The sequence below is a fragment of the Poecile atricapillus genome, chromosome 6 (assembly GCF_030490865.1).
Source record: "Poecile atricapillus isolate bPoeAtr1 chromosome 6, bPoeAtr1.hap1, whole genome shotgun sequence".
NCBI lineage: Eukaryota > Metazoa > Chordata > Aves > Passeriformes > Paridae > Poecile > Poecile atricapillus.
In genome coordinates this window covers 3,108,740-3,180,828 of record NC_081254.1, presented here as the reverse complement: position 1 = coordinate 3,180,828, position 72,089 = coordinate 3,108,740, and the positions used below count along the sequence as shown (strand labels likewise).

The 72,089-nt window shown below is 41.2% G+C and overlaps 1 long non-coding RNA gene across 1 annotated transcript; it reads right to left on the bottom strand.

Moving 5' to 3' along the window:
* Positions 1–34,645: 34,645 nt before the first annotated feature.
* LOC131580589 (uncharacterized) lies at positions 34,646–56,399 on the bottom strand. Its single transcript, XR_009277896.1, has 3 exons — positions 56,297–56,399; positions 42,949–43,034; positions 34,646–35,283 (listed from the first exon to the last, which is right to left on the bottom strand). It is a non-coding gene; the product is annotated as an uncharacterized LOC131580589 (long non-coding RNA).
* Between the last annotated feature and the right edge of the window lie 15,690 nt (positions 56,400–72,089).

Below are 72,089 nucleotides of genomic sequence, written 5' to 3'. Positions count from 1 at the left end.
AAAAAGAGATCTTATTTCAAGAAATTAAACACCTTGATGAGGTTTTCAGAACCTAGCGAGCAAGACTGTTTTTGCTTTGGTCCTATCACACCGGTTTGTTTCTCGGCTTTTGTTCCGTTCCTTCTTTCCCATTCACAGCAGTTTTTCAGGCCATTTCTCTCCCCCTCTGCTGCCGCAGCTCTGGGCTGAGCAGGCTCTATTCAGCCGCTCGCTCTGCAGGGACCCACTTGCGTCCTTGCCAGTCACTTGCGTGCTGACTCTGGGGCAAAGCCCATGTCCCCTCTCTCCCCTGCGCCATCCCTTCACACACAGGACTGGCATGTTCAAACACACTCAACTCCCACCACAGCCAAGGGGCAGAGCCCGGAGTTCACAGCGCTCTGGTCTGGGGCTCCTCTGCTGGGCCAGCTCGCTCCTCAGCAGCAATCCTCACCCAACACCGCTGCCGGGCCGGCGAGCGCTGCCGGCACCCCGCACCCCTCGAGACCCCGGCACAGACACAGCGGGTCCCGCTCCAGCAGCGCCCCTCACGAACCGCGCTCTGCACCCTTCACATCGGGTGGGAGAGGACCGGGAACCATCGCTCCGGGCCCCGCTGTTCGCCACTCACAGGGACCGGGTCCTGCTACAGCCACTTTACATAAAAGCAATAAAACAACACCTAAACCCAGCGCTCCAGATGCTCCTAACATCTCTTATTTCGGACACAATTCTCACCTCTAATCGCACTTGAAAGTTTCTCTCCTCACAAGCCAGTGCTCACTCTTTGGAGCCAACAAGACACTTTTCGCTCTCTTTCTAAAAATCTTTACAACTCTAATGAAAGGGATTGCAGACCTCTCTCTCTCTCTCTCTGCCACTATCATCTCACTACTCTTTACACCACATCCCTCCAGAATCTCCACTACACAAATTACTCTGCTTCAGAATCAACTACAAATTCCAACACCTCCTTTTGGGGACCCTCCCCAAAGCCATCAAAGGCGCTAGACACAGAGACCAGTCAGCTAGCCAGCTACCTTTTCTAACTAAAACAAACCTGCAGTTACCATTTTCACTCTCTTGAACAGATCTTCAGTCAAGCTAGAAATGAAGACACAGACATTATTCTTCTCTAAATTTTCTTCTACAAGTACAAAGGAGTCTATCCTCACACAGCTGCTTAATGTGAATAATCTCTAGTGTAACTTTTCTCATGACAAGATATGATCAGGTCTTTTATTTTTACAAGAATTTAGATACATTGACAAGTTTCTGACAATACCTTTATGTTTCAACAGTACTTGCAGCTTATATACTATGAACCATCTATAGCAAGAACCACTCTTACAATTGTTTTCAAACTCTTCTTTCACAAAATAAGACTCATCTTTAAATTAACACATGTATTTATTAAAATAGACTAAGTTTAGAGTCTCTACAACTCTCTTCTCAATTCAAAACACCAACAATCTTAATTCTAATCTTTTAACTGGGTCCACTTCTGCTTCTGTAATAAGCACAGCTGCAAAACAACACAAGCACTCCTAGAGACATGTGCACTCTCTTGGCAAATTCAAAAGAACAAGAAATCATGGCAGTTCTGAGCCTGATCTTCAACTAAACACACCATCACAAGAACTCTTTAGAAATCATCAGAGAGATGATCAGCATTTCACATTGTGAAAAGAGAGACAAAATAATTTTCAGCAGCAGTAAAAAGATTTATAACAATCTACAGGATTTTGCTTTTAGGCTGGCACCAGGTTCTGCTGTTAAGAACCATGGGCTGTGCCCATCAGCACGGGACACAAACAACATTAGGGTTAACAGCTCTAACACTTATTGACAAACTGGTTTCCCCCTCAAGGAGTGAGTACTATGCAAATTACTGTAACTTGCCTTTAAAATTAAAATCAACCACAAAAGTCTACGATATTCACTAAAGTAAAGAAATTGGAAGGCATACTAAGAAATGGGTTTGTTTCTCTACAAAATAAATATTGCAGTCACTCAAGAAAAAAAAACAAACAGAGCTTACTTCTTTTTCCACTTTCTCCCAGGATGCATTTCTTGGAATTCTTCTAAGCCCCCCTCCAAACTTCTCTGTTCTTCCTGAAATTTCAAATTTCAAGCACTGACACAGCTTACTGCTGTAGAAGCCCACCGCACAATCACAAACAGAATTCTCTCAGTACCCGGTAAAACAAAGGCTTTCAACTTGCAGCTCCCTTGGTTTGGAGCTGATACCATACGCCAATACTGCTCCATATCTCACTCACACATCTGGCTAAGAAAAAGCTCTCTGAGACAGTTTGACACCAGTCTTTACTCCCGGAATCACAGAACTTAATGTGCCCGAGGTCTCATAAGATCCCGGCCTAGAAAACCTGGGTCCCAGAGGGACTCACTCAGCTCTCTCACCATTGGGCATGTTCCCAGCCTGTTTCACAGCTTCAGGAGGTTCCATGAGTCACTCAGAGCTCCTCCGATCCCCCTGTGCCTGGAGCAGGGAACCCGAACCAGCATCTGTGGTTCAATCCAGCCTGCCTGCAGCCGCCAGAACAACCTAAACACAGCTCTGCGGCTTGAGAGCTCCAAAATAAGTTTAAACAATCCAGGGGCACCAAGACCTAGACGGCCTTTGCTCTTGCCTTACTCAAAAGGGACGAGCTGAACTCATCCCCTCAGGGCACCCTCCGTGCCCGGATCTTATCAGGGTTCGGCCCGACTCACTGCTGGCCAGAGCTCCAGGAGTCCCTGCACTCCTGAGGCTGATCCGCCACTCCGTCTCAATAGCTCGATGGGGAGTAGCTCTGGGAGCACGGTCTCCCAGAAAAACCTTTCACCGCCGCCACAGTGGGGCAAAAAAAACTTCTAAAAAAAACCCCAAAAAACCAAAAAACAAACAACTCCAAACGCTGAATCACATACCAGCTCACCAAAGCGACCTTCCCCCACAAGCAGCTCTTGTTGCCCAGGGGGAGGAAAGGCGCGGAGGGAACATCACCACTAAAGATAACCTTGGCTCTGCTCTGAGACCAGAGCCGCTATCCTACTGAGAACAGATTTGATACAACACCCCCACGGCTCCAGGGTTACAAGCCCCAGTTCTGGTTTGCCACCCTGGGACTCCAAGACAGGAGCTCGCAGGGAGGAAGCGAATCACTCCATGTGTCCCCACCGTGATCCAGTCCCTGTGGAAACATCGACTCGTGTTCACTCTTACTCCAGCACAGCACAGAAAACCTTTCCTCTTTAGCAACACAATTCCAAAAAAAAACCCCAAACTTTGACGCAACAATCACATCTATTTACACATTCTCACATCTGTTCATTCAACTCCACCCAGTCACAGCAAGACAATAAGGTACTCTTTATTTCCCAGTTACTTGTTAATATCCACCCACGGGCACTGTAATATGTCAAATATCTCAAGTTTCTTGGATTATTCCTCAATTTGGCAGTTTTAAGTCTAAATTTCTTGGATTTAACCCTCAACTTGACAAAATTTTGGAAAATCCACATTTTACTCTGTTTTCCCAGTGGATTGTGCCAGGAAAACCTTCGGCTCACTTTCCCAAGGGGCTAACCCCTCCCCTGAGACCCAGTCCCAGTAACCCCGGGGGTATCTTGAAACCCCCGCTTCCCGCTCCCCCAAAGATTACTTACAATCCGTTTTCTTCTTTGGGTCTTCGTGCACAAGAATTATGGAGCAAAAATACCGCGGTTTAGGGAGCCTTTTCCCCTTTCCTTTGCTTTATCCCTCTCCTTCTTGTCCTTGGGGTTTTGACCTGCAGCCGCTTGGTCCACACTAGGAGAAACGGAGCGGGGTCTGCTGAACTCAGCAGGGGCGCACCTGTTTCCCCGTTCTGGATCTCCGGTGGTCCTAGAGGTGAGGTACTTATCCCAGACGAGCCCCAAAAATTCTTAAAAACGAGATTCACTTAATAAATTATAAAAATAATTTAATATAAATAAAAAGACAATTAGACAAAAGAAATAAAGCAAAGGGTTAAAATGGCCGGGTGCCCTGGCGAGTTGCCAGGAACACACCTGGTATCTCAGGAACACTCTTTTTATCCCCCCCTGCTGTGAGGGGTTAATGCATATTCAAAGCGTGTCCCCTCCCTGGTTCTGCCTTCTTAGATCATGCTTTTGCACAACTTAATTTTCTGCTGGTCAGCACTATTTTTGCTGGTCATCATTATTCTTGCTGATGAGCATTATTTTGGAGTTTGGTTTCCTTTCCTCTGGAAATGGTCACTGATCGATAAGAGTCCAGGCCCCGTCATCCTTCCTCTGAGGGTATCTGGGCTTCATATCTTGGGCTCTATTGTTCTCCTGATAACAGCTTGGGCCCCACTGTCCTTGCCCTCTGGGGTTTCCTTGCCTTGTACCTAGGAAATTCTTTTAAGCTTAAGACTTGTTAGTAAGAAAAAAGTACATACATAGCTAAAAAGTATCTAACATATAAGATTCATCTGCGAAAGCCAATATCACAATACAAATTTATAAGATCCTCGTCCACTGGGGTTTGTTTTTTCAAGAGCAGTTAGCTTTAGGCACAGCATCTCCTATTCACCTATCATCATAACCCCTTCCAGGGCTAGGCTTCTTGTCTTGCAGAAGCAGTTGTAGTCAAGTATAGCAGCCAACATCCAACCTTTAATAATCTATACTTTATACTAAAGCACTTATGTTAAATGAGCTGTTGTATGTTAAAGGAGATGCTATGTTAAAGTTGTTATGCTGTCTGTTAAAGGAGATGTTTCATATGTTAAAAAAGTCCTGTGTATCACTGGAAACACTGGAGATGGTATGATTAGGGAATGGATGTGGCTGAGTGACTTTAGTGACAGCCAAGGAGCTGAGCAAGATGTAAAATTGTGCAGGTTATGCATGGAAGGGTAAGCCTCATTTGAAAACACGGGAAGCAGGAGCATCCCATCTCTTTGAATATATCTTATTCGGAAAGAGAATGGCTGGAACGGCTGCGTTCTCCAGTCCTGTCAGTCACACTGCTGTGTGAGCCCAGGATATGACTGATACACTCTGACACAACATATCAAAATGCCAAAAAAATTTGAAACATAGTATTATTTTTCTCACTGAAAATGTGACAAGACCCTGTTATTTTGAAGTGTCATGATCTTTCTTTGGGGAGGGCATGGGCGTAGGGGGAGGAATGATAACATTAAGAAGAACTTCTTTTTAACTTCTGAGCAGATAATTACAAAGTTGAGTAACAGCACGGAAGCCACCATCTTTTCATCTGATCATCCCACACCTCCAACACAGACTATGAACAAGAAAATAAATCTTCACATAATTAATTCATATTTCAGAAAACAAAATAGGAAACCTGCCAGGGAACTGGGTAATAGGACAGTGGGATTGTTAGGGAAGAAAATGGTCTCATGTAGCCAGAAAAGAAAGCACGCAAACATCCAGGTTATCATTCAAAGCCATGATAGTATTTGGAGTTTCCTAGTAGATTAGCAATGGCACCCATTCACAGCTTTGCTCTTTAGTAAGGGGACTCCCTTCCACTGCTCCAACTGCAGGCAGCTGGTGACGCTCTGGGAGCGACAGCATTGCCCAAACACTTGAGACAACCTCAGCATGCCCTGCAGCCACTTAATCCCACATCCCATGCATCTGCTCTGCTCACACCCACACCAGAACCCACTGCAGCCCTCTGTGAGATGCACTACCTCTCTTCCAGAGCCACTAGCACCACTCTGTGCTCCCACAGCAGCTCAGGGTGAGGCAGGAGGGGCTGCTGCTCACTGGATTTGCAGATATCCCTGCAGGAGGGTGTATTCGACATTCTGCAGGTGCTTTGCTTCAGCTGCTGTCCTGTGCCAGGGCCTTACCACAGGGAACTGACAGCAAATGGGCTTGTTTTAGCTTTGCAAGAATGGTTAGGTACAATCTGAATGTCTCAGAATATGCACTTTTACACCAGGGAAGACAGATGAGCATGTGCCCTGCAGCAGGTTACAGACACTCCACACCTGATTTGATCCAGCTGGTTTATACTCCTGTTTGGAGGGAGAGCAGTGAGCCATCCTCTTCTACCTTAAACATCAATAAATAACACCTGTATTTATGAGCAATAAAAACTGAGGAATCTGGCAAGTTCATAGCCAGGAATTTCTAAGTGGTCCTGGGTAATTAAATCTCCATTTCCCACTAAGTTTCAGTTAGCTTTAGACACTTAACTCCCTTAGGTCTGCTTGAAAGTCCCAGTCCAAAACTAATACAACAATGAATAGCAACATAAACGGTACAAGTTAGTTGAAATCAGTTCAGCCTTAACTATCATACATCTAAAGTTTGCCATAATAAAAATGTAGTTTAATCAAAGTGAGAGCATGCTTTTAGCATTGGTATTATTCCCAGTTTCCAAAATAAAGCACTGTCACTGTGGCTTAAAGTAAGTGTAGAGATAACAAATTACATTCTGACAATTTTTCAAGTCACTTGGAATGCCAGACATACTCATAACTAAGTGAAAAAATACTCTTCAACTCTTCTTTATGTCTTGTGAAATGTTCTGCTTTGTAACTGGTCTTCTTTTATAGGCATTATTCTAAAGCATAGAGTCAAGGCACTGTGATGTTCTGAGGATCTGCTCTGGTGCACAGTGATTACTTTCATCTGCTGCAACAGTTAAAAAATAAATAATGTTTACAATCTCTACCCTATATCACCTTTTTCAGCACCAATTCACTTTCATCATGCACAGGGTCAGAATTTAAGATTGCTGAGGGAGAGATGTGAACAGAGTCCTACAATTATCTACATTAATATTTTTTTACATTGTTGCTCCCTTGACAAAATACCTCAGCAGAAAATTTGATTAAATTATTTTCTTAATGGATATATCAACGATACTCAGCATAACAGTCAAAACATAGTTTTTCTAATCTTTAGGCTTGCACTCACTACATAATGGCTAAATCTCTCTCTGTACCCCTCTTCTTGTTCTTAAAGTTAGCACCAAAATGTGGAGTCTAGTAGAAAAACCAAAGAGGCAGTTTTGTTAATGATTTATGAAGCAAAATAAAATATATTGTAATTTTCTACAACTGCAATGTATTTGGTTTTGGGATGCTGGGTACTGTGAACAAATTGGTATTACAGTGAATTCTAAATTACTTCTCTTTAGACAAATTTTCTACAAAATCCCATGTAGCATGAAAAAAAATATTTCTGGTTTTCCATTTTAAATAGCTGTGAGACATACTGTAAATTCCACAGCAGTCAGGTTTGCCATGACATGATCAAATCTTAATAAGAACGTATTTTTCACACAATATAGTCCATAAAGTTGTGGTGGACATATGCAGTGGTTATAAGCACTTTGTCAGGTGTTTCAAATAGAGAAGAAAAAGAAAAAAAGTAGAAAAAAGAGGGCTGTTGGACAATTTATTCTTTATCTTGATCTAATAAGGTAAAAGGTTTTAGTGTTGCAAGTACCATTCTAAAAAGTCTAACAATCTTGAGATGCTTAAGAAGAAAATGATAAAGGCTTTGGAATTCCACGTAAGAAAAAATGCAGTAATAAAATGAATAGTTTGCACAGCCACAAGAGAAAGAGGAAAGTTTATGGACTAGATTATCACTTTGGCTGAGTATACTCAGTTCCACTGAATCACTGTGGCTATGCCATATAAACAAGCTGATGACAATTGGACCCTGTAAGAAAAAATATGTAGGAAATTATATTTGGTCTGGTCTGAATTCTTTCTCTGTCTACTTTCAGTCAAATGTAAGATAAGGAATATGTGATTATATGAGCCTTGACATTAAAATAAATATGACAATCAAAATTATGTTAAATGGAAAAAAATATTTATAGAAAATAGTGGGAGGTAATGTTCATCAATCATTTCTGTAAGGCTCAGTCTGTATGCCTTAAAAGTTGAAAATAATTTCAAGTTACTTGGCTAGGGAAGGAACATGCTATTTTCACAAAGCAATTCAACTAGAGAACAGGGACTACATTCACAAAATGTCTTGGGTGTTAAAAATGGAAGATTTCAAAGCTGCACTTCAGAGCATCAGGTTTCCTGTGGAAACTGCAATGTGAGTTAAAAAATTCCTTGGTGTAAGGTGAATAAGCCAGTAAAATTCCAGTCTCCAACAAAGTTGTACTTTTTCCATGCACAAACCCTCAGAAGCACACATTTATTTTTTGCAACAGCCTACTTAGAGAATCGAATCCTATTTTTTTAGTTCTTCTTTCTTTCCTTTTTCCTTAGAGTGATCTTTAAATCCTACCTTTCTATATCTCACAGAATCATAGAATGGTTTGATTTGGTTTGGTTTGAAAAGGACCATAAAGATCATCCAGTTCCAATCCTCCTGCCACAGGCACAGACATTCCAAACCAGAAGTACTTACTGATGAGTTATGGCAAGATTTACACACAAAACTAGTCCTGGAACTTTGCAAAATTCTCTCATAGGGAAGGCTCAGTTCTCTTGCTTTCTATTAATTTCAAATCTTATGTTCACCCCATCAGAGAACCATTTAGAAGCCGAGTCCTAAATTTAACAAAGCTGAAGTTAATTGAAAATAGCTTTTAGTTGGTGAACTAGCTCTTAGAGTCTATCTCATTCTCCAGTCGATTTTTGTCTAAAACAAACCAGCTATGGCAATCCAAAACCTGCAGAACTAACAAAACCTTGTTTTCTTCTTACGTGGATTTCATAGTTCTTAGGCTGCTGTGGAAGCCCTTTCTGAAGCTGTTCTAAGGTTTAGGTACTCAGCACCTTTCTTTGCAGTGTAACATAGAAAGTGTTTGTGCTACATCTTCCCCTCTACTCCCAAAGAGACTTTGCTCTCCTGCACTGTCATTCACGTTGAAGAAATCCACAGGGAGTGCAGCTGTACACTGCTCAAGTAATTCAACAATTCTTACAGGGAGAGGGGATGTATGTACACAGTGTGAAAAGATACACCACTTCTCTATGGGAAAACCAGACTAACAATAAACCTGTAAAAATATCCTGAAACAAAAATTCTCTGCAAGCCCCTTTTCCGTAATTCTTTCACTGCCCCTTTACAGCTGTGTGTTTCTTCTCTGGATAACCATTTGACCTTTTTTCCTACCTTTTCTGCATCTGCTGTTTTCCCCTGTGTGTCCATCCTTCCCTCATTTCTACTTTGTCTCTTTCCCCTGGACCAAAGTGTAAGGAAGGACATTTGAGGATCATTAATTTGTGGACCTACAGGCATCTATCACATTGTGACAGATATCACAAAGAACCAGCACTTCAGCTCCTCCCCAGGACTGGCTGCTGGCACCAGAACCCAGCAGACAAGTGCTGGAACTTCCAAAAGCACGTTGTCTTGCTGAAGATGCTGACAGCCTGTCAAGCAGAGCACATGGCACTGAGGCAATGCAGGTTATGTCAGTTGGAGAGGTCAAGAAAGTACTTCAAACTTTCTACCCTAGGTTTTATTAGGTTTCTTTTTGGATCTATTGGGAAACTGAACAAAACTACAATAAATTAGTATCCTCTCTGATAGAAAACAAACCATACTTGCTCAAAATGTAATTAAAAAATTCCTGTTGCAAGTAATTTCAAAACTACTGTCACTCCAAAAAGAATTCCAAAATTCACTATTCACTTTCCTAATCACTATTCACTTTCACTATCCTAATCCAAGCTTGGGGTTAATTAAGCAAATTCAGCTTCCTGCATTCAGAATATAAACCCCCAGCATTATCACTTTGTTTTTAGAGGGCAAGAGTTGCTAGCTTTTTGTATTTTAATTTTTCACATCTGTGTCATATTCCTGTAACATCTGAAAATCTTCAACACTCAGGACAAATCCACCTAATGAAGTCAATGGAGTTCTGCCAGGTGCAAAACAGTGCAGAATCTGTCTCCTTGTTCTCATGATGGAGTGCTCCATCAGGGAGAGGAATTGCTGTCCAGCTTTGGCAAGATCACTTGGATGCTACTGCATATATAATATTCCCTTTAAGATGACTGCAGTTCAAGAACCTTCATGGAAGATTACTTTTTTAATTAACAAAGCCACTGCATAGGTAGCTATAGCATATCCTCAAAGAAAAAATTCAGTTCAAGTCACTTGCTGAAAATAGGTTAAATAGAATCTTTCCTGCAATTCAAGTTTATATAACTTGCCACGAGACCTTTCTTACAAGGAGAGAATGGCACCAGAAGGGCAAGTTTTGAGAATCTGCAGAATCAAAGAGCAGCTGACATTGGCAGGTGCCTCTGGAAATTGGCAAATCCAGCCACCCTGCTCAAAGCAGGATGCTCAGGGCCATGGCCAGTCAGATTTTTAAACATCCACATGTACTTAGCAGGATGGGGCTTCAGGGTAAGCTTGGTGACTCATACTCTGAAGCACTGTTTCAAAACTTGGGAATGCTAGTGTGTCCCATAAAGATTAGCCTGTGAATTTTGCTAATGACACTTTACATTTACATCTTAACTGAGCCTCTATGGCATCAGTTACTGATGATCTTTAGTGTAACTGTGAGCAAATAACATCCTCTATCTCAGTATAAAAGAGCAATTGCATATTTTTGGAGGAGTGATTTATAGCTGAATGAGTTGTTTCCACAGAAAACATCTTGATGAAAATCTCTATTCATCCTATTAAACTCTGTTTGGAGAAATCAATCTAAGCTTTTTGGAAAACAATAATAAATATCTGCATAAATGATTCTTGCTAAAACGGAAGAGCTTGACTTGTAACATTTCACGAAACAACCTTCTCTGGTCAGAATCAAGAATGAAAACTTCCCTTGTTCTACAGATCTGTACATTATTTCATTCTGAACAATGAGAAAGGCTCGAGTGCTTCAAACAAAACTTCTCCTGGGGCTGCTGCAGCCCCATAAAGCACCAAGTTTCCAGTTCCAGTGGGTTCTGAAGAGTGGAGTCTGATATACTGAGTACCACTGGGGAAACCTCTGTAGATCACTGCAATGCCCAGAGTGAGGTACAGAATTTAGGGTTACCATAAAAAGCTGGATGCATACCTTAACTTGAAATATGATTTTATCTGCAGACATACAGCCTGGGAATACTTCTTTTATAGAACCACAGATAAAATCAAGAGTGCTGAGTTGTGTCTGCTCCTACAGTCAGTGCTGTACTGAAGGCTTTGGTTGTATGTGTGGAGCAAGTAACTTTGCGTAACTAGAGCGTGCAACCCAGATCTGATGTACACCACACTGATCTGATTTCACATTGCATAAATGTCTGACAAGTATCATAAATAAATCAGAACACATTAATTGCTTTTCCAAGTCTCCTAAAATCCATGGAATTTATTCCTGAGTGAATCTGGTTCCTCTAGCTAGAAAGAAACAAGCAGCAGCCAGGACTTCCCAGTAGCCATTTGCAGCCTCCCAAACTGCAAGCCTATGTGAGATCTAATTAGAAGCCTATAAAACTTGTGCTTCGTTGTGTAAATCATCTTTGGAAAACTTTGTAAAAAACCTGCAAGCACTATGCACACTTCCTGAAAATGCAGCTGGCAGAAAAACATGGATCAATACCTGAAAGGTCTTAAAATTACCTGGAAAGATGAAGCATTCAGGCTTGGGACCATGACAAGCACTACCAGAGACCAGGAGCATTTACAACTCCCCAGTCAGAAACCCCAGAAATATCAGCTTGTGGTGTACACCTGTACATGCATGAAGAAATTATATTTGACAGCATCATTTCTTAGCAATACACTTCACTACCTCTGATCTCAGCTTTGCCTCTCTTACACAAAGTTCTTTGGGGCCTGCCCTCTCCTCACTATGCTTAGGAGAAGCTCTCCCCAAAAACTGGGCCTTGCCTGTGGAACAGCCATCTATCTGAAGTAGTGAAGTTCTCTAATCCAATACTGGCACTACAGGACCAAGAGTGCTGAATTCATGCTCTTCATAAAGTTCTTCTCATTAAATAACATCATTTCTTATAGCAGTACAATGAAATAAGATATAGAAATCGACTATCATCCTTTAAAATTTATTACAGTGATGATATTGGTTTATGATTAAAATTTAACATCACTCAGCGTCTTGGAATTATTCATATTGTTTTCCAATCTAGCAATCACAGGAAGATTTTACAATCCACCCAGACAGAGGATTTATAACAGGCAGTGGAGAACATTTGTTTAAAATGTCTTTTAAAATATTTCAGATGTGGTTCTCCAACACAAAAGGCTTTAATTTCTTTTTCATCTGTTTCTTGATTCTTTCTAGATTAAGAAAACTTAATCATAGCTTTTAGAGATTTTTTTTTTTTTTTGAGATTTCCTTCTAAACCACTAATATTCCTCCAGACTGAAAAGTCAGAATTCCTACCATAATGCAGTGGAAAAAAAAAATCAGTACTTTCCCTCCCATCTCTACAAAAAGTCAGATATCCAGTATAAAGTAAATTTTCGGTTCAGTGTAGTGATAATTGTTGGCACATGTTTTTGCTAGGAAATATGCTCATCTTCTTGAGGTGCTTAATCATTTTGTACAAATTGAGGTTTTTTCATCTCCCTGGACTTCACAGTTCCAGCTTCTTCTTCTACCCAGAAATGTTTTTTTTAACATATTTTTCTCTCTCTCTGTGAAGCAATTTCCCAATGTGATCTCACAAGTGCCAAGCGTTTCCTTCCAGCCTCCAGCTCTGCCGTGGCAGGGGCACCACAGGGCCATGGAACAGTGCTGGGGGAGGGTGTTGGAGGCCTTGCTATTGCCTTTACAGAATGAGTCCATTTAGCAATTACCAGAAAAACAATTCTGCTTTCTGAAAAACGAGGCTCACAGTTTTTTTTATAAAATTTAAAAAGTTTAATAAAAGGCAATTAGGAGACAGAAATAAAATAAAATTAGCAAGTACGGCCGGGTGCCTCAGCATTCAGCCAATAACACGCCTTACTAACAGAGGATGGGCCCTTAAAACCACTGATCTCATGCATATTCTTAAATTCTTATGCATGATGCAAACATTCCTCTTAAGTTTTGATGTTCCTTTGTTTAGCTTCAATTCCCCCCCTCCCCAGCAGATCAATCTTTCTTGTGGCTCCTTGCAGTCTCACACTCCCCAATAACAGAGCTTCAGTAAATTCCTCCCTTGGAGCTCTGGTCACCGCTGTCTTCAGCTGGATAAAATAATCTAAGAATCCAGGGGGGTTTCTGACTATCTTTTCATTCTCTGGGTTATATGAACAAAAGGAGTCTTTATTTTGATACCATACTACAGCCTAAAAAAATATATATATATATATGTATTACACCACTATTTCTAAGTTTCATACAGCAAAACTTTCCAACATTCTACATATAACATTCCTTTTTAATATTTGCAAAAAGCCAATAATATAATATGTATCTATAACAGTTTGGGAAAATAGAGCATGGAGATAACCTTTTATGTTTCAGTTTACAAAATTATCTTCTTTACTCCACTATTTGCAAAACTACCCTGTCTTTAGTGGGTTTGATAAATTGTACACCCAAGTTTTGTACCTGACCAGCTCTTCACCAGAGGAACACCAGTAGCTGTCACAGAATCTCTTAAGATTTATGTTAATCTAAGTGATATCAATAGCAAGCTCTAACTCTTTCCTGGCTAGGTGTTTTGGGGTAGCAAGAGATTATCGTTGCTTTTTTCCAGGCTTGCTGACAGGATTGTGCAGTTTTATTTGTGGTGAAATTAAAATATTTTGATGAGATTTGGGGTTGGGTGTGTGTGCGTTTCTTCGAATTAAAAGTTTGGAGTAAAATGCCAGAATGCTTTTGATATGACATATGCAAATCAGAGCAGATGACAGCTCCGACTGCTGAGCAGTCCTACGGCACTTGCCATTGTTCTGCTTGCTTGGTTTCCACACTGCTAGCGTAGTCAAACCCAATTGTCTCAATTAGCCCTTCAGAGTAAAGCCATGTCAGTGTCTTGCATAAATACAGTGATCCCTACAGCAATATGCAAAATGTCTCTTTTCACATCTCACAGCTTCTGTGCGCAGTTCTGCAGCACTGTAATTAAGTCTAAGGAGACTCACAGAGTTACACTAATGGTTATGTATAAGTACATGTCCCTCATAGCTATTTGTTCAAGGCATTCTTCCTATCATTTAACTTGCTTCAATTATGCAGATTGTATTTTGCCTACTGATGTTTTTGCAGGGTAATTTTATAAAAGTAAACGTGACCTACAGGATTTTCAATATTAGTAACTTAAGATCTAAAGAGATTTGACACACAACTTAGTTTCTTGCCACTACTTTTTAAATTCAACTGCTATTTCAGTTACTCCCTGCACTTAAAACTTAATTCGTACTTTAATTATACCGGAGTAGACGCAGAAGATAGTGAGGAAATAGATGAAGTTTATTTAAACTTTTTTGTAATACATTGTGATATAACTAACCCAGAAGTTTCGAAAAGAAAAGCTTTAGAATGGTCTTTATACAGAAATAAATTCATTATTAGATTAAAGCATATTTCTTGCCTTAGTCACACAAACTGTATTTTACAGACAATAGATCTACCAAATTGCCTGTCTTTGCTCTTCACAAACTCTGCTTGTACAACATAAAATTGTTAGATGCAAGAAATGTTTTGCTGAAACTCGACAGGCTAGCTCAAAGGTAGGTTTCTTGTTTGGTTTTGCTCATTTCAAACAGTACATTTTTCCCCATTAGAAAATTCATCCAGCATTCATCTGTTAGATGTAAACAAGTCCTGAAAATAAAACAAGCATTGCCCAAAACAAACCCCAGGTTTACAAATGTAAATTCTCATCTTCAGCCCCGCTTCAGTGTTAGCAGTATTTCATTTCCTTTGGGCCTGGGTCCAGCATCTAAACCAGCAAAAGCAACTCCAATAAATGTTAGCAACTTGTTACCCACCATACTCCTGGGCTTTGTGAGGATGCAAAACACACAACCTTTCTGCTGGCTGAGAGAAAGCATCTGCAACACCTCACTATGCCCCAAAGTGCCCAAGGTGTTTGAAGGGAGGAAGGAGTTCAGTCAGACATTTTGATGTGTAAGACACAATGTGTGTGAGCAGCATGTGATTTTCAAGAAGCTCTGGGTGTATCTGGAAGCAGTAGCTCACTCAGGAGGGCTTGACCAGGAGATTAATGACTACAAAGACCCACATCAAAATTCAGGAGCTCAACACCTACAGAGCTTCCACCCAGGAGACAGAGGGTGGACTACAGAGTGCTGGGTGGTGGCACTGCAGGGGAGGTTCCCAGAGGCAATACAAGGACAGAGGACTTTCTCTGGGGGAACAGCACACAGACATGTGGCACATCTGAACAAACACCTCCTTGTGTGGACGTGCAGCACCACAATTAGCATGACAGCTGAAACAGAGGGGAAAAAGGCTGGCCAGTGCTCTGAGGCAGATCCATCTAGACCTCTTCCATGTGATACCTTCCCAAAAAGACCAAAGGACTTTTAAATGCAAAATAATCCTGAGACTGAGATTCCAGAGGCAACAGAGGGAGAGGTGACACCTAGATTTGCTGAATTCTGACACACAGACTTGGTGGACGTTGCCTTGGTCTCTTAGGGCCCACACTCTCCATATGACTGAGGTGGTGGAGACTAAAAAAAGACACAGATACTAAAGAAAGGCCAAACACTCACTAGAAAAAATCAGTCTCAAATGCCTAGTACATATATATATATATGTAACCTAAAACAGGGGAAGAAGGTAAAATTAACTGTAATTAAGAAACTTAAGATGCATTAATAAATTGAAACAAACTGACAGTAAAATGAAATAAAATGTAGCAGAAGAGAGGAAAAAAACAAACAAACCACCAAGAGTTGAACTGCAAGAAAATTAATTGTATTCATTGTGACCTGTTTTTTAGGTATTCAGGTTGCTGTGTGTAGACTTCAGAGGTAAACATTTATGCTCTTGAAGTATAGAGAGGCTTGTTGCCTTTTTATAGCATTGTGAAGTACTTACAGAAATATTAAGAAACATCATTTTGCTAAACTTACTTGACAACTACTCGAATGTAGAACTCTGGATGACAGTTATGTAACTTCCCCAGGCTTATGTATGGCCAACAGTTTTCAAAGGATGCAAATAATTAAGTTCTTCTTTTAATTCAATCTTATGTGCCAATCATCTATGAAATGTTTTATACCTTAAGGGGAACAGACACTAAAATCTACCACCCTTGATGTGTTCTGCTTTGTTTTGGTTTGTTTACTGTCTTTGCTTTTGGTGCCTTACAGATGTGATTGCTCATTTTGGTATTTTTAAAGCACTGTTTTCAATATTTGGCATGTGACTGCCCTGCAGTGAACAGAAGTAAGAAGCTGTCAGTCTGACAGGATTGCTTAGAGATTGCTCTTTCTCTATGCTGTCATTGTGTGTGAGATGTACAGACACACAAGAAAACTATAGAAAAAGTCTCCTTAGTGATGGAGCAAGTCCCTCCATGCCATTATTACTATTGTTTGTTGTGCTGCTGTGAAGCTCCATTGTACTGGGTACTGTGCAAACTCAGAACCAAAGTCTATTCCTGCTACAGAGCCGATATGGTGGAAATAATGAAATTAGCTTCACATCATAGACCCTGCAAGAGCACAGGAAATAATTTAGCAGGTGTGGGAGAAAGCTGAAAAGCCTGCCTTGCTATTCAGCATTAGCTGCATGTCAGGCAAAGTCCACGTTTTTTAATGTAAACCCCAGGCCAGAGGCTGAGTGTACAGAAATCCTGCTGCAGGCTTCTCTGGGTGAGCAGGCAGCAAAGCAGGCAACAATCAGTGGGAAACTGAATTACTGCCCTTGTATAGAGACAAGAATAATGATATAATTACTGCAGCTTTGGTGACTGAGACACCCCAAATACATGCACATGTCCATCTTTTTCCACTAACACAGAGTTGGTAGCACAGACTCAATGCTTCTCATCTTATATAGTTCATAATATTATACACAGTACTGCTGGAACTGACCTCAGGAGCTCATGTCAAACATACTCGTGCCAAAAGGTAGGATCACCAAGTCCTGAAGCAATTTCTGGATATCTGTTCTGCTGGCTCAGAAAAGACAACAAGCAGCAACCCCAAAATCCTGCTTTGGCATTTATTCATTCCCATCATTAGAAATTTTTCCTGGCTTCTAATCCCATATCTCACCTGCTAGACCTGTTTTACTATATCCCAGTAACAGAAGAGCTGTAAAAGACAGACTTTCTCTTTGCAGATATCACACAGAGAGATGAAAACTAATTTCATGTCTCCCCTCCATTTTCTCCTTCTCCAGCTAAAGCCCTGTTCCTCAACTCTGTCCCCACAGGTCATGTTTTTGATACCCTTGGTAGCTCTTGCTGCTGTCACTCTCACTAGGACACTTGCCTTTTTCTTAATGACAGGATATTGTTGGCTCACATTCATTTTGTGAGCCATTTAACATCCTCAGATCGATACAGTAACGGCTATTTGTGCTATTAATTATTTTGATTTAAGGATTGAAATTTGGTTGTTTCCTACTGCAGCACATCCCATCTCTTTCACCTATTTCACAAGTTCTCAGTTTTTCTTCACACATTTTCTGCATTCCTCTGTTACATGTTGTACTTGATGTCACAGCCCTGTGCAGGGAGTGATGAACGTTCATCCCTTTTGTGTTAACACTCAAATCCACTACCACAGGTCTTTAATTCACACTTCTCAGAGAGAGTCTGGAGTCCACAAAGAGCACCAGAGCCCAGCAGCAATGCCCCACCCCTGCTCTCCCCACAGGCTCTCCTGGTGCTCCCTGCTCTGCAGCAGCAGCCTCAGTGAAGTTGTCCCATTGAATACACCAAGAGTGCTACAGACAGGGATTTAGAATGGCTTTAACACCCTGAGAAGGGATTGACAATACAAATTGGGGTAGAGACTTCAGCGTCTCTAAAGCAATAGTCTGTAATTCTGAAGAGGTCTGAAGGGTGAAGTCTCAACAGAAATGCATAAAAACTTGTCTTGCCAGGAAAGTCAGGGACAGACATGCCTGACTAGAGAATATTGAACCAGAATAGGCACAAAAGGGTCCTGCAGATTGGCCTGACTCCCTTGATAATCACTTATTATGTGGACTTCAGTATCTTTCTAAAAAGTGGATCTTTTTAATATGAGAAAACAGTTTAAATAACAAAAATATTAGCACGTTTAGTGCTGCTCTTTATGGTGTAATAGTCACTTAGTGACTTATGAAAATTAGTCTTTCAGGAGTTCTACAGAGCTGGGAAGATGAAAAGGTCAAGTTGCATTGCTCTGAACTTGCCCCTTTTAATGCTTTACTGTTGAAATACCGTGACTTTTGTAAGAACCTAGTCCTGTATAAAACCCACAAAGCTAAGAACACTTGATCATTCCTTCAGAATTAATTAATTTCCCAGAAACCAACTAATGCATTTTAGAAATAGCTGTAGGCAAATGTTAATAACAGATTAATCTTTCATGCCTTTGAGTAATTTTTAGACAAAATGAAGATCAGTTCCACTTCCCTTGGAGTTCCAAATGTGTGTAAGATAACTAGTTTACATATTAACTTTTGTGATGAGACATATATCAAAATGAAAACAACGTTCGCCCAGAGCGAAAAGATAATACCTTTTTGTTAAGCTATTTAACACCAGTAGAAAGATAAAGTTTTAGTAAGAAAGGAAATAATAATTACCACAACTGTCTCTTTAGGTGAGATTTTCAGAGAATACTCACACTTGCCTCTCTATCTGAGACCTGCTTTGTTCTCAAAGTTTAGAGGATAGTCCTTAGCATGCAAAACAGGTAAATTTTGATTAGTTTACAGCAATGAGAGAGTCCTGTTCTCATTAAACTAATTTATGACACACTTCGTTTCCATAGATGGAGAAAGAGACTCTTAGAGCCCTCTTAGAAGGGTGAAAATCAGGAGTGACAACTGGTAACCCCAGTTCTGATAAAAAATACCATTCTTACCTATCGAGAAAAACCAAGTAGAGGTATGGTGTAAGATGCACAATGTTTGTGTGATGACATTCTGTGAAACCTGTTTCATGCACTAAGAGCTCCTTCCACAACACTGGGGCACTGAAACCCCCCACTACCTGTTTTTGCATCATAACTAAAACAATAAAGCCTTGGCACTTTATGAAATTCCTGAAGCCTCAGCACGTGTCACTGAGTGGCTGAGTGTGGGAGATGGTGATAAAGTTGTCAAGCAAAATGGTTGCCTTTGCCTTATGACTGTTTTATATGTGTGCATATGAGATGATGTATTATGAACACCAGCACTGCACCCTAAGGTTCAGCAATCATATTTCTCATTATTCTTGTCTCTATACAAGGCTCATCCCACTGCAGAAAAATAAACATCTGCATTCAGTCTCCTCCAGAAGTAGGGTCTCACAAACATCCTGATGATGCAGGTGTTTAGGAAGCTGACGTATCAAGTAGAAAAAAACCCAAAAAACATTAAAATGTTTTATCCATCAGAAGCCATAAACACAACTTTGTTGATCAGTGCCAGGCTGTGAATGCAACTCTCAGGCTACTGGCTTGCATTTGGTAGTTTCTATTCTGTGATTAATTGTTTACATGGTGTTCAGTGTTAAGCACTAGATAACACATTATTCTTAGTGCTATGACAATATTCCCTGTTGACATCTTTTAGCTGTCTACGCTTCTTGCAGCAGACTTGGCAAACATTTCTTGAATATCTAATGTTTGCTCACTCATTCTGAGTACACATTCCAAGTACAATGTTAAAAATTTAGCTGGGTGAGATCTGTAGATCCCATTTTTGTAGCACAGTCTTCTTGCAGAGCCCTACATTATTAATTTCAGATTAATTTTATCCTCTGGCTGTACACATTTAATGGAAATCCCTGTACAAATGCCTCAAGCAAAATTCTGTATTTACAGTACTTTTCAGGCACGTTTATCTAAATTGACAACAATCAAAAGAAAGCTATTGAAATTCACGCATTTGTCAGTGAAGCACTGAAACATCCTTAAAAAAAATAAGAGTGGAGTCTAATGTGCATATTGTATTTCTGTCATGCAGCTCCCATTGCAGTGAATGCAGCCAGTTAGAGCTGCTGCTTACCTAAAGCAGGATTGACTTGTCTGTCTGAAACATCATAACAAACCACCTACTTTTCCACTTATCTTTTAAGCATTTCCCCAGTGTGCAATATCCAAGTACAATAGAACTAATACTACACTGAAAGCAAAAGCTGTTTTGACCTTTCTAGTGCCTCTGGGTTCTCTTCCCCTCTTGACTCAGAAAGCTTTACATCAGAGAAGCACCGGCTGTCTGGGCAGCTGCTTACACATTCTGTGGACACGTCACCGCCTCACAGACTTTCTTTAGATAAATGGTGATTATCCTTTTCTTCAAAGAAAAATAAAGCAGCCCAAGAAACTGTCATCCTGTCATTTGCCCTGCAATAACACAGCAAACGTGCAGGTCACAACTATTAAAGATTGGGGTCCATGTGAGTACCTGCTGTAAACAGAAACGAGATATACTTTGATAAATTACAGCCAAGGACTGGGCTTCCAGCCCTTTTTTCATAGAAGCTGACAATTTTTTCAGGTTATCTGTTTGACAGGAAAAGAATATCTGCCATCTGCTAACATGCTGCTTTCATCAATCTGGTGGTCAGACGTAATGGCCAAGAAGGGGAAGAGGCAAACTGCTGTGCCCGAGGCACTTCCTAATGCTATGTGCTAAAACACAGCACACAAAGGACAAAGCAACCAAGACAGACGCTATCCAGGACTAACTCTCTGTCTCCACATGGAGATGTGGCCCAAATCCTCACTGTGATAACAGGATACTGCAGAAGGAGAGATACCACTGACGGGTGACAGGCAGTGTCCATAGAATCACAAGGTTTTTTGACTTCGGAGACATGTAACACAGCACCGTCACCCTGGGGTCTACATGGAGCCTGTGAAACAAAGACCAAAAGAAGATGGGCATCACCATCCCCTCAATCACTGTACAAACCAGGCCCACGTTCCTACAAAGGAAAGGGTGTGTATTTGAAAAAAGAACAGGGATTCTTCAGAGATAGAACAAAGTACTGGAATCAGCAGAGAAGACACAGACATTACGTACGTGTTCTCCAAGAACATCCAGTTTCCTCAGAGATATCAGCAATGAGATAATACACGGAGAACAGCTGCCCTATGGCAGGTCAATATTCATCAGACAATCCTCTAGCTAAATATTTAAAGGAAAAAACCTGAGGAAAATGTATACTTTATAGTAATTGTCCAGCAGTGGACGATACGGTAGCCAACAACTGAATTTTTTACAAGGGAAAGTTGGCACATCTTTCAGCTCAAGGAGCTGTAAAGTGCAGCAGGAGTCCATCTGCAGAGCAATGAATTTGTGTATTGCATGAACAACTTTGGCTGAAAGGATTTTCTTCTAGATCCCTAACATTCAGATGGAGAAGAAATTAACACCTGTCAATTTTCAGAGGCAGCTAAAAGGCTACTCAGGTAATCCTGGATTCCAAAAAAGGACACAGAAGCAATTTGTGAGTGACTACAGTAAAAGGGAAATAGTAAATATCTGATATAGTCCTGTCTTGCCTCTGTCCTCCAAATTTCACTGGACCCAGTTTGCCTTGGCATGCCTTGAGACATCTCCAAGGGAACCTGTTTCGAACGAGGAAGCAGTTCTGTGAAAGTAAAACATTTCACTTACAATTACCATAAAGAATGTGGATGACAGGCAAAAACCAAGTTAAAAAAGAAATAAAGACGTCGCTATATGCAAGTAGCCTTACTATGATTGGGCCAATTTTGCTTTTGTAAGGCACTGAAAAACTCCACTGGTTACAAAACATACAAGATAATCTCCCAGATTCTGCCATTTACTGAATGAGGAAACTGGCTTATTTCCTCTTGACATTGTAATACTGCTAATAAATAATATACTAACAGGTTAATTTCATAACACCAAATAAAATTACAAAGATTCAACGTTCAGAAAGCTCATTTATAAAGATAACAGATTTAGTTCTCAGTCCATTTTCTGTTCAGGAACAGTTGTTCCCCAGCTCATATGAAGTTTGTATTCCCCAAGTCAAGAGACAGTAGAGAAAACCTGCAGGTCTTGTTCACACAAATCAACAAGCTCCAAGCTCTATCCTGCTGTTCCCAAGTACATAAATTAAACAACAACCACAGGATCTACAGATTCTCTTCACAAGTCTGATGCCCACACAATTTCTGAATTTCTGCCACTCTCACGTAACACATGAAAATTACAGAAGAACAGCTTGAGGAACAGAAGTACAAAGTAGGTGTTAAGCATTTCTATTTATGGAGTATTTCAAGTTGTTTTCCACCTTAAACCAGGATTAGCATTCAGGGCAAAGGAAGTGAGATGGACTTGGAAATGTGACCTGCTTTTTCTCCAGCCTTCTAAATGGTTGGAAGACTGCTGGGGAGCCTGAGACCACCGCCATACGGGCAGCACTGCCAGTCTGTTCAGCATCATCCTCCGACGGTATTCGGAAACACACACAGGTTCTCCTAACAAATGATCACCATCAGTCAGACAATACACGTGCCTCGTCAGTGCCAGAAACATCAGAATCCTTCATATATTATTTTGCTTCTCTTTTGAATATTGCAAGGTTCAATATCTAAGTATAACTCTGTGGCTACTATTCTTTTCTGACAGTGAAATACGAAAGGGTTTATTTTCCTCCATACGGATGCAGATTTCAAGGGCCATGAATTTCATGCTTTTCTTTGCCAGAAAATTGTTGTGATCTGAATACGTTCTAAGAAAAATCACCATGCTAGCAAGTGATTAAGAAAGAAAACATTGCATACTGGCAGCAAACAAATGAAAAACAAATAATATAGATGGATAGAAAAGCAGCTTAAAGAATTCTAATCCCGTTCTAAATCAAGTAATTAAAAAAAGGAAATGCCTAGGGAGAAAAAAAGTGAAATGTAATCTGTTCTGGCCTCTTGCCCCCGCCTATAATTTATTTTGCTGCCTTGAAGTTACTCCTGACTTAGCGAGGTGCAAACAAGAGTAGCATGAATCTCTGAGCATGTGCCTCAGGGAGAACTCAGCAGCTGAGAGTATGGACAGGAGCTGCTGCAGTCCTCTGTGTACCTTCTGCATCCCAGCACTGCCTAAGGCATTCGTGAACACCTCAGAACTCATGGCATAGGGGGGGCTCATGGTTGTGTTGCATTGCCAGAGCTCTAGAAGGGAACCAGAGTGTATTTTGGCCAAAGTGTCCCTCTGTGCAACATGCGAAGGCAGGAAGAACACAGTGGCGTAACACCAGAGTCTCCACAGCACTCTGAAGAAGAAAAAAAACAAAAAGAAAGGAAACTGAGAGAAGACATGTCAGTAGAAGCTTGGGGGTTGAGTTAGAATAAGAAGGTGACTTGTAGGTCCTATGATGAAATCTGGCTTGTAGTCTTGCTTTAGGCCACCTGCTATGCCAGACAAGCTCACATCACCAGCAGAACCTGAGCTGCAATAACCTCTTTTCCCAGAGACTGTGCCCCTGCTCCAGGTCCTACTGGATCTTTAGAGACACTGGGAGCTGCAAGAACCAATTTAAGATCCTGGGCTGTGCAATCTGGAGTGCACAGTGTGAGTGCAAGACGGACAGACCTCGCTTTGAAGTTGGCCCTGCTTTGATCTTTGACAGCCGGACCAGATGATATCACTTCCAACACATTATTCTATTACTTTATCAGCTGTGTTTTCCTGGGTGCCTTTACTGTCTCCTCACACTCACTCCACAGCTTGAATGCTGCCAATGTCTTCTATCATCACAATCCCATTCTTCATTTCCCTATAAAAACAGCAATAGCCACCACATCTCACTGGCTCCTCTTCCAGCATTTCTCACTGACCTCACAGCCACTGCCACACCCTGTCTGCAGGGCAATCTCTGGCAGGACACACTTACCCTATGTCAAACAGGAAAGGTTTGGGACCAAAAAGCTGAGATCATGCTGATAAACAAAACGTTTTCTGACTCATAAACACTTCCTTGCTCCCACTTGTCTCCCTGATAGAATGTAAAATAACCAATCTGAATCATATTTCTTCTAAACCCTTTTTAAAGGAACAGTTTAAATGGGACAAAGCACTTAGTTTTGAAAGGAGTTTTTTGTCGAAGTTCATTATAATTTTTAGAGCGCTGGAACTCTTTTCAAAGACTGTTTTTTGCACAGATGCATCAGTTTCTACAATTTGTTGTGTCACCTGTACAAATTAGTGACTATGATCAGGAGAGAAGCGATCTAAGAGACAGGAGATCCAATCTGGAGTCTCTGCTCTGTCAGACCACACTGCAAAGGTCAGCCTCAAAAGCTGAGGTGCCAGTCCAGCTGCCAGACAGCAAAATTCATCCTGGAGTCCATTTTTGAACAAAACTAGACATTTTCCTTTTTGAGCCTGTGGGTTTTGTATGTGCACACACATTTGGGACTGCACATGTACACTCATAATTGTGAAGGACACAAGACAGATCTGTTACACAACCAGCAATTTCACTCTGCTTCAAAATTATACCTGTCAGCCACGTCATCACTCAGAGTATGCATCCCAACTGGAATGTTAAGAACCATGGAACTTGGTCTGGCTCATAATCAGTGCAGCACAATCAAATCTGGCCTGATTGTAAAAACAAGAGGGGTGCTTACAGACATGATTTCCCTGGAATGTAGTCTGTAACTACAAAACTTGAGCTACCTTCTTGTGTTATCATCTTCCAGAAACAATTATTCTAGAAAATGCTATCAAAGTATCAGTCAACTGAGAAGCCTACTCAGAGGCTGAGAATGAAGTGAGACTGAAGTAAACTGAAGACACAAAGTAAAGGACTTCTTTAACAGCTGGAAATACATTTATTAAAGCATATGTTGGAGGATGACTAGCAGAAGCTCTTATGGACTGACCACTTATGGCTGTCTCCTGTGGAAGAGCTGCAGCAGTTTGGAGCTCCTCAGCTCCTCAGCAGGTTCAAGAAGACACCAAATATGTATTCCTGGCTGAAAGGCTCAGACTTCCAAGAAAAAAACCTCCTGAGAGGCTTTCCCAGGATTGCATTTCCACAGCTCACTCACAACCCTCTGCACTGATAGAAATCCCTCCAGGTATTTATGACATATTCAGTCACACACTGCAAAACACATCCAACTCAGAAAGAACATTTCCATCTTCCTTTTACCACAAGTGACCCCAAAAATAAACTAGAGGGAAAATATCCTTTTATCTTCAGTTGATCAGCTGATTTTATTGTGCCTTTCAACTATTTGTTCCCTGCTGAGTGAATACTTCCCTGAGGAGAGGTTTGCTTAAGCACTGACTTTCCTAATGCAAGAAACAGGGAAGTAGGTGGAGGTGGTAAACACATCACACCAAAAAGCCACAAGGTCCTTGGATCACTTCTCTCTTCCACTGGTAGGAACTGGAATTTCCATTCTACAGGAATAGTTCTCATTATGAAAAGTTTTTTAAACACTAATGATGTAAACATAAAATGTGATGCAGAACAGAAATACATTAACAATCTTCATTGCGCAGGGAGACAAGGGGACTTGTAGGAGCCCAGACAAGGAACCAGAAAGCAAATCTGCCACATTGGGATTTGCCTGCTTAGCTCTGGACTGCAGAAAGCTTTCAACACCCCCAGGACACTGAAAAGCTTAGAGCTGTGTGTGGAAGTTCAAGCAGGCTGCTTTTACCTTCCAGGCTGCCACTGGTCAAGAACCTGCTTAGGTGAACCTGCTTCTCACCTGTGCACAGTCAGAAGTGCCAGCAGCATTCACACCATTCAGTTTAGTCAGATCACCATTTTCTCATCTGGATGGACAATTCCTGACCAGGGCTTCCTACCTCCTTGGAATTGTTAGGCTGCAGCTCATGGAGCAGCAGTGTCACAATTAGATCATTTGTAAAAATCTTTTCAAAGAAGGAGCACTCCCTTTTCTTACTAGCATGTAATTCTTAAGAATCCAGTTTCATTATCTCAGGCTGGATACGTGTAAGGCAAAGTGTGAATTGCCCTAAACTCGACTTTTTAAATTACTTTTTATTCCATTTTCTTTCCAATATTCTAGCAATGAGCTTATTATTTAAACGGAGTAGCCTCCTACACTGCCTAGGACAGAATTAACATTAAGATGATATAAAGGTGAAATATAAAAAGATAATCCACCCTAAGTAAGCTGCTGCGAGTCATTTAAAGTAGGTGATGTTTTACTTTTTTAATTAATTCAAAAAATATTATTTTTGCAGCACTAGTTTTTCACTGCAAGTCAAAATGATGGTATGCTAGAACAGGAACATGTTTACTAATCAGAGCTAAAACCTACCACCCTCACAGGCAAAACAGCTTGTACATCCAAGAAGCAATGTCCCCCTGTGGAAACCAGCATACCAATTTGGGCTGAAACTGGTTTTTAAACTACGTATTTTTTTGCATGTGAAACTGCATGTGAAAAATACTTAAAAGAAAAGGAAATAAATATATTATCTTGATATTACTAATATTAATAATATTGATAATTAATAATATTAACAAAATACAATAATATATAGTATATAATATATATTATATAATACAATTAATAACTAATAATATTAATATAGTATTACATAATATATTAAATACTTTAAAAAAGAAATAAAAAATAAATACTTAAATAAATAACCAGGAGGGCCACAGGATTAAAATCAATTATTTCAAGAATGTTTTAGTAGGCCTATTTCACTCACCCAAAAAACATATTTCTATTTCTGTCTCAAATAACAGTGATAATTTCATGGCACTTTGGAAACAAAAAGTTATCCAGTACAGTTTTCCCAGTAACAAATATTAATGTTGGTGCCACAAAGTCATGGCCTTAGAAAAGACTGTTGCTTGGGTGATGTCATTTTAAAAACACTTCATTCACTTTTACACTGCAAAGCTTCAATTCAAACTTATATTCCTGGTTTCATTCTCCACAGACAAGAACAAATACCTTCCTGGAAAATGACTGGAGGCTTGTCACAGTGTGTATTTTTAAATGATAAATCAAGAGAGATCCAGGCTGTTCCTTCACAAGTCAGGTGTGAACTCAGACCTGTTTGTCTGCAGTTGGGTGGAGTCCAGGAGACAAGTAACTGAGATCCAGCTATGGAAGTTGCTTTTCTCCAGTGGATTCACAAGCCTCCAAGTTGGTCTACTTCTAACTTTCAAAAAAATGTATTAAAAACCAGGATGTTTCACAATGGCTGAAAGGTGCAGTGCTTGTTTTCTGCTTGCTAATCACCTGTCTGAATGCCTGATGTAGAGCCATGGGCACTCATCCGCCCCCATCCCTGTGAACACCCGTAGCTGCCCGTGTGTTTCAGCAGAAACATCTGTTCTTAGCCACTTGTCAGAAGGGTAGAAGAACGACAGTGTGTGAGCATTCCCTCTGTAAAAAGAAATAGCTTATTCTATGTAATACAAGCATCTAAGTACTGTTTAAACCACTGAGCAGGAGAGGAAAAGATGGCTGGGAGGGAAAACTTCTGCATTATTATTGCAACTTCTGTCTTTCTATCTCTAAACAGCATGTTGGCATATTTATTCTTTGCCAATTCTTTACTCTCAACACCCAGTGGAACATTTATCTCCACTTCTAATAGCCAAATCAGCTACACATTATTATCTCTAGATTGCAGGTCTGAACTGCTCAGTTTTAGCTGCAACACTTGGATGGAAGGGATGGTGGCAAAGAAATGAGGTAGAGCTATTTCTGTGTGAATGACACTACTTGATCAGCATTCACAGGCAGCATTCACTGTCCATTTATTTGTCACTGGAGACCTCCAGTCCTAATTCAGCACTATGGCCTGACAGTGTACGACTGACAGTGCCTCGCAAAGCTGTTTCGAGCTTTTTTGCAGGCAAGGAATTGTGCAACAAGTTCTCTGCCAGTTCTAGACACTACAAAACTTGAAAGAGGAAAGCAAGCATGGTCTCAGCACAAAGGCCATTTTAAAACATTTTCCTGCTTTTCAAACCCCCCTCAAGCATTTTATCCCTCTGAGTTTATTCTTTTAGCTTTGGCATTTTGGCCTCTCTGTAGCAAAGGACTTGTAATTCAGTACACATTAAACAGTAGCATATTCTCGCCCACAGTTTTATCTTCTTCATGATCACTTTCATTTTCACAGCTATTTCCTCAATATATGATTATTATTCCAATGGAAATGAAAGTTGAAGTTTTCTATTTAATAGGAGCAGGTAAGGACTTTGGGTGGGTCTAGTTGGGAGAAGAGGAGGCTGAGGGGCAACCTCATTGCTCTCTGCAGCTTTCTGAGAAGAGGAAGGTGCTGAACTCCTCTCTCTGCCATGCGCGGCATAGATGGGAACGGACGGAACTGTGCCAGGGACATTCACACTGGACATCAGGAAGCATCTCCTAACAGAGAGGGTGGTCAGACACTGGAACAGGACACAGGAACAGGCTTCCTTGAGGGGCTGTCAGTGCCCCAAGCCCAGCAGAGCTAGAGAATCATTGGGCCAGAGCCCCTGGCAAGATGCTTTAACGCTGGGTCCGCCCTGAAGCGCTGCAGCAGCTGGAGTGGGGATCGCTGTAGGTCCCTGCCAACTGCAAAGGTCTACTCTGTTCTCATTTAGCTGTAACTAGGGGCTGACAGTAATTGGGAGCTCTGCTTTGAAAGCCAGAGGGATTTCATTTAGCCCTTCAGGCTGTTTCCATTATGCATTTTTCACATATCATAAAACAGACTAACCTTACATGGGACTGTAGAAAGTCATATTCACAGCCAAAGATGAATCCTGGAGAGCTTTCTAAAACACAGCCCAGAAAATACCTTAAAGTATAAAAATTAAAAGAATAACTTTCTGTCATATAAAGTAAGTGGATTGTCAAAAAGCAAGATATCGCAACCCCCCCCAATTTGGCAGAATTCAGAAGTAAATGTCAATTCCACCTTATACTTTCATACTAGCAATGCATATTTGTGCTTGTTTATGTTTCCACATTCACAGATGAGGTAAATATGGCCAATAAAAATAGCAAAAATCTACTAATAGATTTTTCAAAGTTCACTCAGCTCATAAATTTAAGAATTAAAAATAAAGTACTCATGCTCTAGACAATATATTCAGAATAAGGATAAATAAAATAAATGTCCTGAACCTCACAATATTTTATCAGATATCCCAAAAATAACTGGAAGAGCAGCACCTCCTGCAAACAGAGTGTTTTGATCAGTCATCTGTTGATCTAGTATAAAAAAAATGCACAGAATGTCCATTTTTCCTCTGACATTTCCAAATTATACTAATGAGATAATCTATCAACAGGAAACTGATTTAAAATAATTACTCTGTCAAAGTGCCAAATCCCCTTCAACTCATGTTCATTGTGAAGACCACTGCCAACATGACCACTCTTGTTTTTCTGAAGCATTATTTACTCTCTGGAAAATTCCTTATTAAAAGAAAACAAACCTTTCCCTGGAGATAGGTGGTGGAGTAGAGGAAACATGTTAAAAATCAAACTTTGCATGGGAAAGAAGACAGGTCCAAAAAGGACCTTGTTTGTGGAGAACAGGTTGTTCATCTTTCCCCATAAGATTTGTTCAGTCTGGCAAGAAAACGTTGTGCTCTGTAAGGTGTGCTGAAACAATCAGGTTTAACAAAAACCCAAACCCAGAGCAAGATGGTTACATGAGCCTTAGACTGGGAAATAACACCTCTACCTGTCCTTCTCTACATTCCCTAGAGCAAATACTGAGAAAACTGAGACTTGTCACACTAGTCCCCCCCATACTGAGCAAATTTTAAAGCAAATGCTACAAATGGATTGATTTGTATATGCAAACATCTCTAAACCAACACCTGAAGCTGTAGCAGGATATATCCAGTTCCAACAGCCAACATCTGTTCCCCTGTAGCAGATCACTCTACATGCAGAATATGCAAGCTGGCAAACACACTAACAGCAAAAGTCAGTGCCTCATCAACTAATTCATGTTGCAGCAACTTTCTTTTGCCCTCACATATACCATAAAGCACCTCTGCATAATGAATGGGCAGAAACAATTATGAGTGCAAAAATAACCTGGGGGGTCTTAACTACTGTAATAACAAACATTAGGAGGCATTTTCCGGCATTAGGCCATGGCTTTTGCTTTTTGACTAAACTGTTTCTTCACCATCTGTTTTTAATGATTCTCACAATTGACTGGTTTACTGTTATCTCCTGCATTTTGTAATAGTTATTTTTAAAAGGTTTAAAGGTTTCATCTTAATTATTTTTCTTTAAGTAGCTGATAGTAGTTATCCACACGATAATCTCTATCAGACATCCTGGCAACAGTTTCATAAGAAAAAGTAAAAAATAGGCAATGTTTGATATCAATATTAAATTAGATGAAAAAGAAACTTCCCACATGCTTGTAATGGGTGATGCACTGAGACCCAGGTAAAAAACTGGCAGGGCTCAGGAGTTTTTTGTTTACAATAACCTGCTAAATAAGCCTACAAAGAAAGCTATGAGGAGATGCAATCTAATGAACACGTATTTTGTGACACCTTGTGAGACCAGTGAGCACTCACTGTCAGTGGTAGGCAGTATCCCAGATCAGCAAACACATGGGCCCTTCCAGACCCGGGAGATTCAGGGAAAAGAAACTTTTGAAACTGGAAGGAAATCTCATTTGATTACACCAGCTGGATAAATATCAAAGTTCCTCGCTATCAGAATGTGCTTTGTGTCAGTGAGGAGGAGGTACCATCCCCTGTGACACAAAACCTGTCAGCTTCCCTGGTCACTGTCCCTGCCATGGCTGCAGGGGCTCGTGCATTTGGTGCAAGGACCAAGCTTTCCTACTTTGGAGAAACAAAAGAACATCACACACAGAAAAGCACAAAGCTCACAAACCCACATCAAATCTTTTCCTTCTGCTTAAAGGTTCCAGGAAAGCTTTGGTAGAAGATCAGGGAAAAGAGTGGCTGGTTTATATGGAGAATTCAAACAAAAGAAGACATCCACATTGAACCTATGGAATGTTTCAGCTGCACCACTCAGCAGCAGCTACTGAAACTCTCCCCTATCCAAACAACACTGGGTCCAGGGAAAGTTCTGGAAAGCACTCAGCTTGCCCCTCACCAGAGAAAAGCAAGCAGAGATTCTGTGAAGCTTTGAGAGCCTACAGTACGCTAAATACGGGAAATAACAGACTACATCCTGGATGTCTGGAGATGAAAAGAAATACCTTTGGTTATTTGTCACCTTGACAGAACAGCATTTCTATCTCCCATCTAGTTTGCAGTATTTTATCTAGTCTTTTTCTAAACTCCTGAAGATCGGTACTTCCATGCCTTTCAGTGGTACCCTCAGCATATTTCATCGCAGATGCCAGCTGATGTTCAGCTTAAGTGTACACTTCTTCATCTCAGCCATTTTCTGCTACAGCTCATGGCAGAAAAACATTTATTCCAGCTCTGTGCCGCTGACACTGGGGATGTTTGTGCAGGGGATGGATTATGGCATCTTGAAGACCTAAGTAATTGTGTGACAAGTACCCAGCTTTTTAGGGGGAACTGCTCTTCCCCAGAGGGTGCTGCACCCTGAAGGAACCTCTCAACCCTCTAGAGCCACCCAGTGACCTCTTGTTACAGAGAGCAGTATGCTGAGGAAACCCGAGGAGGAAAATCTGCCAAAGCTTTCTCATTTCCATGTCCTGCATGCTAAACAGATTTTTTTTTCCTTTTTTTTTTTTTTTTTGGTTTTTTTTTTGTTTTTTTTAATAGCAACACACGGCTCATGTAGCTGCTATTCTGTAGTACTCAGCACTGCCCTGATGGACACAGCTCCATGAAGGCTGCAAGACAGCAGTTTATACTTCTAGTACAGAAGCAGAGTAAAGAGAAACACATCATGGATGATCTGAGAATACAAGCAGCTGCTTGCTTATACCAGGATCTGGGGGTTTTTGAATCAATCAATCATGTATTCATTTTGGGGCTTTGTTACGTATTTTCTTGTTTGAAAATTAAGTATTAATAAAAAGCAAGCAAAACTGTTTATTTATGCACAGCCCTGTGAAAAGCTCTAAACACTTATTAAGTCCTACCCTGAAAACATTACACCTTTACATGATTCCTGCTACTGGTTTCCTCTAAGTCAAGGACAAACAGTGTGATTTGACTTGAGTAACCATCCTCACCTGGTCTGAACTCTAAATGCATTCTTAGCTCTATAATGAAATTAGGTATATTAAGCTTAACATAGTAATTTAAGCTTAACCCTCTATTTAGCATTTTGCTTCCTGAAGCCCTACAAGGTTCAAAAGCCCTCGGCAACACTGCCAGAGCAAAACAGCGAGGAGCTCCCTTCTACTCTAGCTAAACCCCACATGCTATTGATAGCAATGGAGTCAGTTCAGAATCAACAATCTTCCCACACAGGCAAAGTCTTATGAACCCATGTAACTGGGGCCAGTACTCACTTGATCCTACGTCCTCTCAGTGCATTTTGCTGAAACAGGTGTGTTGTGGCAGTGCTTTATTCTCTTAGCTTCACTTTCATCCTACTGTCTCTCACTAGACAGGGACAGAAAGAGCTGCTCTAGTGTAGCCTTCACAGTCCAGCTGTTTCTCAGCACTAAGTGCCACCTCTTTATGTATATGAGGCCTCACAGAGCCTCAGGGCTGAAAGTCAGGAGTAGACAGTCAGCAGGTAAGAATCCTGCTGTATCAGTATGGAATTTCTCTGATATATTTCTGTTTGCAATTCCAGCCAAGAGAGGAGCACTGATACATGCTTTTCTCACAGTTCTGCCAAACTGCTGCCATGCATTACACCTCTAAACCTGCTGAACTCTCAGGTGCAGCTGCATTTAAAGACTGCAGAAAATTCACACATTAAGAATCTTGCCATGACCTGCTGTCCTCTGCAAAGGTGAGGAAGGTGTCTGACATTCTTCACTGCCTTGAAAAGCCCACCATTACTCTTCACTTTTCTGCAAAAGCCATTTTGTTTAACCTCTTGCCAAGTACACAGGCAAACACTCTGCACATCCAAGTGACAGTCAAGAACCAGATCCTACTGCTTACTCATTTCATACATCACTTGTATTATTTACTTAGCCTGACAGAGCAGCTTTTCTTGCTCCCAAGTGAAGGAGGAAGAGGACTCTGCTCCTGAAGGCTTTAACCCAGTCCTGAAGTAGAGCACAAGATGCCAGGAAGTGGCAGGAAGTGGAGAGCCACGGTGCAGAAAAGGCCGAGTCAGTGTGACACGAGCCAGGGAGCTCATTCATGCCGAGTGCAGCAGCACCAGCTCAGCATGAGCGTGTGAATGCAACAGGACAACCCCAAATCCCTTCTGGCTCCCCATTCCTCCACCTGCAGCAGGCAAATACAAGAGCTGGGGAACTCGGGGAGTGAGCCTCAGCCGGACAGAGGCCAGGTGCTGCTGCAGCATCAGTGCAGACTGCAGTGGTTAGAGAGGGGACACCTCCCCAGCCTCCCTTCCTGCACCTCTCTGGCAGCAGACACTGTCACTCGTGGCCAGGACAGCTGCTGCAGTTTCAGGTTAGTGAACCAAAACCAAGCCAGTTTCACTGGGAATGCACTGAATCCAATGAAGATGATCGCTACATATGCATTTGCCTGGAGTTCAAAGCTGGAGTAGGAGATGCCACTATTATTTGCTAGATGGAAATCTATGATTCTCTATTATCTTAATATGCCTGACACATGTTTCACTTCTCTGGCCCCTAAGGGACACAGAAATTACACACAAGAACACAAAAAAGAGCCAAGCAAATGTACATTATGATGACTTGATGTTTCCTTTTGCCTAAAGCAATCTGACATAATTAGCCATCTCACAAGTAAAACCTTTATGTTTTATTCTTTTACCAATTTAAAATAAAAACTGTACATTAGCATGGGTAGCTTGTCATTTTAATACACTTTGATGTTTGCAAGCTTTGAAATATCATGCTCAAATTTGCATGCAAATTTGTGTTTCCAATTACTTACTCATTAGTTCTTCTGGAACTTCTTCCTAATATTCACAAAACGTTTATAGCTTCCTCTGTTATTTTCCTGAATTGCTTTAGAATGAAATGTGGTATATAAAAGACAAATGAAGAAATCCATTAACACTCAGGAACTTTCTTAAACATCACATTTAATTTCTAAGGATGTCATAATTTGTCACTTCAAAAAAGTTCCAAATGTCCATGCAGACCCCATTTGATAGCACAGGCAAATAGTTTGTGCCTATAGCACTGTCAGTCTCCAGAAATGCCCATCTCCATTACCTACTCATCTTACTCATCTGAAAACTCAGAGCAGCTGCCTGGAACAGAGCTAGACAGAGGTAAAGGAAAATATAAATAAAATAAAGTGGGTATTTATTAAAGACCTTCCAAGGATACACCCTGGGCAGTGCAAGAGCCCAGCCGTGGCTCCAGCCAAGATGGGCACCCTGTCAGGAGTTTTCCCACTTGTGTAAGTTCTGGTTCATTTCCATACTGGGGTTAATTGTCCAATTCCAGCTCCAGGTGATGCAGTCCCATCCTCCCAGACTGCTCTCCTCAATTCACTGATGTTAACACTTCTTGGGCCCAAAGCTGCAGTGGTGTCCTTGGTTCTGGGGCTGCAGGAGGATTGTTGTGTGTGCCTGAGCTGTGAACAGAACCTGCTGACACCCTGTATGAAGTTCAGAGTTACACACTAATGCAGTAGAGAATCTGGAAAACATGAAAGCCAAAACTTAAGGCATTATTTCCCCCCTTTAGAGGATTGACAAAGCCTCTACCTTGTCAAGTCTCTGTTCTAAATATCTACTAATAATAGGTATTTAATAATAGATAAATGTCTAAGAACAATAAATATCTAACAATAGTAAATATCTAACAGCAGTAATGTCATGCACAGTCAGGTATTATGCAAAGAGAATCATAATGATTGTGAACAATTCTTTAGGCACAGAAGAAGAATCATTTAAAGCAGGTTTTTGTCTGCATCAGTCTCTGTTTTTACAGTTGTTTCAGCAGCAGAAGCTTTCTTAACTCTGAGTAGTGAATCCAGGGTCCTTTGCCAGCAACTTTGACTGAGGTGAGGGTGGACAGCAGAATGTGGAATTGTCCTCTCCACCTGGCTTGTAGAAGATCACTGTCCCACCTTTAACACAGACCCAGTCTCCAGGCTGGAAGGGATGTGCAGTTGTGTCTGGTCCTGTGGGTCTGGAGAGCACGATGTAAGCCTGGAGCTTCTGCAGAGTGGAATTGAAAGCCATTAGTTATCTCTGAAAATCGAGTTTCCCCTTCATGTGAATGACCCCTGCAATGTGTGGAAGCTGATATGCTCTGCCATACAGTATTTCATAGGGACTGGTGTTATCCCTCTGCCTCTGCTCCATGTGGATTCCCAGGAAAGCTATAGGCAAGGCCTGAACCCATTTTATGGATGTTTCCTGACAAATTTTGCTAATTTCTGTTTTGAGGGCTCCATTCATATGTTCAACTTTACCACTCATCATTATCACTGTCTTTAATGAATGTTTTAGTGCATATGAAATACTAGTTCATATCCTTAAAAGGAGTGAAATTTGGATTACTGTCTAGATTTCAGTGGAACAAAGCAAATTTGCAACAATTATTAATGTGGTTAGTTTTTTTTTTAGTTATCCACCTCCATTAAAAACATGGGTAATATTTTCAACTCAACTGAAGTAAAAGCCACTTAAAAAATAAATACACAAACCCTACTGCCAGAAAGTTCAACTTTTGGAACCTGAACCTCATTAGTGTGTACACTAAAATGTGTAACATGTAGTTTGAGAGGAAAGAAGAGCTGGAAGGGAACATTGGGTCATCTGGTAGCTGTCACCACCCTGCCCAGGAGTGACGGCATGGAAATGCTCCCAGACAGATGCTGGTCTAGCCTGTTCCCACAGAAATCCCTTCCTGGAGACTTTACAATTCCCCCAAGCTATCTGTCACTAACAGACTTTTCCTACTGTCTGCTTATAAACATTATTTCTCTACACGTTATGTCAGAGCCTGAAAGTGCTAAACCTAACAGAGCAAATCCCCAACTGATTATGTGGCACTGTCCTGGTTAAGAGGAAAAAATTAGGAAAGCAGCCACTCCAAAGAGTGAACAATCAATACTGAAACTGTGAAGTACCTGTGTATGCAGGAGGAACTTGGCAATACAAGCCTGACAGACACCACTTGCCCTGGTTCTGCACTCAAAGTGAACATGGTCCCACCGGGCTCCATAAAATGCCCACTCTCTAAGCCTTTCTTCCCCTCTCTACATTTTGGGTAAAACTTGCAGTCATTAAAATGGCAAAGAAACAACAAAGATTGAGGCCAACTCCATCAAAATAAAAGCTGGCCAAGTTTCATATCTACTGCACATTTCAGATGTCACAGAAGCAAAGATAACAAAAGTTCATACATTATTATTCATATTTGCAGGCTTGAGAACAAGACAAGCTTTTTAGTATTAATAAAACTACAACAGTATGCTATGGGAGTTTTAATGACTTTAAATTAACGCAGATCTTCTTAATTAAACTTTTTTCATTAAGAAGCAAATCTGTGCATGAAGCAAACCAATTTTTTCCAGCATGCCAGTAGCCTACAAGTTGGGTATTACAGAAACACTAGCAATGGAGCTCTGCATCTTGCTCTAACAGGGCTGGATGCTTTCCTACAGGCACACCACAGTAATCCCAGCTCAGAGAGGGGACTTACTCAGACAATATTTGTAGTGTTTTCTCACAGTTTGACATTTGAAATGTACCAGACTCAGCAGAAATCTAAGAGTTAATTTTGTAGGTGTTTAAAAATAAGGTACTGGAGTTTTTTCAGCATCTTAAGGCATGTAATTAATTGCCTAGAAGAGAAGGAACACAGTGACAGTCCACAGGACTGCTTTCTGCAGTCATAACCAGAAATATTTATCAGTGGTAATTCTAAAAAGGAAGATATGAAATAATTTTGAAGTATTTCTGGATTTTTCTTCAACTTTAGGGTTGCTTCATCCCTGCTCTATATTGCTTTAGGGCTGGGAGATGAGGCAGCTTACTGGGCTACATCTCAGTGCCTGTGCCTGGAGTCAGCTGTCAAGGGAGCAGTTTGGGCAGGCAGAGGAAGCATGCTCTGAATTCACTGTAAATACAGACAAATGTCTGCACAGCAAAATCATTCCTGGAGCAGGTTCAAAGATGCCCACCTGTCCTTCTCTGGAGCAGAGGCAAGGTGATGGCCCTCCCCCAGTCCATGCTATTGGACTCTTCCATTTACTTCAGCCAGAATTTTTCACCAACTAAAGCTTGTTCTTAAAACAGGAAATATATATAACTTGTTCTATTAAAGTTGTTTTGATATTTGAAGGCACAATCCGAGTAATTCTGAAGTCTGAAAAATATCCATGCCAGCATTCTACCAGAGTTATAAAGCCAATTATTTTATTAGAAGACATCTGCTTGTTACTAATAATAGTCTGGTTGCTTTACTGGAAATACGAGCCAAACAATCACCCAGATTACAGGTTGTGCCAACAGCATTTTATACTGCAACTTCCTCAAAAATTGGCCTTGGAAAGGGAAAGGTCATTTAACAAGCAGGCAGAGCATTCTGGAGTTTGGAATGCTCCCACATATCCTGGGAAAGTACAAACAAGCAATTTTGGACAAGATCTTCCAAGGCTGTCTCCATCTTAAGATTTGAAGTCCTGATTTTGAAAATCTAGTCAAGATCTCATCTACAACTTTATGTACCAAATCATATTCAAGCTAAATGAAAGGAGACCTCAAGTATCAAAGCAATGTTTTTAAGCTATTCAGCAGCTCCTCTAATAGAGATGATCTGGTGTACATGGCTTAAAAAATAACCTTGGAGAAAAGAAGGAACTTTTCTGTGTGCTTGATTATACTAACACAGGATACACAGACACCCAAAGGGCAGAGAGGTGGCAAATACTATGTAAAGTCAAAATAAAGGGAAGACCCTTTAATAAATTTTCATAAAAAAATAAAGACTTATGGACCAATGTCAATACACAACTTCAACAAAGAACTGGGGTCAGTCTGTAATAATGATGGTGCCAATTGTTCAACTGTACATCAAGCAACAAATGCTAAATTTTAATTCAAATTCACAGATCATCCTTAGTGATTTTTCTAAATTTGCAAATCTTAGAATTGTGCCTAGGTGCAAAGGTGCTCCATTTCAAAAGATGACAATTTACAAATAACTTGTTTTTAGGATAAATGGAGTATGTTAGATGTCTACCATCTCAGGGGGCAAATCTGACAGGCTGTCAAATGCTTTAAGTACATCCCATGAATGATGAATAACCTGTCCACAGTTATCAAGCAGTGGGAGCAATACACCTCAAGAAACTAGGTTAGAGCTCTCTTGGCACAATGATGACAGCAACAGGACTACTTCCAGACAGAACAGCTGCTCCTGTCAGGGCATGCCCCCTGCGATCACCAGGAACTTCATCAGGGATCCTTTTGGAGACAAAGCAACTGAGTGGGTTATTTGAGAAACACGGGGCTCTGAACAATCTGCTCTGACTTCATTCTCATCATAAAAGCACAAGTTTCATGGGTTGGTGCTTACAGAAAGGATTTTTCTGCTTACATCCAAGTCACAGGCTTGAAGAGACAATCCCAGCTCTCACAGCCTCTGCTCATTTGATCAATGCTCCAATCTCTTAATCGTCTTTGTACTCGTCTGTTGGACTCTTTCCAGGACAGCAGTGAGTTCCTGGTACTGGGGAGCTCAGTAGGATGCAGCACTGCAGACCGGAGCTCACCAAGGCTGAGGAGAGGGGAAGGATGCTCTTCCTCAGCCTGGTGGCTGCTGTCTTCCCAATGCAGCCCAGGAGGCTGTTCGGCCTCTTTGCTGCAAGGGCCCATTGCTGGCTCATGGGCAGCACCATGTCCATCATGACCCACAGGTCCTTCTCTGCAAACCCAGTTCCCATTTTGCCTTTGGGGAGGTTTGTGTCAGGTGGAACTGTGTCGGGTTGAACTGCACCCCATCCCACACAAATTGGTAACTGAGGAGCAAAACACCAGTGGGGCACTTGTGCTGGAGGTGCCACACCACAATTCACTGGCATCTCTAAAGGTCAGAAACCAACAGAGGAAATAAATTACCGCTTCAAAGCAGCTGCAACCTGGGATCAGAACTGTGGGTGCCAACAGGGCACTTATCTTTCTGATACATCTGAGTTCACATAAATCCAGCAGTGTCTGATTTTCTTATCTTGGAGTTATTTGCTAACTATGCATATTCTGCTAAATGAAGCAAGTTCATCTATTCACTACTGACTAATGCAGAGAAAATCCAGCATCCAAAATCCTCCACTATTTTCAAACATGTACATGGCTGAGGTAAGAATCAGTTTTGACACTGCAGCACATATATTTTGCTTCCCTACTGAAAGGAAATTGGTCAGTAGAGTTCAACTAGCACCTAGTTGTATAATGTGTCCCACAGAACAGCATTACTCAGAATTCTCAGTTACACCATTTAGCTCTAAACACACCCAGGGCATCCAAAACAGTGGGCCAGGTCTAGGAGAGGAGAATACTCAAGCAAGACATGAGTGGCACCCCCCACCAAGAACTCCAAACGCCCTCATTCCTCTCCAATGTTCCTGTTCTCACTCGTGCATAGGTGTTACATCATCATAACCCAGAAGACTGATTAATCTGTCCTACTGCAACTTGCTTGTCATGATGTTGGCAGATAATCTGGTACTAACCTTGTCTGAAAAGTTATGGTGTCATTCACACACTGAGTTGCAATTTTTTACACTGAAATAACAAAGAGTAGGGAGGTGCATCCTTCCTGCTGCAGATATGAATTGAGTGATACACTTATTCACAAAACAATTCTAACAAAGGAATAATACTGCCAAATCTCCATCAAAACGTCAACCCCGAGGTCAAAAATACTCTGAAAGTTGTCTAACAACATATATCATGTCTCTTCTCCCAAGTGCTTTCAACTGGTTCACAGTGATGTGAGACTTTTTCCCAAATCCAGCTGAATCTCAATTCCCTCCTCTGAGCATGCTGTGGGTTTCCTTTGGTTTCTGGTGTCAGAGGAGTGGCATGATGACGGAATGAGCGAGTGAATCCTACAGCAATGAGGTTACTAGAGCTATTTCCCTATGCCTGATTGGTCTTTTCTCTCAGTTCCATTAAGGGCATTTCTCTTTTTTTGGAAATTATCTGCCAGACTGCAGCCTCTCCTGGATCTTAGCAGACCTCCACAGCCACTCCTGCTTTCTGCAGCACTGATTTATGAAGCCCTTATTGGGATAGACTTAATCTATCACAGGAATTGTTTTTTCCTCCCAGAAGCCAGTAGAGCAGATGTGATAAAGCACCTGGATAATGGGCTTTCTCCGCGGCTGCCGCCGGAGGATGTGGTTTACCACACTGTGTGTGAATTATGGCTTACATTTGGAGCTTAAGTAAGCCTGGGCAGGGAGAATGAATTACAAAAGTGAATTGTGGAGATGACAAACACACGGAATACAGTGGCTCAAACTCTTGCTAAAAAGAAATTAATTGTTTCTTGACAGCAGAAAGCAGAAGATAAAGGTTTGTGTCAAGACTGGCCAAAGCAAGTAACCCAGCAGAGTTAAACACTGAGAGTAGGTGCCTCTTCATAAAGACTGGTATGTAATTATTATTTCCTCTCCTACCTTGTCAGGTAAGTCTGAGAATGGTTGCTTCTGGGTTTGTCCAGCTGCATTCCTTTAGTTAGTCTCCAAGCCCCCTCACCCACGAGACACTATCAAAACTTGCCTACACGAAAATTCAAGGACAAAATTTGGTCCTGCATTAGATATTGCATTGTTTGGCCAAAGACTAAATGTGTGCCACTTGAAATATTTTCAGGTGCTCCCAAAATACTTAATATTCCAAATTCAGCAGCAACTGTTTTCTTTCACCATTCAATTACCTACATAAATTTAGCATCAATAAATGGTTTACACATTGTTTCCATCAATTTGCCTTCATGCTACACTCTTGGTAAGTAGAGTTTTTATTCAGGAAGACGTGTCTCTTTGTCTTGTGTGAAAAAACAGAGACACGAGAGATGTTCACTTGTTGATAGTTCATCGGATTAATTAACCTGAAATACTTGATCATTGAGATATAAGCTACTTCTTTATTAAGTGCTGCTTCTAGTACACAACAGGAGCTACAGAGCAATCTTTCAAAAATAATATATTAAATACCATAATTGGCTTACCATGTTTTCAGTTTTACAGTTTATAAATAAGATGGCATGCATGACACATTCATCTGCAAATCTGCCTCCAAAGAACTCTTTGGAAAATACGCAAAATTCATCTGAGAATTTCTCTTCTCCTGATCGAGAGAACTGCAGAGTTCTGGAGTTAAAGCAGCATTAGTATCTGAAAGCTTTCAGTCAGCCACAAAGAAATGAAAATCAAGATCTAACAGTTTGAAATGTGTCTGAGTGGGGAATGGGAAACAAGCTGCTGCCAATTCATCTGAAATGACATGTCACAATGAATCAATTCCAGACTTTGTGGGGGGAGAAGGAAGTTTTGCATTTACTACCTTCCTCCTACACCTTTGGCCCTGTATCAATACAGGGAATAGTAACAACTTGCATTCACTGAGAAGAATACCACAGATGTCAACTTCCTCCTGTAATTCTTCATCCATCCAATTCAACTCTTATGGAATGAGATCCAGCAGTTTTGAAATCAAATACAGCCTGGAAAAGGCACTTTTTGCAATTTTATGCAGTGTATTTAGCATCTCTATGCAAAACAATTTCACTGAAAACTTCAGACTCTGCAGAAGGTTTCCTATTTACTACAAACATCTCATTAAGATTATATAAATTGATACCAAAGTCTGTAATCTTTTCTGTGTGGCCCAAAGCACATGAGAATGTGATAAGAGCAGTAAGGAAACATTTTATCTTTGGTGTGTTGTAGAGAAATAACCAAAGGGAAATGGATTTGGGAGCTAAAAGCCTAGGGCAAAGTCAGATTCATTAATAGCTTCAGTTCATTTGTTTGGAAGGAACATAATTGGCTTGAATGTGATTCAAATATATCTGATCTTTTTCTTACCCATTAAAAAAACCAGATGAGCCTAATTGGTGACTTACACATGATTTCACGGCTTATCACACTCAAGGGATAACAGGATTTTCTAAAAGCTCAACCTAACTCAGCTAATTGGTTTTCCAAATACATACGTTACTTTTAAGAAGCTGCTGCTAAGACAAGTAGCTTTAGAACAAGCTTCCAGAAGCACCAAAGTGAGTGTCCAAACATGAAACCACTGATAGTGGATCCTTTCCTGGTTTCATTTTGGAATATCCTGAACTTTATTCAATGTGTTTTGTAGTCCTGCTATTGCTCAGTGTTTTGGCATGGCTGAGCACAGGACACATAGCAATGATGTATGTTCTAGCTGGTTCTTTCTTGAGATAGAACTCTGTTTCCCTCCACTAACAGATCTTTAAATCAATACAGGACTTTTCCATCAAGAAGGAAGAGAAAGCACAAGAAAATCTGCTAGCATCTCTGCTAGGCTATACAGATTTATCAAAAGAAACACAGTGTGCCAGCAGGGAAAGAGAAGAAAGTAGCATTAAAAAACCCAAAAACAACAACAACAAAACCCCACCAAACCACATAATTCTTTGTATTTTTAACCCATTTCTGCAAGGACCACAGGAAATTCCCATCATACTTCACAAGGACAACCTATCTTTTTCATGTGATTATAATGGTTTTTTGCTCAGAGGGTTCAAAGGAATTTAGGAATCTGTAGCAACTCACTGAAAATATACAAAAAGGCAGGCATTGCCTTTCAAAAGAAAAACTCCAGCAAATTACCCACACCTTTGAAGCTGCTCCTCTGCCCAAGGTGTTCAAAGCCCTCAGTAGTGGAGGAAAGGACTCATTGGTAGGAAGGTCCATGCATCCCTGTAATTGAACAGAACAGAACAGAACATTAGAGTGAAGGAAAACCTGACCTTGGAGACCAAGAAGGAAGACTTGGGCTCTTTGTGGAAACCAAGTGAACCCTGGCTTAGCCAGAGATGAGAGTGTTTGTAATCAGTTAGGCCTGGCAGACCTGAAAGGGAAATACAAAGACTGAGATTTGGAGGAGGTGTGTCCCTGTTTGCTTTTAGGTCTCGGCCCTGCATGCTACCTCCATAACAAATAATTAACTAACACAGTCTTTTGAGGACAACATTTGCTAACAGTTCTTTCATTTGCCTGGATGAAGCTTCTAGAGCAAAGTCTCTTACAGAAAACTACCACACAAAGCTTCTTCTGCAGAAAAATGCAGAAAAGTCCCTATCTGAGAATTGCAAATGATGCTTGAAGTTGGTGGGAGCAGATGCCCTTTTTGCAAAGGTATTCTTGAGAAAGGCTGGGAAGAGCTGGTCTAGCTAAACCTGTTGCCATGTCATTGTTAAAATACATCGAATTTTTCCCTTCACTGTTGCTTATATCTGAGTAAGCAGATAGCCTTATACAGCAGAGTATATTACTCTGGATAGCAGAGTAAGGCTAGCCAAGAAATAGGTTAATTTTAATAGCTCACCTTCAGAAGCAATAAAGTCATATCTTAAATGGGGAAGTTATTCTATGTGCACCTGCCCCTCTGGGTGACCTTCTGGACAAAGTACCATAAAGCAGTTTAGACTCCATCCGTCACATCAGTACTCTGGCATTTCATGACACACAGAACCAAGCAGGCTGCCAATCTAAACTCAGTTGCTCACTGACCTACTCAACAGAAAGGTCATTCATCCTCCTCAAATCATCTTCATTTACACATCTGGATCACTCTGATATTTATCAGGAGTTAATCATGTACAAGCAGCTGAGTTATCCACAAATTACAGCAGCATTTCCTAAGTTTCATGGCTTTGATTCCTAACTTCTGCAAACTTTCCTGCAAAGTTTCCTGCATGTTCTTTCATACTTTGGAAGATCTCTTGGGTTTGAAAATATTTAATAAAAAAGTTTCAGGGAAACGTACAGCTTTATTTTTGTAAGGGACTTCTTAAATAAAAAACATCTTTCCACCTTAAAGAAATCTAGCACTTTGTGTACAGATCCTCCACATTCATTGCTCTGTTCTGCTTCAGTCTTTTTGGGCTACACTGTACTAGTGGTCCTCCTTGCAGAGATCTGCAAAAGCACACCATGATCCTACATTTGATCATTTCATTTCACTTCTTCACTCCTAAGGACTCCTTTGTGTCTGCTAATATTTATTCTTTTTATGTCGTTGTAGATTTAACATAGATTTTTTAATTCCTCCTGTAAATGTTCCTATTTCTTTACCCACTCACAAAGACTTCTGAAAGTTCTCAAAAATATTGCCAATTGAAAGTTTATGCTATAAGCATGATTTTCAACACATTTTATCTAGCACTGTCTTATTATCTGAAAAGGCCATTTTATCTGCCAGAAATGTCTTGATGTCTCTGTAAAATAGATCAGAGTTTCCAATCATATTCTTTACTCTTTTTATAATCAGCTAGAATTCAACCAGATGTAAATGTATGCATTCACTTTTCTAAAACCTTCCATACAACCCAACTTATCTTTAAAGTGTTTAAAAGTGCAGACTGGAATATATGTAAGAGCATATATACTGTATATATTGTATATACTGAAAATCCATATTTTTCTCATACTCACAAGAAAATAATCATGTTCTTTAAGTGAAGAAAAATGATTTAATGATAGTCCCAGCAACCTCTGCACCAAGCAGTGCCCAGTCCTGAGCAGAGCTCTAAATAATTACATGGAAATAGCCATTATTATTATTAGCCTTGGTTGATTTGCCTTTGCAGATCTGGTTACGCTTGTATCATACAAAATCAACCTTTCCATTGTTATATTTAATGTTCTCTCTGCCTTCAAATGTTTTCCACAGGTTTTTGTTTTCTTGTGAATTGGGTACTTTTGTTCCACTTAAGCACTTTAAATATCTTCACAGCCTATATATTTATTTATCTGAAGGTGAATTTTCTTCTAAGACTGCTTTACTTTTCTGAATAGATAATTTTCTCTGTTTTTTCTATAAAGCAGAACAGTATTAATCCAGACAAGAGAATCAATTCCTTTACTAGCACAGAAGTGTTGCTGTTGTAAAAGAGGCAATAAAGTTTGGTGTGGTGCCTAAGTGCATTTCATATTTCATTTAACAGACAGGAGCTATGGGCATACAATTTAAGAGAGCACTGCTATGGTCTGAACTGAACCTGAAAGCCAGCCTCCAAGTGCTCAGTAAGCTAAACCCAAGACCAATTTCAGGTTTCATTGACTGTATTTATTGAAACCATCTTCCCTGCATAAAGTGTATCACATGAAGATATCTATTTGGTTACTTACTGTCAACAGACACCACACTAATTCCCCAGGTCAAAGCATTTTAAAAAGCCCTTTAAAAACCCTTCAGTGTACATTCTAATTGGCCAAACAGAACCAAAATGCTAATCATATGGCAGAAGGCTCAGCGTGGATCTTTTTGCAGGATCCAGATTACACAAAATAACACACACCCTCACAAAAGGCTCATGTGCCCTCAAACAATCTGGCTCTCTCACAGAAACGCTTGGAAGAGCTGTAAGTAGGACAAAAATAGATAGACATTGATGTTATAACTATCATTTCCTTCTAAAGTTCTCTGAAATTATCTTCCCACACACACCAATCCTAAAAAATGTGATTAATGTATTCCATCAATTATTATCTGACTAGAAACAGCCTTTTGCCTCAGCAGCAAGCTAGACTCACCTCAGTAAAACCTGTGCTCAGCCCCACAGCTGGTGCTTAGTGCACATCATGAACAATGCTGGTGTTGTATCACCATAAATCATTTTAGCCACATTACTTTAGTAAGAAGTGAACAGAAGATATTTTGTAATGCCTCGTGTTTATTTCCTGTTGTTTGTTGCTGTTTGATTTGAACAATTTGGTAATTCATAATTAGTCTTCCAACCTCAGAGAAATTTTACCCTCCAAAAGGGTGAGAAATGTGTAGTGTAAATGGCACAAAATAAATACTCCAGCAGAAGGACATAAAGCAGTCCTTGTGATATGAAGGGGTTATCTTACTAGACTGGACTTTTCTCACTTGGTATTTTTCATGAGTTATTTTAGAGTCTGTTCTCAAAATCTGTTTGCTGTAGCCAATCTGTCATCAATAGATGTGAGCGTCTCTCCTCCTAGATCAAGCCTTAAACTTTCAAGAGTTTAGGTTTATGATAACATGCCCAGCAGAAAATTCCAATGTAGGTAGATGTTGTAGCTGCAAACCATTAATGCTTTACAGATCTGTCAGCACCAAACACTTAACAGCAATGCCTGTCAGATACTGTAGTTTTATGAAAGCAATTAGTATTTGTACAATGGTATTACATACAAACATGAAAATATTTCTCCCAAGCTTCTGTGAATGGTTATGAATTAGCAAATGTAACACTGATCAAATACAGGAAGCAAGATCAATTGTGAAACAATCCTGCAGTGTAACTTCACAAGGTAGAAATTTAAAATAGAAAAAAAAATCCAGACATCTTCTAAGGGTTTAACCTCCTTCAACAAAAAGCCTGGAAAGAGCTGTCCCACTTCCTCAGGTCAGTTAAGAAAACTGGGGTTTCCATGCAGCAAGTCTTGATTTCAATCATTGCAATTACCTGCAATGGCAGCACTGCACTTCTGGCAACAATCCAGGTCTCCTGGGAGTCCCCACTGATGAATATAAACGTACCCAGGTATCCCTAACAGAGAAACCCCAGAAAGAACTCCCCTTCCCAAAGAGAGGACACACTGATTTTCAAACAAAGAGGTGTCCATGTCTCATTTCATTTCACTAACTCTTCAGCATTCTCAGTGCATACACTTATTTCTTTTTAAATAGTCAAGTCAAACTAATTTAGAGAATCCGGTACATGGGTATTTTATGAATAAAATGCTCATGATAGAAACCGTTAGACTTGCTGATTTGTTATGGTTTCTTGAAAGAGAATATCGTCAGGTTTTCACGCAATACATGTGAGAGAAGACTTCTGCAAACCAGGACTGAGTATCACCTCCCCATCTGACCATCCCCAGCAGTAAATACCCATATAATATATAATAAATATATTAAATATAATAAATACCCAAATAAATTTGCTCCTCAGCAGATGCTTCCCAGGTCTGGCCCAAGATCTGCCATGTGCAAATACCCAGGGGATGCTCGTACGTAAGCGGGGTCCAGCACACACAGCTCTTTGCAAGATGGGAGCTTCTGCTAACATGACAATTCCTACAAGTCCTTGTCTTCACTGGCACATCCAGAGATGATTTATTACTGAAGTTAAAAAACCCACAGGTAGAGTCTCAATAATCACTACTTTGAGAGAATTTGAGCTCAATTTCTATCAAATTCAAATGAAGAAACAGTTTCTCAGTCTGAATATTACAGTTGTTTTCTCTTTGCTCTCTATTTTTTCCCCTTAACTATTTTTTTTGCAGATTTCCAGGAGAACAGCAAGAAGCTGCATCAGTTCAGACCTATTTCCTTACAAAAGTCTGATTTAGCTGTTTGATGTGGCAAGGTACTCTGTGTTGAATTTCTTCTGCTGCTTACCCTATTTAAATGTATCAACAAACTGTTTCTCATCTATATTTATAGAGTAACAGAAAATAATGGTGTAGCTCTCCCACTGAATAAACTAAATAATAGCAAGGATAAAAATACAGATGGCATGTAAATTACAGACTGTGTGAACCCCTTCATTCTAACTAAATACTCACCTGATGAATCACACCACTTCCTTCCAAGGAAAACCCCACAATGGGAGAACAATAGGCAAGGCGATCATGCACGCAGATACTGCTCTTGGCAGACGTTACTCTTCACTCTCCTCTCTCTGGAATGAGAATGAAACAACTGAATTTTAGATTATTCAGAAATTTGCAAAAATTTGAAATTTTTTTCTAACAAGTAAGGTGAATCATCTTTGCTCAAGTGAATAACAAGTAATTTGTTTTAGGGTTTTTTTCTGTACCCATTTAAATATTTGCAGTTCTGGTGCGCCACTGTTGTTCCTTTTTCTTTCTCTGTTCTCTTATTTCTCTCTTAAACCCTTCTTTTTCTCCTTTGACATAACAAAATATGGAACAATACTGGCAATTCAATCATATTTTCTTAACCAAATATTATGGCTTAATACTAAAATACTCCTTTAAATAATCTGCAGATTTTACAGAATAGCAATAGATGATCTGAAGACTGAAAATCACAAGGTTCATACAGAGCTCTACTGTACAGCTCTCCTGAAGCCACGGGGTTCAGCAGATTTAACCACAGGCTTCAAGGGAAGCAGCACTTGCTTGGATAGAAATGGAAGGCTTTAGTTCAGACCTACTGGATGCTCTATTTAAAACACTCATCTCCTGGCCTGTGCTCTGCTAGCATTTGCATTAAAACAGGAAATGACAAACAGCTCCCCACACACAGGAATGTGCTGGAACATCATCACTTCTGAATTATTCCCAGTTAAACTAGGTGCATGTCATGAAAACTCCCTATATTCTAGAATAAATTTTGGCAGGTGTGTTGTTTGGCATCATCCTGAATAACAGAGCTGAACTACAGGAGGAAAAAAAATGTGGACATTTATTACATGAGAATACCTCACTGATTTAAAAACATGGTTTATCACATCCTACACAGAAGGAAGCTATCCGTAAATCCTGCCAGCTTCTGTGAACACCTCTGGTTATGCAGGACTCTCATTTTACCTGTCACTGCAGCCCTCACCGTGTTCTTGAGAAACGCTGTCACAACGCTGCCCGTTGCTGTGAGGAGCAGCTATGGTATATACAGGTACATACAGGACATGAATCCCTTCTGTCTGCCATCTATTACCTCTGCATTTCAATCCTGAGGGGAGCCATGGTTTCAGAAAGGCACTCTGCTTACATGGAGCAGCTGCACAACTTCAGGGCAGCTCCAGCTCAGCCCAGAGTCCCTGAGGGCACCTGGAGGCCGGGTCCATCCCTCCCCACGCCCGGCTGCTCTGCAGGGTCTGAGCAGGAGCCTCCCCTGGCTGAGCTGCCATCCCTCAGGACACTGCTTCAGCCAGGCTGCTCTGCAGGCTCTGAGCAGGAGCCTCCCCTGGCTGAGCTGCCATCCCTCAGGACACTGCTTCAGCCAGGCTGCTCTGCAGGCTCTGAGCAGGAGCCTCCCCTGGCTGAGCTGCCATCCCTCAGGACACTGCTTCAGCCAGGCTGCTCTGCAGGCTCTGAGCAGGAGCCTCCCCTGGCTGAGCTGCCATCCCTCAGGACACTGCTTCAGCCAGGCTGCTCTGCAGGCTCTGAGCAGGAGCCTCCCCTGGCTGAGCTGCCATCCCTCAGGACACTGCTTCAGCCAGGCTGCTCTGCAGGCTCTGAGCAGGAGCCTCCCCTGGCTGAGCTGCTGCCATCCCTCAGGACACTGCTTCAGCCAGGCTGCTCTGCAGGGCCTGAGCAGGAGCCTCCCCTGGCTGAGCTGCTGCCATCCCTCAGGACACTGCTTCAGCCCTCGCTCCCAGCCGCTGCTGCCAAAGGCAGGGAGGCACTGCCTGGAGCTGTGCCCTGCACTCTGCTCTCTAATGGCTCACACCTCTGCCACCTCTGCCACCTCTGCCTGGATCCTTCTTAGGGCTCCCAAGGACAGAAAACTCCTTACTTTTACCTTCAAAAATGAATTAGTAGTAACAATAATAGTAACAGAAAAACAAAACTGTCTTCAAAAAGCTCATGCTCAAAATTGTATTTTCTTTCCCAAATATAAAACACCACAATCTGGGAATTAAAATTATTCAGGCTCAACTAAATGGCACAACTGCATTTGAAGTGCACAGACAGGTAACTTCATTCATGCTCCTGTGACCATTTATATACACACAGTGCATGTGAACAAATGACACAAATTTTTTAGGGAACTAATCAATGCTGCTGCATAATCTTTGTTTCAGTTGAGATAAATTGTCCTTCCATTCCATTTCCTCCCTTTCTACTGCAGATACCTACTCACAGTTTGTTTTGGTGTGGGGGGGAGGTGTTCTCAAACCTTTTGAACAAAAGCCTCTCATCAAATGTGCCTTCTCAAGTTCTGAGGAGTTCTACCTATTACTGAAAATCCAGAATTCAAAATTGCTTATCCAAGCGCTAACCAAATTCCCTGATCAACCTTCTCTTTTCTCTCAAAATCATTCCTTTTTTTTCTTTACTTTTTCTATCGAATTCCACAACTGTATCAAAGGGATGTGAAAACAGAGCTCTTGCAATTTTTCATGCCTTTACAGTAGAACTGCAGATGGCTCTGATTCAGCCCCTGCTAAAACAATGAAAGGTAAATTGCAACATTCACATAACTGCACATGAGCAGAAAAAGGCAGTTTTGTTTGCTTCATCTACAAACCTGCTGGTATAATTTCATATGCACACAGATAATTAGGTAATCCTCTTGGTTTTATCTTTCATAGCTCTTCATTGTTTCATCATTTTCATTGAAAACAGCTGGTAATCTCCATCAATGAAAACTGTGTTTGCTTTATTATTATTATTATTGCTTTCTGTCCAAGAGGCTTCTTAAGATAAGATGTGAATCATTTAAAAGACCTGTAAAAGCCAAATATACTGACATTAAAATAAAAGACCTTTTACTTGCAGATAGTAAGGGGAAGTACTAAATATTAGTTGATTTACTGAAAGGCTTAGCATGTATGACGGCCCAAATCAGCTAAGAGAATGAAAACAAATTGTATTATATTGTTTGTGAGGAGAGCTGACAGAGTTAAAAACACTTTTACATGATGGCTGTTAAAAAAATAAATAGATTCAAGAAGATTTTGTTGATTAATCTCTGTAGCATTTTAGGTCTTGTTCTAGCAGAGACACAAATGGAAGGGCAAAGAGGGAAGGCCAGAATAAGGGAGTGCCCTTGGAGGATATTGGACTCCATTGGCCAGGGGAAGAAGCCAGCCCTTACCTTGATTAAGCTCTCTCAGATTGCTGTTGCTTCTGCCCTGATGGGCCAATGGTGAATTAAAATTAAAAATACTTAAAGATGTATTAAAAATACACTCTTTTACTTATTAAATGATATGTTCTTCTACACGTAACTCCTAAGGCAGATTCTGCACTTTTATGCAGAAGTTTCTATTTAAATTCAGAATGCTACACTTTTCTTTATTCTATCATACCCAACTCCTAAATTATCTATTGGCAGAGAGCTTACAGGGCTGTTATAAAAGGTAATCTAAACTGAACACATATATATTACATATACATATGCAGTTATGCACACAGTCCAGATGTAGAATTCTGCCTCCCAGCTAGTAACAATGACACTCTTTAAAGGTTTTAATCCCAGGCAGATGTGAGCTGTCTGCTGGGAGCTGGCATTCACAGAGGGGTGGGTGTGCACATGCCAGTGGGGCCACGTGCAGCTAAAGCATGTGGAGAGCAGGGAGAGGGATTCTAAGGGACAGATGAGCTCCTGGCATCACTCCCTGTCTGTCATATCCTGTGCATAATGCTACAGACATTATATAATAATTATATTACATATATATATATAAAATTATGTAAGAGTCTCCCTGAGCACCCCAGGGAGCTGCCTGACCCACCTACATCAGCCCTCTCTCCTGGGAATGTGCTGAATTCCCTAAGGAGACACGGCACAGGATGGCTTTTTCCAAGCAGGCATGAGGACCCTTCAGTCTCACTGTGGCTATTACACTAAGACTCTGAATTAGGATACTTAATTTGCATTAAATAACAAACTCACTCTGTTTGCTCCTCCTCACAGCCCACTGCTTTATGAGCTTTACTCACATGTAAGTGAAGACAGACTCTGAGTGGAGGAGTAGAGCGTGCTGCTAAGGGAGTTCCTCACTGGGAGCTGCTCCCAGCAGGTACGAGCAGGAGCACCAGATGCAGGCAGCACAACCAGTGCCATGTGCTTTGTTTACCTATTTCTGGCCTGTCCTACTGAGAATATTAACATAAAATTCTTCTTTTTGAGAAGTGGGAATACCAGTTCTTTTAGAGAGCTTTCTTTTGCGCTATCAATTGCGTTACTACGCCAGTGTCTTCTGATATGGATGCTTAAAAAATCTTCACATTACAGTTCCACAGAAGAATATAAACCTGCTCATGAAATTAAATATACCTAAGAATTCTGTATACTTGCTTTCTTCCCTGCTTAATCAATAATGCTTTTTGTTGTTTTCCCCGATGAGATCTCAACACAACATATTGAGAGTATTATTTTTGCTCTGCTCATACCAGCTAAAAAGTAAATGCATCTGTCTCTATGACTTTTGTCCTCCTTCCACTAAGATGTGTTGTAAAAAATATTACTTTTTGCTAGTGTTTCCAGAATCTCACTCTCTAGATATGTAAGGGGGAGCCACATGGAATATAACTTAAGTGCAAAGAACTTGGTGTACTGAACTGCCATGCTCCTGCTAGATATCTCCTCAGAGTAAAACTCTGGCACAAAGCTTGTGCAGAGCCCTACTTTATCCCTCCCAGATCTCTGGGCAGGAACAGCAAGTTCCATGGGTAGATGATCTATTTTCCAACTTTCTGAGTCTCTATCTCAAAATGCAATGTGAGCAAACTCCTCTATTCAAGGATCTTTAGAACCACAGGGATGGAAAATGCCAATTCCCATTTTTTCTCTGCAGTCTGCTAGCATGGAAACCTGGAACACCCTAGAATTACTCAGTTATCAGCCACATGTTGGGTAAACTTCCAACAGGTAGTTGTTTGGTTTTTTCCCAGCTCAGCCTCTTTCACTGTTCAGCTGAACACTGTTTGCTTCCTCTCTTTTCTGCTTTGGCAAAACATAAAAAACCTTTCAGGGAGTTCATGGTTAATAAAACCCACCCCTGGTCACACACCAGACATAAGCAAATCTCCTACTGTTCTTGCATACCCAAACTCAGTATAAATTATAGATTCATCAGGTGTAACCAGCTGTTACCTCAGCTGAGGGACCTCAGCAGCCCTCTCCCACATCACATCCCATCACAGGCTGTCAGTGCTGGTGCTGGCTGCACAGGAACCCAGAGCTCTCCTCTGACCAGGGAAAAGGCCTCAAGTATTGGCACACAGCACAGAGAGCAGCAGGAATGCTGTTTATATGATTACCTTGAAATTTCCCTGGTTTATCTTCTTTCCAGCTTCAGACTACATCCACTCTATACTATGAGAGGCATTAATTACTTTGTGTAAGGCAGGCTTTTGTTGCTCTTTCTCTGGGGTGAAGAAGGGGAAGGGACAGTTATCTTTTCAGCAATATTACTTATCTCACAAATTTATTAAACTACTAACTGTGAAATTGCTTCAAAAAATGCATCTTGCTGTGTCACTTAGGAATCATCCTTCTGGTGTGAAGGAAAAGAGAAGAGGTTGGAAGGGTGTTGGAGACACCATCTCTAGAGAAATTTTCACTACAAAATGTATTTTCTTTACCAGAGGAGAGGACTACAAGAATTTTGTTCTGCAAAAATCAGCCTGAAGCAGAATTTCTGTGCTACAGGAAGGTCACAAATGTAGGCATGGATAGTCAGTAAAAGACAGGTTTTGCAGGAAAAGAGGTAGATGCCATTTCCAGAACAGCATTGTTGCTTAGTTTGACAAGTGAAATCCAACTTTCCTGCACTGTCCTATGGAAGAGGCTGGCAATGTTTCAAGCACCCCCTCTTCAGAGAATCTAATCCCTAAACCACACCTACTCCAACCTGCCCTGACCCTTTGCAACGATCATTAAGGGTCTCCATGCTCAGAAAGTTAAGGGAAGGGAAGGGAGAGGACAGGGCATGGTGCTGGACACAGGACACTGGACAGCAGCAGCAGAGAGACGAGGGTATAATATTTACTGCCTGAATTTCAAATGCCCATATACCCGTCTGGGCCTTTCTGGGGGGTGAAAAATTGCTTGCAGAAGGAAAAAAAATAAGTGGATTACTCTGCCTCCAAAATGGATCCAGATTTCAGCAAGTTTTCAGATTTCCAGGAAGGACTGTGTCCTTCCATTAGATGCACAAAAGCTAAGCTATAGTGTTACCCCTGTAGCAAGATGGGGACATCATCTGTTTCTCATTTTCTCCCATAAATACCCACTCACGGTAATTTCTAAATTCTGAAAAAATTATAGCAGGAATGGTGCAGTATAAATTTATATGCAGACACAAACACACATTGTGTGTGGGTAGAGAGACCATGTAAGCATCTGATGTTCATCTCACAGCTGAAAACTAGAATACCATAAAACTAATATTATTAGGATGCCAGATACTTTTTTCTGTTGCACTGTATCATGAGAAAGGGATAAAAGCTCTGGTGGAAAGAGCCAGATACTACAGGAGGCAGAAGAAGAGAAGAACAACTGTGCTGCTTCCTGCTCTGACAGCCCAATGACACGGTGCCAGGCTCTGGTGGCTCCTGGCCCAGGACTGCTGGAGAACAGATGCAATACAGCATGTTCCTTTCTGAAATTAAGGGAAGTAAGGGAAGAGGAAAGCAAAAGCAAATGAAGCTCAGATCAGTACTTCCCGACCTGCACTTTCTCCACAGTACTCCTTCTTTGAAGTCTATAGACAGAGCTCTACTGATTTCAAAGGATTTGATTCAGAGCTTAAGGAGAAGGGAAAAACGTATGGCATGGTGCAGAGCTCCTTGGCATCACATCTCTGTGGGACTGCACAGAGCTTTGCCCGGAGCTACATGTGCTTATCAAATGTTCTCCTTCCTTGGACTGCCCTCGAGACATGTTCTATCCAGCAGGACCCATGAAAAGATTTAAAATATGGTTTAATTTACACATATTTGACAGAGAACATAAATGTTCCTCCAGAAGATTTGTGAGTCAAGTAGTGCTTTTTCTCCCCCTATCTGGAATGAAAGAATATTTCCTTCTTTTCCTGGCAAAATGTTCCTGCATGAACATTTTATTAACTCTGCATATTACTTGAAAATTTTGTGTTGTCTTTTTTGTTTTACAGAAACAGTTATTACAATCAAGATTTCTTTCTTCTTTTAAGACTGGTCTTGCTGTGCAACAAACATTCCCAATATCTCCACAACTCACATTCATTTCACTGTTTCAAGCTGAAAGCTTTTAATTTTTCCTTCTAACAGCAAATTACTTTGATATTAAAATGTCCATCAAAATCTCAGCAACTAAAGTCATTATGAAGTTCCCAATATTTGTGTGGCTCGATATCAAAAGAATTTTCATCAAGAAAAAAAATGTAAAAAAAAAATCTCATTCAGTGTACCTCTTAGTCTGGTTAAAATAGCTCTCTGGAGCTTCATACATCATTCTGTCTGGAAAATAACCCAGCAATATTCCCCTTCCTCCCTCCCCCAGAATAACTGCACAACGTTTGTGAAATACACTGAAATAATAAATTGTGCAAGGAGACCATTAAGTATCCAAATACCCCAAGCTCTTCTGAGAGCAAGGCTGTAAAGGTGACATGCTGTGTGCACGTAGCCTGTGATGCTTCCAGAGGACTCCATGCTGCCTGCCCCAACAAAATACAGAGTGGTCAAGGCCAAGGAACGATGAGGAATATTTACAGCTTCAGGATGCATTTAAGTACCTGCAATGAAAGTTGTAGTAAGGTACGAAAATTTGTAACCTTCAGTTTGACAAAACCATCAGAGAATGTTTTTACAGTTGTCAGAAACTCCTCCACTGCCTAATCTGAACATCATGTGAGAAACAAACCAAGCAGCAGAATGATGTACAGGAACAGGTTCAATGGAACAAGAGCAGAGTGAAGAGCACGGCTCACTCGGCACTGCTGCACAGACTGACATCTGAAATGGCAGATGGACGGGCAGCATGGGCTTTGGAAGGGTCCAGCAGGCTAAAGAAGAAATTAAAGTGCCGTGTTTTACAAATGTGACAAACAAAAATGCTTGATCAAACCTGCTGCTATGGCCTGCTTACAGATGAAGCTGATGTTTGGGCTAAGGGAAATCAAATGCCTCCAAGGCTACCAGTGAAGCAAAAAATTACATTAGCTGTACAGCCTGAAGCATATTTGTTAGTATTTAACAAATTACGTGCTTCATTTAAATACCACTGCTAGTAGCCAGATAAATTAAAATCACCTCATTAGCTTTGCATCAGTTAAAAAATTAAAAGAGGCTTTTCTTACCTTCTGTCTAGGTGTTTTCCTGCTCGTACAGTAGGTGCCAGCAGGGACCTGTGTCACAGAGGCCTTTTTCCGTACCGCTCGTCTCTAGGTGTCCTGAGCCTGAACAGATGCAATGCGAGACAAGGCAAACGTGATTTCAGAACATAGCCAGGATTTCACATCCAAAATGATGATCACTGTAGTGAAATGGAACTGACTGAAGCTCTGCAGGCCCACATGCTGTACTCTGGTAAGAAACAGGCACAAGCAAAGCCCCAAATCTGACTGTATTTCACCAGCAAGCTGCAACAAGTACAGGTAAAGCCCTGCACAGGGGAAACAGGGAAGGGTCTGGACAAGCCTTCTGCTCTTCACTTCTCCACATCTCTTATGGCATGTCTTTGGGCAAGATGATTCATTATGTGTGTTGTGACTAATTTGTTTTTAACATAGAGATAAAGACACTCCAGGCCCAGATTCAGATGGTCTAATTTTCCCCTAAATTCAACTGTAAAATATTCTTCCTGGTACACGTTTCTGAAGATCTGTGGCCATTCACAGATGCACAAAAACTGAAGTAGAAAATAGGCTATCTGAATTTAAGCCTTTATTATCTCTGGCCAAGTCTTCAAGTCATAGAAAAGAAAAGCACAGTACAAGTCACCTGTTACTGTAAATCCACATGGCCAGAGTCAGGGTGTCAACCCTGAGTGTCCCTCCCTAAAGGACAGCCCTTTTCCACCGGGATAGACAGGAAACAAAGACACTTCTTAAGTACTTGCAACATTTGGCCAATTCAACTGAAGAAATAATGGAAAATCAAGGAAAGACAAATTATTTTTTTTTTAGAAAAGGTTCCTTCTCCCTGTAAGGCAATTTGGAGAAACCAAGACCTTTGCAACTCGCGTTGTACAACAGGCATGTCAGAAAAATGTATGACATTTTCTTAGTGAAGCACTTCAATTTCTAATTTAAAGTGTTATTTTAGGATCAGATTTAGCTCATTCAATTAAAAAAAATACTTAATGATGAATAAAAATTTTTATTCAATCAAAAAATCTTTCTTTTCTAACTTCTTAGTATTTATGTGTTAGCATGGAAACAGAAACATTTTCAGTACAGGTCACCCAGCAGCATCTTCTGTAAAATGGTTTGCAAAGCCCTGCTTAGGAAATATTTGAAAACCTGCAGAAAAAAATTCTCTAACTGCACAGCAGAAAAAAATAAAAAAGAAGGCTGCATAACTCATCATATATAACTACTACCAATATGTCTCAACATTTAGAAAATATTTAAGATTTTCTATTCCTAAGTGACAATTTCCTGTTGAAGCTAAGGGAACCATTTGCATACTTCTGATTAAATGTCTTCCTAAAGGCTTTGCCAAGTCAAGGTACATGAAGTAAATGATAATGAGAGAAAGCTGTTGAATAACTTGACAGTTATCGAGAACTTCTCTGAATAAATTACATGAACACTTTTACCTGTTAACACCCTTTTGGCATTAAAGTCTTTATTTTAAATAGTTCCTCCTCTGTAATGAATTTGACTTGTGATATCTCCTGTCCTTGCATTTCAGCCTTCCTCTGAAGTGGCAATAGCCACTTACGAGGTCCTGATCAGTCTGACACCAAGCCAGTGGTGAGGAATAAGAACACAGACTTCCCCCATCAGCAGCAAAAGCAGTCAGGTAAAACTACATGTACAAGATGCTTTGCAGTAACAAAAACCAGCAGGAATAAATGAGCTAACTATGGCCTCAGTGATTCCAAGGAAGCTGAGGCACCAGTGTTAACCCCTTGCTTGTTTACTGGTGCAGGTGCAGGCAGTTATTCCTCAGCACTGGAAGAGCCAGCTGCTGGTCAGTGTTGCTGCTCTGCTTGCTCCACTGTGGAAACTTGTTGTAAAGAGAATGCTGCCAAAAGTATCAAAATTTTCATATCACTGTGATGTAGAATTAAATTCATTACGGCTTGAGTTAGGCAACTTCTGAAATGTGATGCTGGGGTTACCAGTAACATGTTATAGATCACTCTCTTTTACACTTCAGACATTTGAAGTGTAATAGTGATGTTGAAACAGTCATATATCTATCAAATATAATACCTCCCACAGAATGCTGAATTTTCAGCTGCAATTCTCTACCTTAGCTATTTGGTGAGTCTAAACTGTCCCTACCTAAAGTACCTACACAGCCAGTCCCATTTCAGCAGAATTCCACTGGTATGTTATACAAATATTGATTTTCAAAATGTTACTGATGTTAGTCAGATGTTCTTCAGAATATTGCATTCACAACAGAGCACGTGTGGAAAACTAAGCACACAGTATCAGTGTGTGCTGTGAAATTAAAAAGCTCATGTTAAAGCAAAAGCTGGTGCTGAGCCAATGATGAAATCTGTTTTCACTGCTTCTAAGGCAAAAGGGAAAAAGCCATGGAAGAAGCACTGCAGATGCACAGTTTGGTAGGCAGTAACTCATCCCCATGTTCTTCAAGGAGTGGCAGCCAAGCTGTCCCCCAAAGATTCCCTTTTCATGAAGCTGTTTTAAGCTGCAGCTCAGAGCACATGTGCTCTTCTTACCCACCGCTCCCACCCTGACCTAGTGACCTGCAGAACTTTGCAACCACGTGTCCAAACGACAAAGTTCTCACTCACCTTTCCCTTTGCCAAGGCAATGATGGAAAAACATCACAGATTCTGGTGCATTCAGGTAGCAGGTGTGGGATGGAATAAATCAGAGTAGCTCCCTCTACATCCACACTGGCAGCACTCCCTTCCCATCTGGCAGGGAAATGGCCATAACCCCAACCATCACCCTGATTTGGGGCATGGGATTGCAGGAGCACTGATAACCCGAGAGGTGCTGCAGGCCTGCCTTTTATCTGGCACCACAAATAAATGCAATTAAGGAACATCATTGTTTTCCCACAGCAGTAATAGTCATTCTTAAATTCATTGTCTCACTTTCCTGCAGTCACTGCTTCTCTGGTGAGAAGAGCTTCTCACTACTCAGCAACAAAAGAAGGTGTCAAAGAGGAAAAGGTGAGTCTCTAGTGTATATGACAACAGAAAAAATAACCTGAATCACACACTCTCTGCTTAGCTTTACACACACAGAAATGAAACCACAAATTCTGAATGGTTTTAACCAGAGAACTTGTGACTGTTACTATAAACAGGTTCAGGGTAGGGGAAGTTGGACCTGCATTTCTCCAACGTGCCCTCGAGATCACAATCATTATCTCTACCAAGAAAATCATTATTCCTGCCAAGAGCTGGGAGTAGAGCTGTGAGCCAGGGGCTGCAGGGTGTCTCGAAGCAGGCTGCCCACCTCCAGCCTTGGGCAGGACCTGCTGCACCACAGCAGAGCCGTGCCCCAGCCTCTGCTCCCATCCATCGGCCACGGGCTGTGCTCCCACACAAATGCCAGGAGGCAGAAGAACCTTCCAGTGCCTCCACACCAGACCACCTGCTCTCCACCTGGCCAAAGATTGTGCACCACTAACACAAACCACAGTGATGAGACACGAGAAAAATAGGTGAAAAAGGTGGGAAAGAGGAAAGGAAAAAAGAGATAAATAAGAAATAAAAATGGGAATAGGCACAGAGATAAAAGAAAATAAAAAAGGGAAAACAGGAGAAAAAACAAATCAAGGGAAAAAGAGGAAGGAAAAAAGAAGCAAGAGAAACAGCAATAAAGAAAGACCAACATCCTTTTCAACACAGGGAACGAGAGGTTAACTCTGGAGGTCAGAATGGGGGGACTAGGATGTTAAAGAAAAATTAAAAATGAAAATGCAGTTTATTTCTAGCAGCATATGCGAAACAAACACCATTTTTCATGTTCCTAAAAAGACAGATAAACCCATCCCCAGGGGCTGCTGGAGTGAAAGAAGCAGGACCACAGGGTTACTACAGTCATTAGCATTTTTGCCAGTTGATGAGAAAGCATTTCATATCCAAACCTGTATGGTCAGCAGAAGACAAGCATTAACTTATTGCCTGTTTGATTTTCATCTTTCATTTTAATGTGCTCAGTTATTAATGTCATCCTAGTCACTAGCTAAACTTTTTATTTTTTTAAGTTTATACGTAATGTTAAACTGTTACATAATCTAAAAGCATTCAGGGCTCTGATGTCACAGCCCTCCAAAGGAGGCTTATGAACACAGGCTACCTCAAGTGCTGAATGACCTTTGAGCACAGGCAGCTGCCATTCAGCACCAGCAGCACTGCAGAGCCACTCCTGCAGGAACACCAACAGCTCTGTGCAGCCTGGAGGCAAAGGCAGTGCTCTGGCAAGCATGGAACAAGGGGAGTGAGACACACCGAGGCCAGGGGGAGTCAGTCTGCTCACAGGAGGCTGAGAGGAACACAGAGGCAGCGGCCTCTTCACAGGAACCTTCCTCCAAAGCCATGGGTTTGTAAACCAAGGGCAGACCAGGGCTGTGGGACAGCCACAGCCCAGGGACAGGCAGCAGCCAGCGCCTGCAGCTCAGCCCCTGCAGCACAGCTCTCTGTCCTGGGGCACTGCACCCACCCCTGCAGCACCTGCAGCACAGCTCTCTGTCCTGGGGCACTGCACCCACCCCTGCAGCACCTGCAGCACCCGCAGCACAGCTCTCTGTCCTGGGGCACTGCACCCACCCCTGCAGCACCTGCAGCTCTGTTCACTGTGCTGGGGCACTGCACCCAGTCCTGCAGCACCTGCAGCTCAGTTCACTGTGCTGGGGCACTGCACCCAGCCCTGCAGCACCTGCAGCTCAGTTCACTGTGCTGGGACACTGCTCCCAGCCCTGCAGCTCAGCCACGCTCCCCTCTGACACTGCCAGCATTCCCTGCTGACTTGGCAAACGCCTTTCACGGAACCACTGGTGACAATTTGGCCAAAGGGGCTGCAGGAGCCTGTGCAGGGTCAGAAGCTGACTGGGCGGCTGCAATCCATGATTTTTATCCATTACAGAGTACAATAAGGTCTTTGGTTTAGGGAGAAAAGACACATGGCTGGGAAGAGTGGAAGCTTGAGCTGTATGCAGAGGGTTACTGTTGCCATGTCAACACTTTGGGGGAAAAAAAAAAAATTTGTTTACCCCCGGCACTGCTTAAAAGGTTTGAAAGTATTCAGTGCTGAACAGGACTACCTCTTTTTTTATTTATTTGTTTTACAGATTAGCACAAGACAAACCAAATATGTAAATTTCATTCCAGATGAAAAAATACTACATGCCTAGAGGGAAAGAATCAAATGAATGTGTTTACCTTAACTCTGCAATTTGAAAAAGCAAACTTGAGAAGAATGATTAAAAGCACATGAAATGGGAAGTGTGCCCTTTAAATACCAACTTCTAATTGAAGCGATGTGAATATGTAAATCTAATTATCCACATTTAAGGATTAGGTATTTTATTAAAACTGCCTTGATTTAAATTGCACAATCAGTCCTTTTATTAAGACTTTTCATCTATTTTTGTTCTGGTATTTGTTAATAAGAACTGACAAAATACCAGACACCACGTCTTGAGCCATTGCTGCAGTGCTTCTACAGCACAACTGGATGAATACCCCAGCGCTCAGCTCCCACATACAATAACACATGGCAGGGCTAAAGGAAAACTTCATTTTATCTGCAGAGAATATTATTTCTTAAAGCCTTAAATGCAAGATATAATCCCACTAGATAGGATTTTCAAAGGTTTTACCTTTCTTTGTAAACTGGTGTGCACGAGAGCCCCTGCCCTGTGTGACACTGGCCAGAGCAGCACCGGGGCTCTTCCTGCACTGCACTCACCCCCTGAGCACTGCCAGGGTGACACTGCACCCACTGCCCTCCTGCCTCACAGGACAGCTCTTCTGCCACCTCACACAGCTGCCTCCTGCACAGCTCTCCACTTGGGCCTCAGCTTCTGGAAAGGCAACTGCTCTTCAGTGGACAGAGCAACTATTCCTCCAGCCAGTGCTGGATTGTCCCAGGGCCCAGTGGTGCAGACTGTAACATGCTTGTCTCATTTATTCTCTCAAGTTGACTTCAGCATCCCGTCACTGATCCTTAGAGCACCTTCCTCGTAAGATCAAACCACCCTTTAACGTTCCCTTCTCTGAAAACACTGATGCACAGAACAGTTCAGGCAGAGCAAAGGAGACTCCGTATCATTTCAGACAATCAATGCCCATTATCTTGCCTGACAGAAAAGAAGCCCCAAGTATCTGGATCAGAATGTGCCCATTTCTTCTCATTCCCAACTACTGAAGTGCCAGAGATCTGTGCCAAGAAATGTGTAAATAAATTGCTTCTTCCTCAACACTATGTCTCTCCATATTTAAAATTATTTGAAAGTAATTACTTTCCCTCCAATCTTTCTGTGACTTCTTCTTTTCCTTTTCCAGAACAAGACAAACTGCAGTTCCCTAATGAGAGCACAACTTCCACATGTAGACCCAGACAGGCAGAATATTTTTGTAGACTACTGGCAGCATTTTGTAGACTACTTGTGTAGCTTAAAAGGAACACTGAGTATCCTGAAGTGTGTGGTACAGCCCCTGTACAAGAGTTAGGAGATTGCATAAGAATTTGAGCTTTTACTAGAAATTACATGCGGGGAACCTATACATGCCAGAAGAAACATACTCTAAAGGGAAATGGCAGGGAACATAAATGTACTATTTATTGTATGTGAAATTCCAATTTGTAGGGTCTGTTACCATCAGTCAGGACTGGCTCTTGAATTCTCAACATTTTCTGTTTTTACTGAAAAAGAGTAAATTATTCAAACCGAAAAAATATCTAACATGAGTCAAGGACTTACACACATACTATAATGAGTGGGGAACAATATAACAGCAAGGTAAAAGCTAGACTGTGTTTATTTCATGTTTGGAAGGAAAAATCAGGTGCACCTTCATTCAATCTAAACCATTTTGCCTCTCTCAGAAGAAAAGGCTTAAGGGCAACCTTTCTGAAAGTTAAAAGAAAAAAGATTTCACAGACTGTTAAATTTCATCTTCTGAACATCTTTTCCAGAACACTACACCAGTAGTACTGAAATCCTCAACTTGCTATTTCACTGAATTAATTACTAGTCATATTTCAAGCATCCACGCACAGTACTTTGAATCAAAGGTTCTCAATACAATTCCACAATCATTTACATGAACAATTCATCTTTTGTACTCACATTCAATTTTATAGAGATACTCATTCTTACTGTGATTTAACCACCAGAGCCTACATGGAAACAATGGAGGAAACCTGAAATAAACCTCACTGTTGACTGTTTTTGACAGTTAATTCACAGATGCAGTTACCATGTGCATGGGGGAAAACGGTAGTAAATCACCCACTGAAACTCTTGGTGTGGGGTTCTCTGTTCACACCACAGGAACAAAAGGTGATTAAGAGAAATGAAGGAGACCAGACTGGAAACATGAAACACACAAGCTCCTAGTTTCTGCACAGGGAAAAAGGAAAAAGTTCCACATAAAACCCAGGCCTTGCTTCTCAAACTTGAGGAACTCTGCCACTTGGAAACCCATGGGATAGCAAAAGAAAAACATCATGTGGAATGTGCAGGCACAGCAATGAGACACATCCCTCCCCCAAAAAACTTGCACATCCTTTGAAGGGTTTCAGAGCCATAGGCTCAAAACTGGCTGTGGATAAAGGAGCAGAGCAGTGCCTGTCAGACTGCCCTCCAGACAGGGTCCAGTTCCAAGTCAAGGACAGGAAAGCTCTTTATATCTCTGTACTGTCTTGAAGTCTTTGGAACATTCCTGGCAGAACGAACGCGGGCATTTGCAATTCTCCTCTCCTGATGTGGATTCTGCTCCACACGGGTGCCTGTGCATGAGTGTCCATGCCAGGTGACCTCCTGCTGAAGATGTGATGTAGTGATGATGGCTCATCCCCACAGACACTACCAGCTACTGGGGTAACAGTACATGAGAACAGAATTTCCTTTAAGATCCTCGGTTATACAGGAATTCCAAGGTTAAGGCAGAACACAACAGGATTTTGTAAGGAGACTGTTATTTGGAGGTTTTAGTACTCTGTCTCATACCATACTAGGGGAGATCAAGAGTTTCTTTCTGGTCCTCCTCATAACCCAACAGTTCAGGAAAAAAAAAATACTGGAAATTACAGGTGTCAGGTCAGGAGTGGAAAGTTATTCTGACTAGGCCAGAATGTCAGATCAGAAGTAACATGCTAGAGTTTATCAGCTGAAATACCTGAGGCAAGAAAAAACTCCAACCAACAGCCCAGCTTATCTCACACTTTATTTTAAATACACTGTATTGACCAAATTCCTTCCTGAATCATACCAAGGGCAGAAACTATTGTATAAATTCCTGCAGCACCAGAGAAGTCAGTTCATATTGACTCGACATACTGGTTTTGCATGCATATGAGCTCACTGGCCCACTAAATTTGTGTCTTGTACGTCCCAAAGACACGCAGCTGCTGGGGGCTGCTTTGGGTTTTGTTTGCTCCTACAGTGCCACACAAGAGGGTCTATGTGAATCCAGGTGCTGGAATGAGAACTCTGCAGCTCTGCTCCCCCATTCCTCTTGGTGATACTCAGGCCTCTCTGAGACAAAGCTCCTCCTTATCAGCAGCAGAGATTTTCTTTGAAAAGGTGTGGACAGTTTGGACAGGGACAAAAACCAGGCCCTTAGGTGGCAGTAAGATCTGAAACATTAACTGTACTTAGTGGTTCACCAGCAATCTTGACTGCAAAAAACACTGGTTGAGTGGAGGAGAGTCTAGCACAGTTTTGCTCCAAACAGAACTGCAGGAGAGACTTTGTGGAAGGTGTTTTAGGTGCCTCGTGCAGCCCTTGCCCACGATGGCACGAGATGAGCGAAAGGTGTGTACATACTTGAGGGTTAATGTTAATGTTAACTGTCACACAGCTCCCATTTCCTTCAGCTCCTCCTGCCTTTCTCCCTGACCTTCAGACCAGTGCACAGCCACCATAGCTCTAATTCAAATTTTTACCCAAACTGATTAGGATATTCTCAATTCACTGCCCTCCAATGCAGCTGAATTAAGATACCAGGGTAAAAAATGGGCTAGCATATTAACAGTGATGTAACTCCCTCTTCCACAGAGCCAACATCAGACTAATTTTCATGTGGAAGTCATACTGTCACTAGATTTCACTGCCATTAAGAACCGGTTAAACATTAATCAATAGGCATTTAAACTTACTAGGACATGTTTAGTGAAAAATTCTCCATTGGCAGCATAGTAATTTGCTTTCTAAATTTCACAGATCTCTTAAAAATTATTTTTTCTATCTGCATGGCCCATTGCTCCACCATTTCAATGTACAGTTCATTTGGTAATCATGTACAGACAGACAGACAACTAATCTATTTCTCCTGATGCTTTGTTTTAAAGTTCCATTTAATGCGATCGCTTCCCAAGAGAAAGCAGAATTTAGCAGAAATAAAAAAAAAAATGTAAATGAAAGCATTTATCATGCTTTAAAGAAATTGTTAATATTCAGAAACTCACTGACATTCCAATAGTAGTAGTCATTTTCAAGCCCTCTCTCCAGGAGTGAAAGCATAATGGAAAATTTAAGTCTGCTGTTCCCTGCTTCATGCTACTGTATCGCCTTATTTTAAAAAATCAGTACAGGTTATTAATCATTTCACCCCATGTCCAAAGACTGTGAATACCTTAAAAGGTGAGCTGTAAAGGTCTGGGGAAAAGAAAAACAGAGAGGTAGAGAAAGAAAAAAATCAAGCCCACCATAATTAGACAGACATTTCAAACTGATATTTAAATTATACACTGTCTCCCACCTTCTTTTTTCACGTCTCAGCCTCCTCACTCAGTTGAAACACACAGCCACAAACAAATATGATTATTTCTGTACCCTTAGTGACCAACCCAGGAGCAAAGAAAAGAAAGACAGGATTTTATTCCACAATCCAGAGCTCTTCTTTGCCCTTTCTGCCATAGCTTTTTTCCCCCCTTAGCTTTTATATACAAGATATAAAAATAAACAGAATCATCAAAGACTCAATACAGTCAGCTCCATTTTGCCTTCTTGCAGACTCCTCTTTCAAGGCTCACTCACTCAAGACACAAATGTGGCAGGTTGGTAGCTCTGAGTTGAGTGCAGAGCTGACCAGAGGTGCACGAGCAGTTTCAAAAGCCAGGAGGAGAAATGCCCTTCTGTGCCACAGAAGCCAAAGTGCTGCTAAGCTCAGTTCCCAGCGAGCCCCTGCACATCTCACACATCTCCCACCGTCTGGGACACCAGGCTGATGCCCAGAGCAGAGCAGAGCTCATCCTCAGCAAAGGCAGACTGTACCAACTCCACTGAGCACAGTGCAGGTGTAGCATTTGAGACCACAGTGATATTTGCATTACAGACATCGATAACTGAAGAGTTTTTATAATCCTGCTGGCCATCTGGTACTCTGAAAGTGCAGCTACAGAAACACTAACCTGCACCTTGTGGGATTAGATAATGTTATTTCACCTCAGAAGTTTTCACCAGCAATTGAGAGCAGACGCAGTGAGCAGTATCACTGCTGACGGGACCATCACAGAGCTCCCAACACATTTCTCACAAGTGCTTTTATGAAAGAGCAATGTGTGCTCTTAAAGCATTGTATTACCTGCAACTGCACCAGGTTCAACAAGAAACCTTAAAATAATTGCATTTCTAGTGCTGACCTTTACTAATTTTCTACACAAAACCTACTTTATACCAACAGGAAAGAAAAGGCCACACCATTAAAAAGGTGACTTGCAAATTCATGACCTCCTAAGAGCAGCATCTTTAATGTAATGCTGCCTTTACTTCGCATGTAACGCCAGCAAATTGAAGCTTTCACATTTTAAACATCTATTGATTTGTCTGATTTATGAACACAAAGAAAGCTAAGTAGTCAAAACGCTATTTGGGCTGACTGAATGTGGTCTTTAGCTGGAAATGCTTCTACCCAATACAGGCAAAGCCTGCCCTCTAGAGCACTCTGTCCCTTGTGAGAAACCCACCTGCATCCATGGACTTGTATACCAGAGAAAAGTGAACTTGTGTGATTGCTTTAGTTCTTTCTCAGATCAAAGGGACAGATTTTTCAGTTAGAAGTATTTGATTCTTTGAGCTAGAAGAAAGTTTTCAGGTTCAAGGTTAAATCACAACAAATCCCCAGCTGTGTGAGAAGGGACACGGGCAAAACGCAGTGCAGGAACCTGAACATGCTGCTTTAGTACCACCGGAGCCACCTCTGCAAAGAACAAAAGGAACTTCTCTCTGGGACTCACCAAAGCTGCCATCCGCTCTCCAGCAGCCAGATGTGTGCAAAGAAGGCATAAAACTCGCACAGAAACAAGAGCTGGACTCATTCCCAGCTGAACACCGCTGGCACAGTCTCAATGGCAGCACATCCTGCACTGCACACCTGGAGAATGGCTCTGGCTGTTCCACTGACAGCCTCAGTCCCACCTGCAGCTGCTCCCTGCACTGGAGAAGCATTTCCCTGGCTCTTGGACACAGTGGCCTCACACCCAAGCAAACCTGACAGAGCACACAGGAAGGGAGGGACAGACAGGGAGATAAAGGGATCCTTGCTGTGTCCTTCCACCACTGCACCATCCTCCGTCAGAGTAGCAAATTCACTTATGGCCGCATGCTATGGAGCAACTCAAGGGGAACAACAGCTTCAAGAGATTCTTTCATCACATACGTAGTGATACACAATGTACCTGCCTGGCTAAAGGCACAGTCTGACCCCAGAATGTACCACAGGAGACAAGAGGACACAGATGAAACTCACAGTCTGAGTTCCTGTTTTCTTTGGGGTAGTTTCAGACACCCTGTGAGGATTTTAAGTGGAATACTTTACAAAAAAATACAGGGCATGAAGTACTTCACAAAAACTGACAGGCCAGATTCTCAGGTCACTTCAGAAAACTGCATTAGATTTGCCAACAGGAACCTCCTGGCCATGGTTCAAACCACCTGGGTACTTTTCTGCACCAGTCCACTTCTATGCTTTTCTACACCTCTCAAGAAATGCCACTGAAAATCACGAATGTGATGAAAGAAGGGTTTTCTTCAAGTGGTATCAACCAGTCTTAGAATTCCACACCTCACCATAAAAACTGTGGAAAATCTTGGGTATGGAAAAAGAGTGAAATCTTAAGCTTTATTCTGGGATAGCCCATGTGGTAGAATCAGGAGCCAGAGTGCTGCCCGAGGTGACTTCACCTTCTCTCTGTCTTGTTTCAGCTCTTCACTGGCAGAACAGGGACCTACACTACAGACTGGTGTGGGAGGGAGCAATGGTTGGGGTTTCCTTACAGAGAGAGCCTGCAGCTCATCTGACACACCAGAATGTGCAAAGAGCAAGGATCTGGCAGCGGGTGGAGGAAAGGTGTTTGTGGTAAATGACAGTGAGGGTTCAGGGCTGGGCAGACAGAGGTTTCCATCAGTGAGAACAGGCAGAAAATGCGAGCTCTTAGTGGCACATTTCATTTCTGTAAGCTTGTTCTTTCAGGCAACAACCTGAGCAGCTGCATTCATTTCATGCACAGACATCTCTAAGGATCCTCTCATATATGGAAATCACTGAAATCACAAATGAAATACATCTGTCTCCCTGATGCATTGCAAGAGCCTTTACACCAGGCACAGCTACTCACTGCAGCAGACTCAGAGAAAAAATAAGCAACAATACACAGGAAAAAATTGTGCTCCTCTGAGGCTCTAGGAAACCATAACTAATTAGTGTTATTTAGAGAGGAAATGTAATTAAACCGCTTGGGGTGGACAGAGTTCTGATCTAATGGGAGAAGGGCTGTGTGGCCACAGCAAAGTGTGGTACCTGAAAAATAGATGTTTGCAGAGCAGCTGATAGATATTTTCTCTACCCACTTCTCACTTCTCTGGTGAGCATATTCCTGAAACTTGCTCCAAATATCATCATCACTTTCTCTTAATCCTCTCAAAGGTGTAAGAGGATCTTCTAATGACCAAAGGCATTAAAAATCTCACTGCTGTTTTGTGTTCAGTGGACAGCAGGACTGAAGGCCAGGTGAGGGGAGGCAGCACATCCCAGCCAGCACCTCCTGCTCTGATGTGCTTGTACACCCCAGCTGACAAAAACCAGACAGCACACACTGCCAGACAATACAGATGCAGCCCACCTGCCTTTTCACTGTACTTGCACAGATAGCAATATTAGCTTTTCTAGTTTTATTCCTTGTAATAATTTTTTTTTCTGTCTGCTCTGGGAGCTGGAAGATTTCAACTGCATTAATAAGCCCCAGTCCTCAGTCCCATCAGAAAATGTTTGTTCCTTGGACAGGATATGAATCATTGTAATGGACTAACTTAGCTTCCACTTCTACATACTAATGTGAGAATTAATGCATAAAGTACCAACAATCTGAAATGAACACCTAATTTACATTTGGATCAAAAGAGAATGACATATACAAAATATCTGCCTTCCTTAAAGTGCTTCTGCACATCGGAGAGCTTTGTTGATGTCATTTCATGATGATTCCCTGACTGCCTAAAAGGCCTCCTTGAAAGTAACAATGATGCTGGATTCTGAAGATGTGAACCATCAGACAGTGACAGGAAAAAAAGACATTCTGTGTTTATCTAATCCTTGCACTTCCCATCCTACCTGGATTTGGAAATCAGGCATTTAGCAGCAGATGCTGCAGTTCTGCAGAAGTAAATGTGCACTCTGTTCTATGGTTTACTCAGTAAGGCCTCATCTTCCTTAATGTTTGGATTTGGTTTTTTGGGGTTTTTTTTTGCCTTCTTGACTAACTTGAATGTCTAAGAACATTTCCATACTAATAATAATTGCATGGCATTTTCAGAAATGCTCATAAGGTGAACTGGTGAAACAGCTGAGTGATGAAACCTGAGAACATTCTCACTGGATAATTTCAGATGAAATACCACTTCTGTTGCAGTTGCTGAACACTTTATATGGTGTTGCACTACTTAAAGGGTTAAATAATTACTGGATCTAGATGAAACTGGTAAAATGTGATGGCTGATTTTTCCTGAACTTTTCAGTGACCTGCCATTGGCACTAGCAAGGAATTTCAGGAATCAGCTTCCAAAAATGTGCTTCTAACATACAATTTTTCTGTGAAAATTTTTCATTGAAGTAAGAGTTGCTTTTTGAAACTGGCTGTTAATATTTCTCACACATACTAACTAATTAAGAAACTGTGTCCAGCAGGTAGGGGACAGTGGCAGATGTGGAAGGCAGAAGATTCTCTGTGCTCTTCAACACTACTCTCTTACTATTTATTCTTTTATGTGAAAAACAGCATTTTACTCCAGAACCTGGAGTGGTGAGGCAGGCACAAATCACCTTCCATGTACCCTACCTGCATCTGCTGCCACCAAATTAATAATACTAACAAAATAGTGATAAGCCAACACAGAGCCACATCCTCAATGAAAATTAATTTAAATGGCTCTGGTTTACTCATTTGAGCCTGTATCACACTCAATGGAACACACTGAGATATATGTCAGTCGAGAAGTTTCAACAGTTCAACTGTGTAGCTATATTAACAAATATGCTAAATTCAAATTCTGAAATAATATTTTCAATAGAGTAGTCTTTCCTGAAAGTCTTTAAGTGAGACTTAAACATTTCAGTAGGAATACTTCCCAAGTTATATCTTCTGTATGAAATAACAGTAGAAAATACATGGCACGAAGCCCAGTTTAATGAAATGAGGACTAAGTCTGGGAACAGACATACATTCTTCTGACACTAACTCTTCATGCAAATCTAGAGAAAAGAATCTCAGTAACTTTCCCACTAACACAGAGCTCAAACTCAGCCATTACGTGCACTTTATTAAACTGATATTTCACCCTAATTATGCTGGGATGACTTACAGTGGAGGAATCATGAGCTCTGTTTCAGCACTGTGGAAAGAGAGTTCTGTAGAAAACCAGAAACAGTGGAAGCTGACTGGAAGGGAATCTTTCAAAATGAGTGTCATTCTACATTTATGGTTGGCCACAACATCACTTCCACTGCTGCTGAAGTTGCAGGTGTCTTCTTATAAAAAAATCCATATTTTAGGCAATATTTGTAATTAAAACAAGAATTGTCTCTGAGAAACAGAATATTAATTTGCCAGCTATGTTCTGCCTCTATTTCACACCTCTACAGTATAAACACAGGTTTAACTCATAAAAAGAAATTGGTTTGGTTAGTAACTGAGAAATATTTGACATTAAGAAAACACATTTGGCCATTTCTTGTGGTAACATAAGCCTGAGAGTACTGAAAATTAGGACATTTGAGATACCTTGTAATGAGCCTTTTGCTCAAAAGCCAAATCTCAGAACACAATAAAGCCAAAAGCTACTGCCAGCTCACTGGCATTTTAAGAAGCCTTAAATTTTGAATGCACCCACATCTAGTAGCTTTTTCTCTCACCAAGCCAGGGAAGACAGAAGAAAAGCTGCCAATCAGGCCAACAACCCCTCCAACCCAGAGCTCATTCCCAAGGGACTCTCTCTAACCACCAGCTTTCCAGAAATGGAAGGAGGAAAGGAGACAGCACAAAGGAAGTGCCACAGTCTCCAGCAGTACACAAGTCTTCTTGGCTTTTCATCTGATGGAGCTGGAGTACACAGAAGGAAAGGATAATGAATATCAGCCATGCAGCAACACTGCCAGTGCACACACTTACCCTGTACTTCCCTAACTCTCTCTCCAAGTCTTCCAGTTCCAGTGAAGGAAGAGCAGATGTTGGACCCTGGGTAGGATGAACAGTGGAGGTACTTGTTGCTTTG